Source organism: Gastrolobium bilobum, unplaced genomic scaffold (assembly GCF_033153095.1).
Source record: "Gastrolobium bilobum isolate Gb01-03AN ecotype WA unplaced genomic scaffold, APGP_CSIRO_Gbil_v1 utg6312, whole genome shotgun sequence".
NCBI lineage: Eukaryota > Viridiplantae > Streptophyta > Magnoliopsida > Fabales > Fabaceae > Gastrolobium > Gastrolobium bilobum.
The window spans coordinates 59784-125712 of record NW_026896234.1 but is presented as its reverse complement, the minus strand read 5'-3'; the positions used below and the strand labels follow the sequence as shown (position 1 = coordinate 125712).

General features: G+C 34.2%; 4 protein-coding genes across 7 annotated transcripts; 2 read left to right on the top strand and 2 right to left on the bottom strand.

The window, feature by feature from the left end:
- Window positions 1–5518: 5518 nt before the first annotated feature.
- Window positions 5519–9450, top strand: LOC133298403 (GTPase LSG1-1-like). Its single transcript, XM_061497668.1, has 7 exons — window positions 5519–5986; window positions 6087–6194; window positions 6286–6372; window positions 6609–6702; window positions 7190–7246; window positions 7927–8006; window positions 8123–9450. Exons 1-7 carry the CDS (start codon window positions 5769–5771, stop codon window positions 9150–9152), a joined length of 1674 nt encoding a protein of 557 aa, XP_061353652.1. The 5' UTR covers window positions 5519–5768; the 3' UTR covers window positions 9153–9450.
- Window positions 9451–12523: 3073 nt separating this feature from the next.
- On the top strand, window positions 12524–28088 carry LOC133298410 (serine/threonine-protein phosphatase BSL3-like). 2 transcript variants are annotated; one of them, XM_061497683.1, is made up of 22 exons: window positions 12524–13465; window positions 16270–16330; window positions 16437–16515; window positions 16616–16695; window positions 16786–16880; window positions 16960–17059; window positions 17911–17980; window positions 19540–19641; window positions 19732–19813; window positions 20210–20389; window positions 21378–21651; window positions 21738–21975; window positions 22077–22247; window positions 22747–22985; window positions 25665–25749; window positions 25837–25935; window positions 26013–26212; window positions 26296–26371; window positions 26964–27099; window positions 27183–27322; window positions 27434–27497; window positions 27580–28088. In XM_061497683.1, exons 1-22 carry the CDS (start codon window positions 13027–13029, stop codon window positions 27591–27593), a joined length of 3024 nt encoding a protein of 1007 aa, XP_061353667.1. In that variant the 5' UTR covers window positions 12524–13026; the 3' UTR covers window positions 27594–28088. The 2 variants fall into 2 exon arrangements, with proteins under 2 accessions (XP_061353667.1, XP_061353666.1); XM_061497682.1 differs by having other exon boundaries at window positions 27434–28087.
- A 257-nt stretch (window positions 28089–28345) lies between these two features.
- Window positions 28346–37496, bottom strand: LOC133298406 (J domain-containing protein spf31-like). Of its 3 annotated transcripts, XM_061497673.1 has the most exons (10): window positions 37459–37496; window positions 37226–37341; window positions 36130–36220; window positions 35990–36050; window positions 32834–32911; window positions 32168–32241; window positions 31812–31925; window positions 31501–31608; window positions 28860–28898; window positions 28346–28747 (listed from the first exon to the last, which is right to left on the bottom strand). In XM_061497673.1, exons 2-10 carry the CDS (start codon window positions 37324–37326, stop codon window positions 28661–28663), a joined length of 753 nt encoding a protein of 250 aa, XP_061353657.1. In that variant the 5' UTR covers window positions 37327–37341; window positions 37459–37496; the 3' UTR covers window positions 28346–28660. The 3 variants fall into 3 exon arrangements, with proteins under 3 accessions (XP_061353657.1, XP_061353656.1, XP_061353658.1); XM_061497672.1 differs by lacking the exon at window positions 37459–37496 and having other exon boundaries at window positions 37226–37447; XM_061497674.1 differs by lacking the exon at window positions 37459–37496 and having other exon boundaries at window positions 31866–31925; window positions 37226–37447.
- A 4358-nt stretch (window positions 37497–41854) lies between these two features.
- LOC133298398 (protein FAF-like, chloroplastic) lies at window positions 41855–43756 on the bottom strand. Its single transcript, XM_061497662.1, has 2 exons — window positions 43658–43756; window positions 41855–43482 (listed from the first exon to the last, which is right to left on the bottom strand). The coding sequence occupies exon 2, from the start codon at window positions 43439–43441 to the stop codon at window positions 41894–41896; it is 1548 nt and encodes a 515-aa protein (XP_061353646.1). The 5' UTR covers window positions 43442–43482; window positions 43658–43756; the 3' UTR covers window positions 41855–41893.
- Between the last annotated feature and the right edge of the window lie 22173 nt (window positions 43757–65929).

Genomic DNA, 65929 nt, shown 5'->3' with positions numbered 1-65929 from the left:
GGGATTGTGGCATTTCTGTTGTGTACCTAGGTCGGGAAATATACTGCATTGGAGCTGTGGGAGAGGATTATACAGGTAACCTCTTGGTACTGGGGTTTGATCCCCTTGTGTGTTCCACCATGCCCGTTAAGGGTAATGGTAGGAAGTGTATGTAAATAATATAGGATAACATGTTCATGCATATTGTATGTGTGTTGGTACATAGGATGTACCGTGTCTCTAGCCAGTAGACTGTTTGCCTTCGGGCGTTACGGACTTCCACTGGATAGGTCTCCGTGAGGGAGTTCCAGTTGACCTGAGATCATGGTGTGATCCGGATAGGAGCACACTAGGAAGTCTCGCATGGATATGGATGGAGGGTGCCATGGTTTGATGTTCTGGGAACACGCCTTGGTTTGAAACCCGTAGGTGTAACACCCCGTGTATACCCGGTTTGTTAACATGTCATCGTATTAATAAAAAAATTGCGAAATATCTTTTTCTTTTCAATTATGACGTCATTATCATTACCGAGTTGAATTACTTAATTGTTTCCATAAAAACATCCCCTGTATGTAAATTGCAAATAGACAGCTAACTGAAATACCTCAATATATAGATATAAATGTGAGTATCTAAGTCATGGAACTACAACACATAGTCCAGATATAATCCTGATACATTATTACAACTCGAATCTAAGATAAGACATAACCAAGTCAACGTGGCATGGACAATCTCCATGCTCACCAAATAACGACATAACAACAGAGTCTCAACATGGTAATCCAAAAATGAAGCTAAAATCATAAAGCAGTAAATAGGATCCAGCATCCAAGTATAACAGCAAAACAACATAAGTAGATATCATCAATCAACTAAGATCTGGCCTCCTGCCACTAGAGGTATCAACCCCTTGGTTACCTGAACCTGAAATAAGCGCCCCCAAACGTGGGGTGAGATCTCTAAACAAGAAATCTCAATAAGGCAAGGGGTCCTCAAAGATCTTCCACCCCAAGCTCACTTACATGTGCAATATAAGTTCAAAAGCATTTAACAGTATAAGTTCCAAAACTATGTTGTGCAACATATATTCATGCTATGTGTGTCACAACTATTCTACTGGCCAGAGAAATGCAGGACGTACGTCTACAACCCTACAATAAGTACAAGGAACACCGCTTGCACCTCACCCACAGCCTCACCCTCTTGTATGTACCACATACTCAGGCTTACCGTATAGGTGGAACACCACATGCATATCATAAAGGCACTCGCATATAACAGCTCAACAACATTTCACAAATCAATATATCATGAAAACAATATCATGCATATAACTATACCCCCATGAGACATAGTGGAACCAACAATGGCTAAACCGAGGACACGAAAGCTTACCTTGCAAGCTAACAATCCAATGCCAAGAGTCCACACACAGCACAATCACAATCTGTTAGGACCAATAACAACATCAATATTTATACTTTACAAGCATATGATATAAAGACAACGCCTTTCCTTTGCGTTCCATGTCTTAAGGCTTCTCACAAAGTCACAAGCCCTTAATCCCTTAATTCTGACTTAGATTAATTACTACATAAGCTCAACTCCATCAATCTAGGGTCCACAAACCCCAAACATAGTTCTGTATGAACAGTACCGTTACTGTTCTCGGAAACCCAAAATATCCGGATATATGTCGTAGGCATATCCGGATATCCCATATCCGGATATCATATACGGATATGCATATCTGGATATCACAAAGACCCAATATCCGAATATCAATATCCGGATATCATTTTCGGATATCAATATCCGAATATTTCGCGACAGAATGCAGTTCTGCATTTTTGCGAAGATATCCAGCAAAGGTGGTTCATTTCCAGCATACAGAAGCTTAAACATGCGATTTAAGGTGTGTTTAACATTACCCAACGTTAGGTTATGATCATAGGTTCATTACATGCATCAAGGTTTCATTTTTAATCACTAAAACTCATGATCAAAGGTGATGAAGCTTACCCAAGCTTAAACTCAGCAAATGAACACCCTTGGAGCTTCCCACCCAGTTCTCTCGGCTCTGACTTGCAAAGAAACAAAAATGGCACACAAGGTGGTTCCTTTCTTCACAAAGAAAGCTTCTTTAACCTAAAAAATCTACCACAAAGGCTCACACAACCCTGACCACCAAGTCAACCTCACAACACCTCACACACAGAAGCTAAGACACATAAATAGAGGCTTCTCCCCACTCACAAAGCTATCTCACACTAACTCAAGGTTTTAGAGAAGAAGAATCAAGAGAAAGGTGATAACTTGGTCACAAAATGGTGAAGAAGGCAATAGAACAGTGCTTATGGTCAGCCACCCCCAGGAGTTTCACGTAGGAATGCATACATGCCTAGGGTTTTGTGCTAAAATGCATATATATAGCCATTTAATTTTTAAACACACTGTATTAGCACTAATATCTACGCTTAGAATTTTAATCCCAAACTTTGGAATCTTAACCTACTCATTTTTCTAAGATTTATCATATTTTTATTTTATTTTTCGCAGCACCTTCTGGGTACGCGCTTTTCCATAGCCAGTACCAGTTCTGGCACCAGTTCTCATTATTTTGATCTGAAACTTGTTTTACAAGTCCTATATAATATTCTAGGAATATTCATGCACTTATTTTAATTTTCTGGGATACTTCACCGATACGCATTTATACCGAGTAACATAATCGGTATCTGCACTTTTTGTCAGAAAAGCGACTTTCAGCATTCTTAATCACTTGTTATAATTATTAAAACCTCATAATAATTATTAGGGTCAATTATGAAATCATTCCCTATTTCTCACATTTATTTATTAATTTCCTTAATTAGCGATGGGTTCTTACAGTAGGCTTATATGCCGAGCCAATAGGTTGGACGTTGCGTGGTTTTGGCATTGACCATTTCAGCTTCGTCGTATTTTGTATCCCTATGCTCCCCTATTTCACTAAATCCCTTGCTTTATCCCGTTTTCGGATGTTATGTTATGTTATTTATATGCATCGAAGTGAGCCATTGAGCGGAGTATTCTCCAGAACCTCTGGGTTGCTGAGATATATTCGTATATCTCACCCCGCTTTGGAGGCTTTATTTCATGAGGTAGCAGTGGTGCTGGAGCGGTGGGCAAGAAGCCCGTAGGGTGATTGGACGTAGGGTTTGTTATTTTGCATTTTGTTGGTCATTGGGCCTAGACTAGACTTAGGTCATGAACAATGCATATGATTAGGAGAATTATTATCATTTTGTTCATGATGTATATTTTGTCTAAGTTTAGTCTCGAGTACCTTGTTTATTTTGGGATATGTATTATGTTATTTGAAGGTTATGATTTGTAAAGTGTAATATGTCACTTGGAAGATTTGTAATTTGTACATGAATTGATGTAACCATGAAGTATATAATATGATGAAAGGGCAATAGGCTATTCTAGGATGTGAATGATGCTTTATAATTCAAAGAATGCATGCAAATGGATTATGGTGATTGAAATATGTTAAGTTTGAAAATATAAGTAAAGTGATGGAAATTGAGTAATTTGATATAAACTGTGATGGGTTGTAAGAGTCCCAAGATATTGCTGGTCCTTGTGTGTGCCACCCAATGATTATTAGGTACAAATTGAGGTCATAGGACACTTTTGCAAACTTGGGGATTATTGGAAAAACAAAAGAAACTCTGGCGAATTTTTTAGAAATTGGCAGAATTTAGGTGAACTTTGGGAGAGCATATCTCCCTCCACAGAGGTCTGATAGGGACGTTCCATATGCCGTTTTGAATCTTGAGATTTCCTCTATCTTGTGGTAAAATTTTGGATTTTTCTGGGTTGGGTGTCGGCCTGTAGAAGGCATAGAACGCAGACTGCCCTGTTGGCCCCTGCACATGGGACTTATCAGGACCGAGTTTGGGAAAATTATTCCTGTTTCGTTTCTTGGTCATATTAGGTGTATGATATGCCCAATTGAAGCTTGAGGTGTCTAGTTTGTTGTATAAAAATTTTAAAGCAATTGGTTGAGTGGAGTTTCCAGAATAATTAATTGAGTGAAGAATGTTTGGAGCTGTTTTGGGGTTGGCTGACAGATTTGCTTGTCTAACTTCAAACGGCGATATCCGGAGCAAACGATAACTTTATGACTCGTGTGATAGCTTCCTAGAAATTTAATTAAGTCTAGAATAACATACTAAAAGATGGGAGGCTTGTAGAATGCGGTTTGTCCGCAGAAAATTAAAGACCGAACCATGTTCAGATAGGTAGAAAACGTAAAAGTGAGGTTTTAGCTAAGTGAGTTTATGGGTACTGTTTAGTGACTTGAGAGATGTAATATATGATATAAAAGTAGTCTAAATAATTATTCCGCAAAGAGTTTACAGTTACGGTCACAACTTTTATTATTACACTTTTTATTGTTTTAAATACTCGCGTAATAAACGAAAAAAGTTTACTTGCATTTTTATAAATGAATTGTTGTGGTTGTAACTGCGCTTAATATCATAATTAATGTTAACAATACCGGAGTACAACAGAATGTTACATGGTTATAGAAATATTATTTTAGAAAGTGATTCGCTTATGGCAATTACTGTGCTCACCAAATGTGGTGTAGTAGTCCGTGAGGTGCATTTGATTTCTCGTATACAGACGTGGCTTGGAAAGGATTGACAGGTTCGTCTTCAACACAACTTCTAGGAAGACAACACTTGTGCAGACTGGTTAGCTAACTTTATATTGGATGCTTCTGAGCAAGCTGATCATTGTGTTTGTAGTCAACCTCCTTTTGGTATTCATCCTTTATATCTGGGTGATTTTGCTTTAGTAGGAAGGGCTCGTGCTGTCGCACTCCCTGGATAGTTTTCTTTTCTTTGTTTTTTGGGCTTTTAGCCTTTTTATTTATCAAAAGAAAAAGAAAAAGTAGTAGATAAATTTATCTGTTTCAAAAGCAGAAATCCTATTTTATTACGTATTGAGTAAACATCATTTTTGGTCCCTAACAAAAAACACGGTCTCCACTTTAGTCCCTTACAAAAATAAATTAGTGAGTTAGTCCCTAACAAATTCAAAGTGGACCTATTTTAGTCCTTTTGAGGGACTAATATGGGTCTTTTTTGAATTTGTGAGGGACCACGATTTCAACTAAATGGGTCTACTTTGAATTTATTAAGGACTAACTGACTAATTTATTTTTGTAAGGGACTAAAGTGGGGACCGTGTTTTTTGTTAGGGACCAAAAATGGTATTTACTCTTACGTATTTTGAGCACTTTATTATTATTATTATATAACTAATTAATTTAAAATTATTATTATTAGAATTTTATTAATCTCACATTAAAGAGATAAATTATCTTATATCATAAAGACAAGTTTTTGAACTCTGGAAAAGAAAAAAAAGAAAAAAATAGCACGGTTATGAAATCTACGTGTGCGTAGGAGAAAAAGTTATGAGAGATAGCGTAAGACTAATTTTTCGCTTATTATTATTATTTTGGATGATCGTCACCATTTGCAATTGCGAGTGCGGTGTGCGTCAGTGCTTGTGCTGGTGTGTTTTTGTTCTGTACTTTTTCCCTTTTAGGATGAACAAATTAACTTGTCTTCAATAACTTATAAAGGTTGAAGGAAAACCGGTCGAGACTCGAGAGCAGAGGGAAAATTCCAGGGTTTCTGTTTCAGAGAAGAGAAGCTCGTTCGTGTTTGGGTTCTGGTGGATTCGATTCGATTCGATTCGATTCCAGCTACAATACAATGGGGAAAAACCAGAAATCAGGGCTAGGTAGATCCTTGGTGAAGCAGCATAACCAAATGGTCCAGCAGAACAAGGAAAAGGGCTATTCCTACCAGAAGAAGGTTCTCGAATCCTTCACAGAGATCAGCGACATCGACGCCATCATCGAACAAACAGAACACTCTCAACCTCTCTTTGACGCCACCCATCACTCCCTCCCCAACCGCCTCATCAATCTGTAAGAAGGGCCAACTTATTTATTTATTTTGTTAATTCCAATTTATTTGGACATTTTTCCTTCAATTTGTGTTTTTCTTTTTGTTGTTGTATGAGTGTAGGGATTCGAACTCTGGCACTGTAATGAATGACATGACACCTGAAGAAATGAGGAAGCAACAGAAAAGGGAGGAGGCGCTGCATGCTAGTAGTCTCCGTGTTCCACGTAGGTTCGTTTTTCTTTCATTGTCTGAGTAATCGATTCTCATTTGATTGGTTGGTTGTTCTGATTCTTTTTTTTTTTTTTTCCCTCTCCTTTAGGCCACCATGGAGTGCAGACATGTCTGTTGAGGAGCTTGATGAGAATGAAAGACATGCTTTCCTAATTTGGCGTCGGAGTCTAGCAAGGTTAGGTCCATATTAATATTATACCTTGTTAATCATTGAATAATTACATCAAATCTAATTTAGCAGAAATGGTTAAATATGTTACTTTACTGCAAAGCTTTGAAATCAGTCTTATAAAGCCACAGGAGTTTTAGTTTGTAACTATTTCTGTAAGTGACATATAGGAAGAATAAGAAATTGAGGACAGTTGTTTTGTAGATATTTTTTTATTTATGTGTGGCATGATGATGTTTCAGACTTGAGGAGAATGAGAAGCTTGTCCTTACTCCATTTGAGAAAAATCTTGATATCTGGAGACAGCTCTGGCGGGTTGTCGAGCGCAGTGATTTGGTAAGTTGATATCATCTTGAAAATTTCACCTATAATTTTTTACTTTTTAGTTGATGAAGTGTTTCAAATTTCAATATGATTGACAAATAACCTTGGATAATAGTGTACTTTTAATGATAATTTCTTATCCCTCCCTAGAGATACATTCATTGTCTGAAAAAATAAGCTTTTTATTTTTTTATTTAGATCATTATATGGATAATTGCTATTTCTATTCTTATCAGTTATGGTCATAGTTATATAGAAAAACACTTAGTTAAGTAATTTTTTCATTGGGTTTTTCCTCTTTGTTTTGTCTTTTAAGTGCATGAAACCTTTAAGATGATGATCTCATGGTGTTGATTTTCAAAATACACTGTAATGGTTTGTAGTTATAATGTTATATAGAAGTATACGTAGTGTAGCAAATTTTATATCTGGTATTTGCCCTTTGTTTAGTTCATGAATTCTTTAAGATGATGATCCCACTCTCATTCTCTTTTACCAGCTTGTTATGGTTGTTGATTCACGAGATCCACTGTTCTATCGCTGTCCTGATCTTGAGGTAATACTCTTGCCCCGCCTCCCCCCTCTTTCTCCTTAAGGAAATGCTGGATCGTGTAACTTGACAAATCTAGAGATCTCTAAAGTCTTTAGCAAATCTAAACATATTGGGGAAGACATCATCTTGGAGAGGGTGGCACGCAAACTGCAAAGTGGAAGATGACATTTTTTCTTTTTTTGCAATAGATACATAATTTAACTGAAAAGTAACAATTTTCGGGGAGTTACATATTGCATTAATCGGTTTTTGCATCATGAAATTAAGTTTTAGTTGCATCCCTTTGAAATAACTTATGAGATGAACCCTTTGAAATAACTTCCTTCTAAGATGCACATCAAGGAACATGTGAGACAGTGAGATGACACAGCATGCAAACGAGGCTATAGGTTAGTTTTAAAACGTTAGACAAGACGTTGCTATTATTAGAGGCTTTTTTAGCTTATTTCATAACTAAATTTTACTACTCAGCTACAACTGCTAGTTGAAATAAAGATTATAATAGTGTATCAACATTACTATATTTGTTATTTAGCATTAATCTAAGCTGTTAGATGCAGCATAGATAGTTTCTGATGATAAACTACTTTTATCAAACAGTGTAAACTTATCTACTTTGAAGAATCATTTTAATTATGAGTGCTAGCCATGATTTATTTTGCATTAATTTTACTCTGAGACAGGCATATGCACAAGAGGTTGATGAGCATAAACACACATTGCTCCTGGTTAATAAAGCAGATCTTTTACCAGCTTCTCTCAGGTTTAAATTTTCTGCATAAGATTAATGGTTATACTCCATCAAATCATCACTCTTGGTTTTCTATCTTGCTGAGATTCTTATTATTTGCCTTTCCTCTGCCCCCCTTTTTCATGCAGAGAGTATTGGGCAGAGTATTTTCGTGCTCATAATATTCTCTACATCTTCTGGTCAGCTAAAGCTGCTTCAGCATCTCTTGAAGATAAAAGGTTTGGGTCATCATCATTGGAAGCTGATGACTCGGGGAGGAACAATAACCTAGACACAAAGATATATGACAGGGATGAGCTTTTGGCACGATTGCAGTCAGAGGCAGAAGAAATAGTAGAGGTGAGGAGAAATTCCAGCTCCTCTGGCGCAGGGCCATCTAACAGTGAATCTCCTGGTGAAAATGCTACTGGTAGTTCGTCATCAAGTAATGTTGTTGTGGGATTTGTTGGATATCCTAATGTTGGCAAAAGTTCAACTATTAATGCTCTGGTTGGTAAAAAACGGACAGGTGTCACCTCGACTCCAGGGAAGACAAAGCACTTTCAAACTTTAATTATCTCTGACAAACTGACCCTCTGTGATTGTCCTGGATTAGTTTTCCCATCTTTCTCAAGCTCAAGATATGAGATGATTGCTTGTGGAGTGTTGCCTATAGATAGGATGACTGAACACAGGGAGGCTGTCCAAGTTGTAGCCGATAGAGTCCCAAGACATGTCATTGAGGAGATTTATAATATCAATCTGCCAAAACCTAAGCCATATGAGCCCCAATCTCGACCCCCTCTGGCATCTGAACTTTTGAGAGCATATTGTGCTTCTCGTGGGTATGTTGCCTCCAGTGGACTGCCTGATGAAACTAGAGCTGCCCGCCAGATACTGAAAGATTACATTGATGGGAAGCTGCCTCATTATGAAATGCCCCCTGGAATGTCAAATGAGGAACTAGCTTTGGAAGGTCAAGTAGGTAATGAGTCACTCAACTTGCATGGCTTTGATTCATCTGGTACTGAAAACTCTACGGATGTTTACAGTGAAGTTGCACCGGATCTTGAGCATGTATTGGATGACCTTAATTCATTTGACATGGCTAATGGGCTTGCTTCAAACAAAGTTACTATCAAGGAGTCTAATACATCTCGTAAGCACCATAAGAATTAAGAAGCCTCAGAGGAAAATAGACCGTTCTTGGAGAACAGGGAATGATGATGCTGACGGGATGCCAGTTGTATGATTCTTTCAGAAACCAGTAAACACAAACCATGTTAAGGTTTAAAATATCATGCCCTTCTGGTATTCGTATAACAGACAACGCCTGATCTGAGACCCAGTATGTACATTGTTAAATCTCAGATTGAGTAAGTTACACTTTTTTGTTTGCAATGCAGAATTAGAATACGTAGGCAATCCTAATGATCTGAGACCCATATTTGTAATATATTATATTTTTTTTGCAAAATTGATGAGTATTATAATTTAGCTTTATTTTTTTGTTAAATTATTGAATATTAAATATAATATACTCTACATAAATTAAAAATATTATTTAATATCAAAACATGTTTTAACGTGTCAAAATCAAATATTTTTTAGAAATTAATATATTATTATATCGTGTCGTATTATATCTCATATCGATATTGGTGTAACCTAAAGGGAAATTGCCCCGTTCAAGGGTTAACAGCTTAATTTAACAATGTTGTGTCATGTTATCGACTTTCAAGTTTGATGTATGTATATGGAAATTAGCCCATAGCCTCCTATGTCTGTCAAATTTGCTAGTTTTACCCCTTGGGCCAAATCAATTTGGTATGGTGCCTAAATACACTATCTCCCTAGTAAGAACAATGTCGCTAGAATTGACTTATGATTATGAGACATAATCAAAGTTTTTCACTGTGAAGGATAATATTTTAAAGACTGTGTATGACTTTAATCGCAAACTTAACCTAGGTGATTTGGAAAGTTTCACAATCAACCGGGCACTAGCACTTAGGCTTTGGCACTTTGGGAATTTGTGATTTTGGTGGCCAATCTCCAATAGGACTGTGTTCTTTTTGAAGCAAACAATTTGGACCTTATTGAAGTATGTGAAAGTTACTCACAATCTAGAAAATGAGGAAATTCACAGTGACTGGTCCCTAATATAATTAGTAAAGATCATTTATATTTTTCAAAAGTTACTACTTATTATAAGTAAACATTGACTTCTTAACTACTTAAGTTTCTGTCAATCGGTTCATACTAGGACTAAACCCAAACTAAGTAAAGTACATCACTGAACTTGCAATTAACAATCAGTACATAGCAACCAGAATTATTGTCACACATAAAAAAAAATCATCGTCATACATAAAGAATAATATCCTTTAAATTATTTAATAAGTTAAAATTATTTTATTTAATTTAAGAGTAAAGTATATTTTGAGTCATGAACAAATATTACGGGACCTAATTTAATTCCTTAAAAAAAAATTGACTCACGGTTCTTTTACATTTCAAAATAGACCTATGTTAATTCTTTTGAAAGAGTAATATAGATCTTATTTGAATTTAGTAGAAATCACAATTTTAACTACGGATCTATTTTAAAAAAATCTTTTCCAAAAGGTGGAAACACTTACCCTATCATTAGAATTTTTTTTTCTTACATGTTGCATTCAAATAAATTTTTCTTAAAAAAATAAGTTATGATTGACTGATTAAATTATAGGATTAAAAAAAAATTTAAGGGTTTTATTAATGTTATGTAACATAATTTAAGTGTTGTTTCCAACACACACAATAAAAGGGAGAGAGAAGGTGGAATGATAAAGAGAAAGAAAAACATATGGACCCCACATCTTTAATGTGTGTAGGAAAGTGAGGTTATATTATGTTACATGATAAACATAAGACCCAAAAATTAAAGATAAGAAGATGCAAAACTGTCCTGGCAAGGAATTGGTCCACGTGGACTTGTCTGTGACTGTGAGATTCCATTACACAGAATTATAAATATAAGCTGATGCCATATAAGGTCACACCACTCACTACCTATCTGCTTAATGCCTCAAACACAAAATCCTTATCACGCTTAAAATAATAAATTATTAATCAAATTCATGGTTTACAAAAAAATACACAAATAATAAAAATATTTGTGATAAATAAATAATGTATAGATGTATAAAATTATGGGAGAAGTATTTCTCTTGTTATTGGAGATAAATTATTTTTATTGAGTTAAAAACAATTTCACGTTGAAGTTATAAGATTAAAAAATTATAATGATAAATACTAATATAATTTTATAATATATTAAAATTATAAAAATACTTTGATTTTCACCTCAAAATAACATCATTTTGAGCTTACTAGAGATAATTTATCGGAGAAATTATTTTCCATAAAATTATTTAAAAACTAAGATAATCTATATAAATAAAATAATAATAATCAAAACAATATTCTCATCCCAACACGGCTCTTAGCCAATGTGCAACAATTGTGCATTGGCCAAGACTCTTGCTGGCCGAAATATTGCTATGCCTGTATGCCGTGCTTTTCGCAGACACTTTCCATCACAGTCACGCGCGTACCATGTTCACTCTTGTTGCTTGGATGACAAAGTTTAATTATTTTTTTAATTATTTAAAATGTGAATCTAGTGATTTTAATCATAGAATTGCGCGAATTAAGACATAATAAATTGACTAATCAACTTTCAACTTATTCATGATTAGATACTTATAATAATCAATTTTATAAGCATCGAAATTAAACTCTAGATTTCTTAGCTGGAATCCGAACCTGTGTGGCTGTGTCATTTATATTTGTGAGAACCCAACACAAAGCATATTGTTTATTTTATGCGCAATCAATCTTTTGAGATTAAAAAGGATTGTACAGCGCGTGCTCTCACTTTAAGCTTTCTCGCTGCACCGTTAAATAATTTAAGTAATCCCCGGTTATCTCGGTATCACCATCTCCGTTCTTCCCCGTTACACACTTATAAAATCTGGGCGCTGCGGCCGTCATTTCTTCCGTTCATGCTATAACCGTTGATTTCGGTCTTTTTCTTTTTTAAATAGAGTAGAAAATAAAAAATAAAATAAATATAAAAATAATTTTTGAAAAAATTATTTATCATTTTAAATGATATAAAGTTATGTCATTTTAAAAGAGATAGACACAAAATAATTTTTTTTATTTAAATTTTAAATTAAAAAAAATCATCAACTTTCTCTCTCCCCCGTGATTTTCATTTTTTATGTCTATCTCTCTCTTCAAATGACATAATTTATGTCATTTAAAATGACAAACACCAAGCTTATAATTTTTATATATAATAAAGGGAATAACATCAGTCATTTTAAAAGATGCAAGCTTATATTATTTTAGATCTTAACCGTTGATTTCTGTCCATCAACAATTATAATTTATCGGATCAAAATTATTAATTAATTAATAATAAATTTGAATATAAGGTTATATGATATATGTTTTTCTCATAAAAAAACTAAAAAACCAAGGCAAAAATAAATTTTAGAGAGAGAAAGAAACGCCACCTTCGAGACTCAGAAAGAGAAGGAGAAATGATAGAGAAAGTTATTGGAATTTTTTTATTTTTTTATTTTTAATTTTCCGCTTTCGGGTTGCGAGCGAGTGTGTGTTTTTGTTGTGGCCTTGAGATTGTTTCAATTCCCGCTTCAGTTTCTTTTCTTTTCTCTGAGTTTCAACTTTCAACGCAGAAGAGAGAGAAAGGGAGGGAGAATAGAGAGAGAGAGAAAACCTAAACTAATTTTGTTTCCGCTGGTTACTGTTTTCGAAAATTTGCGTGTTTAGGATTTTTGTCTTCAAATTCAGGAATCGAGGATCTGAGCTTAAGGCTTTCTAATTGCGAACATTGAGTTTGTTTGTTTATCGAAGGAAGCAAGATCGTTTGAGGCGTTTGGATTCTTGGAAACGAATCGAAATGTTGGTTCGGAATGCGATTTTGCGGGAATTCTAGCTCCGATCTTGACGAAATTGCTCGAATATTTGGGTTGAAGCAATGGATGTCGATTCCTCGATGGTGCCGGAGGCCGATCACGATCCGGCCGTGCAGAACCACGCCGCCTCTGCTCCGGCACAGGCTGCGATAGATGGAGAACAGTTGGCGGAGCCGCCGTCGTCCGGAGGCGGATCTCCGGCGCAGCCGTCGGTTCAGCAACAGCAGCAGCAGCAGCAGGTGTCTGCTCAGGTGCAGCAGAGTCCGGTGGTTGGGCCGAGGCTGGCACCAACTTACACTGTGGTGGATGCAATTTTAGAGAAGAAGGAGGACGGGCCGGGGCCGAGGTGCGGCCACACGTTGACGGCGGTGGCGGCTGTGGGAGAGGAGGGGACGCCTGGGTACATTGGTCCGAGGTTGATTCTGTTCGGTGGTGCCACTGCACTTGAAGGGAATTCTGCGGCTTCAGGGACTCCTTCATCCGCTGGAAATGCTGGCATACGTATGTATTTAATTATCTTACCGTATTCTTCCCAGCATGTGTTAACATTCCTCGGGATTTTTTGGCTGAGAATTTTCAGTTTCGGTAAATGTGGGTTTGATAACTAGACACTTGGCATACTTGATGTATTTTGAAGTTGAATTGAATTGTAGCTGCACACAGGGCGGGGTTTTATTTTGTCAGTATAAAGAACCACTTCAACTCAAAACCTTAGGGTGTTAGGTGAGGGTCTTTTTAATTGTTGATAATATTCTCTAACACACCCCCTCAGACAAGAGCCTTTGGTGCTTGAAGTGTGGATATTGCACATGTCCAATTTTTTTGGTTTACCTCGTGCTTATTTTTTTTAATTCCACTCGAAAGTGGGGTCGATGAGGATCGAACTCGTGATCTTGTGGTAACTGAAGGTATGATACCATGTAAAGAACCACTTCAATCCAAAACTTTAAGATGTTTGGTGATGGTCTTTTTAATGATTTATATTATTCTCTAACAGTCAGTTCCTAATTTTTAGTTGTTAACATCTGTTTAAATGCATAGACCTAATTGCATTGTTCTTTTAGGTCATGGAAATGCATATATTGCTATGAATTGGTAATTTTTCGGGCCTATTCAATTTTGATGGCATCTTTTAGTCTTTGGTGCTTATGAACTAGATGTTTCCCGTCATGGAAACTAGGGCTTTCATAAACCTGACCTTGTTGATTACAAAAGCTTCATAATAGTTCACTTGGATGGATGGGCTAGATTGGAATAGAATGGAAATGGCATTTATGATCATTCATTTGTTGGATAATTTAACTTATAAAAACAACAACCAATCCTTGTCTCATTGGTGGGGTTAGCTTCATGGATCAAATGACTTCGTAGGGCATTATTAAAAACCAAAATTTCAATAGATTCATCTAGAGTAAATCCTTTTTAATGTTTTCTTCTAAATTTTTATTTGGTCTTTCTTTCGATTTACTTTTGACTTTGGCCCTTTGTTGTCCTTTTGCTCCCATGATCAAACCATTAGACTAGTTTTCTTGTATATGCTCATTAAAGGCTACTCTACTTTCTTCCAAATACTTCCATTTCCAATCTTATCTTAGAGAATGAGTATCCAAGAGTGTGTGTGTGAGGCAATTAAATGGAATGGTATAACTATTTATATCACCAAGTTTGTTTCTATTTTTTGATTGATTGATGATTTGGCACTTCATAAAATTTCATTTAAAAACCTTTCCATTTACTTCACTTTATGCCTATTTTCGTAGGGAACAATAAGTTGAGGAAAAATACATCCTAGGGAACACTTCATTCCGTTGGTTTTTTTCACCTTCTTTTAATATAACACATCCAAAATATGGATTTAGTGGTTCCTTCTGCTATTGTCCATACCATTCCACTTCACTATGCTCCATTGCATTCACCCAAACAAGCTTGTCACGAACTAACTCTCCTAGGATCTTAAGTTTTTTTAGGTGAAATGACATGAATGGTTTTACATCTCTAACAGACCCGTTCACAAGAGGCCTTTAGGTTTGAAGTGTAAACAACGCGGAGGCCCAATTCACCTTATGTTAAAATTTACTTTAATAATGAAGAATGAGGGTGGCAAGGATTGAATTCCCAACCACTTGATCATAAAAGCTTTGATAGCTTGTCAAGAACCAACTCTTTTATAAGCTTGAGCTCTTAGGCAGAGGCCCTATAGTGTGTGACAATGAGGCCCTATAGTTTCCGTTTGCACTTTGCTCATAAATTTTTTATTATCATGTATGATAGAACATATTAAGTGACATTTTTGGTTCAGTGGTACAGAGACCCTATGAACCCCATTTTTTTACTCTAGAAAGTATGGTTATATTTCAATTTATGTTGTGAAGTGTATTCATTTCAAGTGATGTTGCAAATAAGTAGTATTTGTTGTAGTAGCACTGTATTCCTTTTTCCACATTGTTTCCATGCCCTTTATTGTAGTTTAGAACATCATGCTTTTGTTAGTCATTTAAAGCCCCAAGTGCTTTTTGTTATAGTTTTCAAAGTCACCCAAGTAGGATTGTGTCCATAACTATGTATTTATTATTTGTGGTGCATACCAATGTCAGTAATTAAATACTGAAAACTTGACTTGGTGCTAACATTCTTGATCAACTGGGAATTGGCTACATCTGCTTATCTTCCTGTGAGGAATGCTGCAAGATGAACAATGATTTATCTAGATTTTATACTTATTTTTTTCCCTTTTGAATAAGAGTTGATATTGATTGGATTGGAGGGAGGTTCTTTGGAAACAAAAGGGCATGCATTTTGTTAGGACCTATTTGCAGGGTATAGGACTTGGAGTTCCACATTGGTTGTATGGACAACTAATGTGGGATTTATAAGGCCTTGGACACTCCCATCCTTCGAGCTAGCTTTTGAAGTGGTGCATCCCAAGATTCTTATCAAATGGTGTCAGAGTCTTCCACTATGTCTTCTAGTTGCAATTGAGTGGCACGATTGGTGACGCTGGTATTGCAGGGTTCGTCCAGGGTTAGTAAAAAGACTAGGGCAAAGCCAGCCTGCATGGGCGCCGGGCTGCGGAGTGTGGTGGAATGTTAGGGGACCCATTTGTTAAGTATGGGACTTGGAGTCCCACATTGGTTGTATAGGCAACTAATGTGGGATTTATAAGGCCTTGGGAACTCCCACCCTTTGAGCTAGCTTTTGGGATGATGCATCCCAAGGTTCTTATCACATTCTATCTTTAATAATTGAGTGGTAAGTGTTTATGCTTGAAATCTATCGTGACTGCTAATATATCATTTGCTCTGCAGGTTTAGCTGGTGCCACAGCTGATGTCCATTGTTATGATGTCTTGACTAATAAATGGTCTAGGTAAGCTTAGAACCAGGTTATTCTTTCCCTCCTCTGTTAAGACTTAAGTAATCTTATATATCCTTACATACTTTGCTTTAGTGCTTATAAGGGAAATATAATGCAGGATAACTCCCTTTGGAGAACCTCCAACACCAAGGGCTGCACATGTGGCGACTGCTGTGGGAACCATGGTGGTTATTCAGGTAGCATGGAGAGGGTATCTCTTAGGTTAACTTAATGTTGGTTGATTTATTTCCTTTCATTAAATGATTAGCTTGATTCTTAATTTGCCTCGTTACCCAGGGCGGTATTGGTCCTGCTGGTTTGTCAGCAGAGGACCTTCATGTTCTTGATCTCACTCAGCAATGGCCCCGCTGGCATAGGTTAGACTTGTAACCTGTGTGTTTTTTCGTTGATGACTTGATGTTTCCAATGACATTTATCTAATCTAGAAGGTTCTGAATTTTATGTAGAGTGTCTGTTCAAGGCCCTGGACCAGGGCCACGTTATGGACATGTAATGGCTTTGGTGGGGCAGAGGTATCTTATGGCAATTGGAGGCAATGATGGTAACTGCCCAAATGCTAGTCCTTTTGCATTGTGTGAAAAATTATTAAACATTACACTACTTTGGTCTTTGCTTTCCAGGAAAGAGACCTTTGGCTGATGTATGGGCCTTGGACACAGCTGCCAAACCTTATGAATGGCGCAAGTTGGAACCAGAAGGAGAGGGTCCACCTCCATGCATGTAAGCTTCTCTTACCATGAAGTCTGCTTTTCTAGACTGATATTTTGATAACATCATGTGTATATCGATTTTAAATTCTTATGAACACAAGATGGTGTTTCTGTACTTTTTAGCCTTTGACATCTTGAACTACGTTCTGAAAATTGTCATTCAAGTTATTGCATTAACCAAACTATCGAGTGGTCAGATTAAACACTTCATTCCTGTTTGACTTTATGTAGAAATGTTAGTTGGTTAAATTGATTTATTTTTGTGGCTTTTATATGGTCGTTAACTTTGTTTCTAATTGTTCATAGTTTTTAAAATATTCTCATGTCGTGTCTCGGATTTTTTTTTTTATTGTTCTTTTTCTCCCCACACTTTTATTTCAATAAAATTTGACTAAATCTCTACAAAATCAACACAAATCGAATTGTCTGAAATTTTCTTAGTTATTTCATGTGTAGGAATAATATGCATTGGTTTACTATTGCTTTGTAAAATTGGACAGGTATAGTAATTTGCGATTGCTTCATTCCTTATTCTTTTTCTGAGGTTTAGGATTATAGAGTAGGATCACCTTCATTTTCTTGTTGGTTTCATGTGTGAAAAACTTGAGTTAGACTGCAGAGCTTGAGTAGGGTTTGAAGCTTATCTTAATTAGTAGTTTTGATTAGCATTATCATTTATCGTTCTGTTTTCTAGAATGAAGTTGTCTCATTGTTGCTATGTTTTTTGTAGAAAGTACTTTAAGTACTTTACCATTGAAGATGTAAACAAATAACTCTGTAGATTATGAAGTTCTCTATCTATAGTGCAACTTATCATAATGTGGGGGTTGATTTGTCATTTTTCCATTTAATTTTGAGTAGGTATGCAACTGCAAGTGCACGCTCTGATGGGCTTCTTCTGCTTTGTGGAGGAAGGGATGCCAATAGTGTTGTGAGTTATCTATTCATTCTGTTGATTTGATTTTCCTGACTGTGCATGATACAATTACCCGAGTTTGTTTTTGATTCCTCTTTCTCTGCATCTCCTTGCATATGGCTTGCCCTTAATGGTCCTGCAGAGTTAATTATCTCTGTTGAATTTTTTATTTTTATTTTAAATAAAATAAAGGAAAGAAAAAGAAGTATTATTATAGAGGAGAGAAATCAGTACGCAGGTGAGAATAAGGTATCCTCAATGTCTGGAAAAAACTAAAACATAACAAAACATTCTGGGAAACATGGAGTGCATGTGCAACAGAGCAACCCCTTTGCATGTTAGAGAAGGCAACACCGTTGAGACATCCTGTTCTGAGCTCCAGAGACAAGCTAACAACATAACCCTATATCAAAACAAATTTCAGGGCAAGTAAATACTTATAAAGATGTGTGCATTCCACACTAACCAAATGCACCCGGAAATGTCAATCGTTGCACACTGCCACAGAATTTTAGCTTCCTTGTTTTGGCCAAAACCTTTATAATGAACCAGAAAGATGTGTTCTAAGTAAGAGGTGCATGCCCAATGCTCACAAAATAATATCCTAAAAAGGTGGCTCGACTGAAAGTTAACCTGAGTCTGACAATGCAGAAGTAATTATTCTTCTTTTTCTGAGCTCAACTTGCAAATTACAATTCTCAAGGGTGTGAATTATGTACTGTAGAAAGATTGTAGGATCACGGAAGAGTTGTTTCCCACCCACCAAAACTTATACGGGTGAAATCATCCAAGCTAAAAGGTAATGATGGTCCAAAAGAAACATATCCCTGCGAGATGAACTCCAAACGACTAGTATGAGTAGCAGTGATTGTTGAATTTGCAGTCGACTCATTCCAATCTAAACCATAATATCCTGAATAACTAGGTGGTTTGTGCCATACAGAGGTAGTCTCGAAGGAAATCCCATAACTGCTTAGCTACCAAAGCAATATTTTTAACATCAAATTTGAAAGAAATAATCACCCTTCATTTTCAAGTCGCCCACCTATGGCCAAAGAAAGTCTCATAGTTTTCTCAATGTTTTTATTTGAGCCACTCCTTTTAGGCAACATATCTTTACTGAATCTTTGTACCAAGACATTTAATTGTAGAATCTAACTTGCCCATATATATTAGGATAAACTCTGTTAATAACTAATTGAAAGTTTTTCTTATTGATATTTAAGTTTAAATGAGAAACATTCAGAACTACTGGAGTACTTTTTGGGTTATTGAGTTCTGAAGTTTCAGCAGCTTTGCCAATTGCTCAAGCATGCTATACCTGCATGCAAAAATCAAATATTTTCCTTCTGATAGATGGCATTATAGTTGTGGTCATTTTTGTTGAGTTCAAATGTCTATGGTTAGGTGCTCTTCTCAATGTCTGCTTTCTGTTTTCAAGTCTATTCTTACACAAACTAACACCAATTTATATTCTTGTTTAATTTCTGTTCATTTTTTTGTGGCTCTTGCTAATATTTTCTCCTTAAGCTTTGTTGAAACTTGAAATTATCTTTTTACCACTTATGTTGCAGCCGTTGGCAAGTGCATATGGACTTGCTAAGCATAGAGATGGTCGTTGGGAATGGGCAATTGCCCCAGGTGTCTCACCATCTCCAAGATATCAGCATGCAGCGGTAGGATTCTGTTTCTTTTATTTTATTCTCATTTTATCTTAATTGTGCATGTGTTAAAGGATCATAATTTGCTTAATTTAATGATTCTAGGTATTTGTTAATGCAAGGCTCCATGTGTCTGGTGGTGCACTTGGTGGAGGACGGATGGTTGAAGACTCATCAAGTGTTGCAGGTGCTCGATCATGGAGTTGCTTAAGTTTTTTATTTTTTTTTGTTGACTGGTGCTTCTGTTTTTTTTTTTGCTATGATCTAGATTGCATATAATATAAATGACTGTTGATTTTTATGCCCTAGCTCTCTATCTTCTGCCCCTAGTGCCCCCTACTCTTATGCATACATTTTTTTTTCCCATTCTGTGACAGAAGAATGACTTCTTCTTTTTTTATCTTTTTGAAATAAAGGAAAGGAATACTTTCTTTTTGTCCCCATTCTTTTGGTGCTGTAACTTTAGTTATTTTTTTACCAATGGTCATTTCCTTGCATTAATTTTTATTTTATTTTATGTGGAGACATATTTAGTGTTATTCCAATTGATGCCATATTTGGGGATTTTTTTTCTTGTATGTAGTATTGGACACTGCTGCTGGTGTTTGGTGTGATACAAAATCTGTTGTTACCAGTCCAAGAACTGGTAGATACAGTGCTGATGCTGCTGGAGGAGATGCAGCAGTTGAATTGACTCGGCGTTGTAGGCATGCAGCTGCTGCTGTTGGGGACCTAATTTTTATTTACGGTGGTTTACGTGGGGGTAAGTCATACATATAACTTTGTGTGGATTCATCTTGCTGGATTTTATTTCCTATTTGCTTGATGTCATGTGATAGTTTTATCAAACTAGTTATCGCTATTCAGTATTCAGATGTTTACTATTTTTTTATTAGCATAGTATTCAGATGTTTACTTTGTGCTCCTTATGATACTGCTTGAAATTCTTTCTGATGTCTTTGGTTTACATGTTCTAATCACTTAATAGTTTTTGTTGCATTTTGTTCTCTCTCTCTCTCTCTCTCTTGTTTGCTTTGGGTGGACTTGAAGGAACAGCTTGAATCTTGGTTGTAATTTCTGTATGTAATTATTTAGACTTGTGCAAGTGGTAGAATACGTTTATGCCTTTCATTGATTCAAAAACTCTTTAAGTGATGCTAGAAGTTCCAGGAGATAGAAACTGATTATGGAATGACTCAATTAGTGTGATAGCCATGGCTTTGATGCTGTTGAGCAGATGCATGTTTAGCAAGATGTTTCAAGGAACAATAGAGTTGAGAAGAGCTCAGCTAGACTCTTAAGATAAACTGGGGGTATACCAGTCAACTAGGTCAGTATAGGTTGTTGTAACATTGAGTGAACAATCACGAGAGGAAATTCCAATGAACTTAGTTACTGAATACTTACTGCTCGTAAAAGTTACTCTGTTAGCGATCTAGGATTACAATATAATATTACTAAGATTTCTTTTATCCATTTTCTATTTTTCTTTAACAACCAAGGTATGTTTTTTCCTTTTGATCAAGTGGATCGTCTTTTTGCCCATATTATTGCTGTTCATGAAAATGGCCAGTTAATCCCTGTTCATCTTGCAAGCTGAGATGTCTGGTTTCATCTGGAATATTTATTAGCGTTATGTTTGTTGTAGATTTTTTGTGAATATTCACTGGGGAATTTAATTTTGTGGTGATCTAACCAATTCATCACTGCAGCATCTGGACTGGCCATAATGTATTGTGTTTATGCTGCAGGAGTCTTGCTAGATGACCTACTTGTTGCTGAAGATCTTGCTGCAGCTGAAACAACAACTGCTGCTTCACATGCTGCAGCAGCAGCAGCTGCATCTAATTTACAAGTAGGACGCTTACATGGACGATATGCATTTGTTGATGATAGGATGAGGCAAACAATGCCTGAAACCCCTGCTGATGGTTCAGTTGTTTTGGGAAATCCAGTCGCACCCCCAATGAATGGTGACATTTATACTGATATCAGCACTGAAAATGCCATGCTTCAAGGACCTCGGTAAGATAGTTGTTTTCATTCTCATTGGGCAAAGTATCTAATGATGATACTTCTTTGGCTTCATTCATCTGATGAACTTTGAACAGGCGAACTACCAAAGGAGTTGAGTATCTGGTCGAAGCATCTGCTGCAGAAGCTGAAGCTATCAGTGCCACACTGGCTGCTGCCAAGGCTCGACAAGAGAATGGAGAAGTTGAATTGCCTGACAGAGACCGTGGGGCTGAGGCTACCCCAAGTGGGAAACAAACATCTTCCTTGCTTAAGCCTGATTCTTCTGGGTCAAATAACATTGCTTCTGGTGGAGTTCGGCTGCATCACAGAGCTGTGAGTAATACATCTTGATTACCGAAGAAAAATTATGCTGCGTGTAAGTTTCCATAAATTATTTAAGTGCAATTTCTGATTCTATATTGAATTTTCTCCAGGTGGTTGTTGCTGCAGAGACTGGTGGAGCATTAGGTGGCATGGTTAGGCAGCTTTCAATAGATCAATTTGAAAATGAAGGCAGGCGGGTCAGTTATGGGACTCCAGAAAATGCAACTGCTGCTAGAAAATTATTAGATCGGCAGATGTCCATAAATAGTGTGCCAAAAAAGGTACAGGTTCATCTTTTTTTTTTAGTACAAACAGGTTCATCTTTATAATCAATAATCAAACATGCACAGAATATTAATAATATTATAAAAATACTTTGTACTTTATTTAAGAATTTAGTTGTGGAAGTGGATCAGGTACACAATGTCTGATGGTTTTAAATAATGTCGCCTATCAAATGTTGTGGACTTGAATGTCAAGTGTCATGGACTTTGCTATTGAATATTGGAACCATGAATAATGGATCAGCCGATCAGGTTCAGAACATCTGATTGGTCATGTTTATTGACTGTCCTTTTATTGCCGTTGTATACTCCATCTTGCATTACAAATTTATGATTTTTTTTAGGGTTTATGTGTCTCATGTTGAATCATGGTGTGCTTTTACATTTACATCCCCATGTTGGCTTTATGATACCTCTTCTGTTGCATTACTAAGCATGTTTGCTTTGTCTTACATTTAGATTTGTTTCTTATGGAGTTTCCTCACCTTCCTTATAGGTCATAGCACACCTCTTAAAGCCTCGTGGGTGGAAACCACCAGTTCGCCGACAATTTTTCTTAGACTGCAATGAAATTGCTGATCTTTGTGATAGTGCTGAGCGGATATTTTCAAGTGAACCAAGTGTCTTACAACTTAGGGCACCGATTAAAATATTTGGTGATTTACATGGGCAGTTTGGGGATCTCATGCGCCTGTTTGATGAGTACGGTGCACCATCAACTGCTGGTGACATAGCGTAAGTTCACATCTCCCATGGATGGTCTTATTTGTGAAAAATGAATCTTATTATGGTGTGCCCCTACTGGTGTGCATTATGGTGACTGTTTTCAATTGGCGTAAGCTTTTGGGTCAGTAAGTTATTTATCAGGGTATGTAAGCATTGCTTTTGATGTATAAGATGTCAAAACTTCAACCTGCTTTTTATATTTAGGCCAGTTGTTTTGCTTTATTAGTTTTAATACAGTTGGTGCATTGTTGAGATCTTATCTTTGAGCAAAGTTTTGATTGATTATCCAATATGTACTTTTTACAGATGTCTCCTATCTTTTTCAAATTTTATTTTCATGACATCATTTCTTCACCCGATTAGCCCAACCTGATCTACCTCAAGAGTGATGCCGAAAGCGCATAGAAAAGTGGCTAAACAGAAAGTTGGGATTTTCTCAAAAGAGTAACCCTCCGGTTCTCAATTTCTATTAACAAAATATCAAAATTTAACTCCTAGAATAAGGGTCATAAGCACCCTTTTATAGACTAATTACAAATTGATTCAAAATTCAAAAATCTAAAATTCTAAAAATAATAAAACTTCCTAAAATAAATAAAAGTAATTAACGTCTAAAAAATAAATAAAAAATTACAAATAAAAAATTCAAAATACATCCCAAATCTTTAATCTCAAATCATTCCAAATATGTTGTTTTCCTTTTCTTCCCAAACAAATCACAATCACATCTGCTGCTTTATTGAAACTTGGATTTGATTGTAATTTGTTATATTTTAAATCACTGCCTTTTTCAACAATTGGGCTATATTTATTAGGCCACAACTCTAGTTGACTACGAGCTTCTTCAATCAATGGTTGGGCCATGTACAATGGGCCAACTGTAAGTGCATCATTCTCCTCTGCTAGGAAAAGATTCGTCCTCGAATCTTGTTTATCTCCACTGATATCAATTTCTTTGGACAAAAGCTCAAATGATAAATCTTCCTCTTTTAAATCTCCATAATTTGATTCTTCATCAGATTTATCATAGACTGGATTATCATAATAAACTAAATCTTCATCATAAGATGGATAATCATCATTAATTGGATTATCATCATAGATCGACTCATCATCATATATGGGATCATCATCACAAACTGGATTATGATCATAGACATGAAAGTCAGGAATCCTGATATGCATCTCGATATCTTGAAAAGTGGACTGATTTCCAGGTCGTACTTTCCAATTTTTCCCTGGTTTATAATCCCCAAGGGATTGACGTCCTCTTCTTCGTCATCTGATGCGTCATCTAATTCCATTCCTTCTTCGGATTGAATGCCCAACTTTGTCCACGCAAGTCGCCGCTCCAAATATTGACTTTCCATGCTCTGCATCTCCATAAGAGTTTGCTTCAAAATTTGAATTTTCATGCATACCCGCATGAGTCGTCGCTCCAAATCTTGAATTCTCTTTCTCTGTGGCCGCACACATAGTTGCTTCAAAACTTGAATTTTCTTGTCCAACGCTTGCTCAAGTTGTTCCTTGAAATCTTGGATCCGCCTTCCGAGCTCTTCATTTTCTATGTCTCGCAGATCAATTTGACGCAGTTGTCTATATTCTTCAGGAACGAATCCACGTTCCTTACCCTCGTGACCCCGCCGTCGTCGACCTCCACGATTCTGTTCAGCCATTGGTTGAAGGCAACCTAGTGCTCTGATACCAAATAATGCCGAAACAGTAACCAATTGGCTAAACAGAAAGAAGAACGAAACAAGGATTGCGAGAAAATACTATTCTCTTTTCTTAATTTTCTTTAACCAAAAACAACTTAATAACAATAGGGTTCTCCAAGCCTTAAATAGGCAAAAACAAAATAACAAAAAAAGTAAATAACTATAATCATGCGCAATCAAGGGAGATAACGCACAATCAACGCACACTCAAACATAATCTAAAATAACAAAAGGAAATAACTAGTAATTATTAAAATTCCCTAAATAAAGAAATAAATTATGGAAATGCCCAATCCAAGCGAGTCAGCTCGGGTGCATCAAAGAGAGTGATTCTTTTCTTTGCATAGTAATTTATCTAGTATGCCACTATGCCTAGCTTGCACCAAAGTGCATGATTCACGTATTACCTTATTGGAATGATATAATGCATGTTTCTTTTCATAGATTTTATTTTGTTTTTTATATTGAAATTATTCTCTGAATAGGAGTTGTCCTGGCAGTTTGCGTTGGATACCCTAGCTTACTAGATTGATTGTTTAAGGTTTAGTGTGTATAAACAAGTGACTTGTTATGTTGATCTGAGAGTTTATGGTTACAAATGGAACAAAAAAGGCAGTTAAAGAATCTGAAGCTGGAGAAGGGAGAAGGGTAAAGAAATAGGATTTATTATTATATGATTAGGATCTAGGAAAAATTTTCTTGGCCAAGTACGCAGGCACTTGTAGTTCTCCGAAAGTAAAGATTATAATTGTCTTTTCATAGTCATATTTTTATTATAAATAGAGGTGTTACCTTAGTATTTGTAACACAATTGTTCAGTCTCATTAGTAAAATATATTTTCTTGTGCTCCCTCTCCCTCTCTTTTCCCCTTTTCCATATAATAACTTAACCTTCAACAGGGCTATTATAACACTAGTGATTTAGGCATTCAATTTTCTATATTGCTGATTTTGTATAAATGACTATCAGATATATCGATTATCTATTCCTAGGAGATTATGTTGATCGGGGTCAGCACAGCTTGGAAACTATAACCCTTCTTCTTGCTCTGAAGGTACTCTTGATTGTTTAGATTGTCTTTCTGTGTTGTTTATTGAGTTTGATAGCCTCAAATTTATGCATGGTTCTGTGAATATTGCAGGTTGAGTATCCTAACAATATACATTTAATACGTGGAAACCATGAAGCTGCAGATATTAATGCCCTTTTCGGTTTCCGAATTGAGTGCATTGAGAGGATGGTTAGGAATTTCATATTCCGGACATTGTTTCTTATTTATATTGGGTACACCAACTAACCATGTAAGTTGCTGATCAGGGTGAAAGAGATGGAATTTGGACATGGCATCGGATAAACCGACTGTTTAATTGGCTTCCTCTAGCGGCTCTAATTGAGAAAAAAATTATTTGCATGCATGGTGGTATTGGTCGTTCAATAAATCACTTGGAACAGATTGAGAATATTCAGCGTCCAATTCCAATGGAAGCAGGGTCAATTGTGCTTATGGATCTACTGTGGTTAGTGTGTTTGTGCGCTATTGCGTGTTTATGACAATGTACTTATCCTTTGGATAATAACAGCACGAAATGTTTCTCTCTAGGTCTGATCCTACAGAGAATGATAGTGTGGAAGGACTGCGGCCAAATGCTAGAGGTCCTGGATTAGTTACTTTTGGGGTGGGTGCTCCTTACCTGTCATTTCGTAAATAATTTAATGTTTTAGTTTTCTCATTTACATATAAATATACAGCAATTTGGTAGTTTCAGTGTTTCTTATTGATAAATATGGTAATACATATTGATACTCTTATACTGGTTTATGTGATAGAATTTGATAATTTAGAATGCTCGTATGACTATTTTTTAATTATTCTAAAATCCCCTGCTGATGCATTTCTACTGCTTGATTTTCAACCGTCCGTTGAAACTTGAAATTAATTGAAGGGCGTTCGTGCTTTGAAACTTTTGCAAGTGTAGCATATGTATCTATTGGATAATTAGATTTTAAAGGTAGGCTTTATGTATAGATTTAAATTTGAAAATATCATAAAACTGATTATGTCTGTACATTCTTATTTATCTCCATCTCTTTTGCTGATGTTACTATGATGGTATTTCCTCTAATTTGAAATTTGTCTTCGTGAGGGGTGTTATTTGAATCGTAAATCATAGGTATAGTTGCTTTATTGGACGGTGCCCGTATTTTCTTGATGTTATAATCTTGTATATATGCTCTCATGCTCATTTAAATGGGGTTTTGGTACTTCAGCCTGATCGTGTCATGGAATTTTGCAACAACAATGATCTTCAGCTGATTGTTCGTGCACATGAATGTGTGATGGATGGGTTTGAGCGTTTTGCCCAGGGACATCTGATCACACTTTTCTCAGCTACAAATTATTGTGGTATATGTTGCTGGCTTCTACATTGCACTTTCGTCCTTGGATCATGTTCTTTTTTAAATTTTGGTACTTCCCTGTTACAATAGGTACCGCAAATAATGCTGGGGCAATATTAGTTTTGGGTAGGGACCTTGTTGTGGTTCCAAAACTGATTCATCCATTACCACCTGCAATCTCTTCACCAGAAACGTCGCCAGAACGTCATATTGAAGATACATGGATGCAGGTACTCCTTCAAATATTTTTCCATTGAAATAGTGTGAATTTTGGGCTGTCGTCATTTCACAGTAGTGTAGTGCTTCTATTAAAAAATAAACAATGCTACTAATATGTACAGGAGTTGAATGCTAACAGACCACCAACACCAACTAGAGGCCGTCCCCAAGTAACAAATGACCGAGGTTCGCTCGCTTGGATATAGTGGTCTTTATGAATGTCCCTAATATTTATGCCTTACTGGCTCGTGCTATCGCCTTGTTTTAGTGTTCTGTATATAGCATGATGCCATTTACGGGAGGCTCCGAACCTGTGATCTTAATCCCTGCAGAAAGCTTGGCTTTTTTAGTTTTGATTCTCACCACTCAACCAGCAGGACCTGATAAGATTCAAGTTCGAGATGCAAAGGTTGGTAGCCGCTGCTAGGTTTACTTTGACAATGCTAGAAGTTGCAGTTCGGGTTCACCCCCCCGTTGTAAATTGAGCATAGGTTACGAAGTCAAGGTTATGGTTCTCTGTCATGGATTGTCAGTGCTGGCTATTTTTGTCATTAATTTTTACATATTTTTTACTTCCTGCCCTTAGGCTATTATTGGGTTTTTGTTAATCAAGATGACGAGGTTTTTTCTCTGTGATGGTGAGATATATAAATCAGAAATCTTTCTTGTATCATAGGTGGTGCTTTGTGTAATTTTCATCCCTTGCTCTCTACACTCAAATTTTGTGTGAATCAATATTCTCTGACGAAGAATATGATGTGAATTTTGATAATAGATTTTGTATTGTCTTATTGCTGCTGCAAGAAGCTCGGTGGATTGAATTTAGACTGTATTTATTTTTGATAAATAGATTTTGTATTGTCTTATGTTCCGAAGTATTGATTTTTCAAAATCATGGCAAACTATCCTATGACCCAATTTTTTCTTAAAAAAAGAAAGAAAGAAAGAAAAAGACATTATTGAATTGTAAGCAGAATTTTAAACGCAAACCTATAGTCTCGTCACTCACTCGTTTAACTTTAAACATTATCATCTTAGCTAAATCAGAATGAAATTCTGCATAATATAGGTTTCATATTTGTGGGTCGTAACCAGTGGACAAAAAACAACACTAAGGTAAATACAACTTAAAAATTCCTGTGTATCAGTCATAGGGTGTATAACATCACAAAATGGGATTATTCATTCGGAGGATGTCTACATCCCATGAAGATGACTCTCATGACCCCAATGATAAATATGCTTAAGTATCAAACTGATACAAAGGATAGCCAGCCTGCATGAATAAGTTCCCTTGGACTTCTCGTTGGATTGATTGCACGTGATCCTTCAACATAACAGCAGAATCCCTAACCTCTTTTTACAGGCCTCTGAACGTACGATTTGTTGGGATCTTCTGTCTTAAGCTTCGGGGGGCGAATTTCTCCTTTTTTAGTCTGTAGACATACAAAAAGGTAAATATTAGTGAAGCAGTTTTTTATTTTTGTTCCAACGTATGTGTAAAATGAATACTTGTTCATACAAAAACCAGCAAGCTTAGTATCTCACCTTCTTTCCACCCTTCATAAAATCTCTCCAACTGGATACCTGATAATGAATTGATTCTGTTAATTTATCCATCTTTTCTAATGGTATAGATTTTTTCAGATAAGATAAAAAGATACTACACGCCAACAAAATTTGCTACGAGTCTTCTTTGTAGGTACGCAAGATACATGGAACAATGTCCCTACTAATCGTTCAGATTATTTTTTAAACAGCTGATGAAAAGCAAGAGAATAATCACAACTGTTAAAACCAAAATTAATACAAAGCAGGTCAAACGGACAGAAAAAAGGATTTGCAACCATGGCTTGTAAGCTAGTCCTATTTTATTAATTTTATAGGTATCCAGTCATATGAACAACTTGCAACTTTTTACTGATGATCGAATTGTTAGATAAAATCTATTCATATGCTTATAACAAACAATCACAGCCTCTTTGCAACGAGTTCAATCTGAGTTGCCCCAATTCTAAATTTCTAATTGAGTTAAAATTCAATACACGATTAAGTGGGTCTGCACATTATCAAATGTCAACAATTCAACGCTAATCGCCCTGTTGAGAGGGAGTGTTAAAGATAAAAAAAGATTCCACAAGTCTATTCCTAACATTGTAAGCTTTTCAGTTAATTTGGTTGTTAACATATTATAGGGTCCACGGTATTCTTTACCTCTCCGTGCTAAGCAGTGATACTGATACATGCTATTCTATGTCAATGAATTTTAAATATCCTGTTTAGAAATTTATCTATTTATAATGTTGAGTTAATAGGAAGCATGAAGAGCTGCAAGAAAAGTGGTGTGCTTTCTCCAAATATAAATTTGAATGCAACCAATCAACTGATCTCAAAATCTAAAACACTTGTAAAATCACTTGATGGGAAAGGTTCTCAGCCTGTGATCTAAAATACCAAAGTTTTAAAAACTAGAAAAATAGAACTGATGTTATACTAAGTGGTATAAATGTAGATGCTAAGCAAATTTAGAACCTATTTGGCTTAACTTTTTTCTAGCTTAAAAATAAAGCTAAAGCTATTGGTGGGCTGATTGACCATCTTGCCCCATTTTAATAAAAAGTTATCACTTTACCCCTCTTTTCAAACTATATACCAATTTTGCTTAAAAGCTACTTTAAAGCTCAAGCTATAAATAAGTCGTTCTATAAAATAATTTATATATGCTATAATTCTAACTAAATCACCATAAAGGATATATAATTGCAAATCTCTATATTACTAAGGAGGCTTAAGATAAATATAAATATTATTTAAAAAATAAAGACAAATTCTTGAAAAAATATGATATACTTAAAAAAAATATTTATATACTAATAAATATTTAGATTTATGCAACCTTATCCCCATCAGTGGAGAGACTAACACCAGTAGTGACTACTACCAGGTCACAAGGCTCTGATGGGCCTATGGGCCTGAAATGGATTAGTTAGTTAATTAGGAATTTTCTAAAAGGTTCTTCGTGATAGGATAAAAGGGAGGGGAGTGTGTGTAGTGAGGTAGCATGGAATTGAGCACTTGTTAAATGGGATTTGGAAAAGGATCTCTTTGGGGCCTAGGTATGTTGGTCTTGGAGAGTGAGTGAGGTCTTTTGGGTTTATCTTTTCTGCATTGTCATTGTAATTCCTCTTATCGTTTATTGTTGAAGTCTGTAATTAGGATGAGGAATATGTTAGGCTCTTGCTGCATTCCATTAGTGTCTCTGTTTTACAGTAGTGTCTTTGCTTTACAGTGTAACCAAAGCTTTATCCATGAATGAAATATACTTGTCATCATCTTTCTACTCTTTCTCTGTTTGAATACTGAGTGACTGTGAGTTAGGAATAGGTTCACAATAGGTTCCATTAGGCTCACCCTCTAAAAATTTAAGAGGGGTGCTGTAACAAGAAAAATTGATACAATTTTAAGTCATTTAATTTTTTTAATAAAAAACAAAAAATAAAAAAAAGGGCAAACCTTGGCATATAAGGCTCTCTAGCTTTATAAGGGTAGGGGTGAGTGTTAATTGTATGCAGCACTACCCTTGCAGTTTTACAAAAAGATTGTTTCCCAAACTTGAAACCATAACCTTATAGTCACAAAGGAACAACCTTATCGCTACCCCAAAACTCTCTCTCAACCAAACAATTAAAAATCATTTATATATTTGACAAACCCACAAAAAAAGGATTATCAATCTTATTATCTGAGATAGGTAGGCTAAAGGCCCAAGCCCCAAAGAATAACCACCTGGATTAGTAACTATGAGACTATCATAGAATTGACATCAGCCTTTGCAAACTGCATGAAGAGCAGATTAGTTTGTAAGGACTCTTCTGTGACCCTAAAGGCTGAACTCGGAAGTGGTGCATCATCTGTTCAATTATTTTTCTTAATAAATATTTATCTCATTACTTCAGTATCTCCTAATACGCTCTGGCACTAAACTTTATGACAGAAAGCCAGAAAGTACACGTAGAACATAACAACATTTTGGCCATATTCTGGAACACTTTATAGCTTAATTATAGATTTCACAGGCACAAATTATTAAAAAAAAATGAAATTAAGGTTACCTTTAGTCAAAGATTAACAAACACAAATTGCACTTTGATGTATAAAATGAAGGTTAAAAATAATCATAGAAACTAACCCTCTTTTCTCTTGTTCCTTCCCATTCCTCCTCGTGTTCACGCTTTCTTTTCCACATTTCTTTCTGTTCCTCTTCATCCCTTTTTAATCTGCCTTCCTCCTCTGATATCTACATAATATTGAATAAGCTAAAAGGTCATAAAACAAGAATTCCTCATATGTATATTATTTCTCTCAGGCCAAATTTGCACAGATAAAACCAGTCTCCTAATTATCTCACTTTCTTGTCACTGGCACTACCAAAGACACACTAAAGTTTGGGAAGGGATTTTGAATGTGTGGGGTGGGCGGAGAGGGGTGATTAGAGCATACCCTCATTTGCATTTTTCTTCTCCTCCATTCTTGTTCTGTTAATAATTCACGAACTTTGATTTTGAGCTCCTGCTGGAACTCCTCTGACCGTTCATATTGTTTATCATATTTTCCCTGAGATTCAAGCAGAATAGATTTTTTTTAAAAAAACCAAGGGTATAAATATACTATCTTTACAATATTAAAGCCTGCTAATCTCACCATTCAGCGTGCAATCAGACCACAAGGGAAGCGCAAGACAGTCAGCCAAAAAGAAACACATGCAACAATGGGGGAATATTCTAAAATTCTAGGTTGTGCATTCAGGTGTTACTAAGATCTTAACCTTAGAAAAGAACCCGAGTAAAAATGCATACCTCTTCAACCAAAGACTTAATTTTTGAAGCTGTATCTTTCTTCAGCTGCTTCTTCCTCTTTGCTCTAAGTTCTTCTGTAGTCCACATCAATGGAAAAAAGATGAGTTCTTTTTTTAACACGTCATTAACATTCCTATGAAGAAGGCATTTCTTCTACAGAGATGGAGGCTAAAAAAAAAAAGGAAGAACGGAAGAAGAGAGAAAATAAACAAATAAATAGGGAAAAAAACGTTGCACACAAGAAAGCTTGACCCCAAATAACAAATTTGAGGTTTTCAAGTTTTAAACACATTAAATGAACTCCCCAATCAGATGAATGCAAATGTTAGAGCAAGCACACGGGTTGCTCGCATAACAAACTTTTACCCCGGTGAGCAAGTCACAGCACTCAACAAAGACATAATCAAGAATGACCATTTCTCAGCAACCGAAGTGCTGAAAAACTTTCCTTTTTTTTTGGGTGTTTTTTTTGTGTTGTTTTTTTTTTGGGGGGGGGGGGGAATTGAATTTTTTGAGAAAGAGTGATAAAGATAGGAAAGCAGGTTCCTGAAAATAATTCACAGTAACTTCTCTTAAAATCCATGATACAACCCTTAGTGGAAAGAATTTGCACCGTTAGACAGGTTATAACTAGATGCCAAGTAAACAGGACAAATTCACACTAACCTTTTGCTGAATTAATTTGGCTAAGAAGATAATCTCTTTCATTCTGATCTACTAATAATTGTTGGGCTTTCGCTAGTGCTGCATTCAAGTAAATAGCACAATAAACATTTTAAAAAATTAATATAAACTTTCATGTGAACCCTATAGCTGCAGAATTTATCATCATAATTGATATCTGTAAAGAACATTGGGATACACCATCCCAAAAGCTAGCTCAAAGGGTGGGAGTGCCCAAGGTCTTATAAACCTCACATTAGTTGCCCATACAACCAATGTGGGACTATATTTCTCAACACGCCCCCTCACACGAGAGCCCATTGGGCTTGAAGAGTGGACAATGCAACAGGCCCAGCCTACCTGTGCTAAGAAACTCCACAAGAGAAAGTGGGGGGCGGCGAGGCTCTGATACCATGTAAAGAACCTTGGGATACACCACCCCAAAAGCTAGCTCAAAGTGTGGGAGTGCCCAAGGCCTTATAAACCTCACATTAGTTGCCCATACAACCAATGTGGGACTATATTTCTCAACAATATCCACTTTTCAATATGCTAAAAAAGTAGCATGTATTTTACATCATAAAGTCAGAAAATTACATACAAAATACAGAATCAATGTGATCATGCAGAGGCTCAAAAATAGGATCCTGCTTACTGACTCTACAAGATTGTACTGTACCCAGCAAGGGGTACAATATATATCAAACAAAACAACACACGAATGACATATACCATACTGATGCTAAATTCTTTAATTTTCCTTCTTAGGCATCACTATACATAATTATGGAAATAATAATATCACTGGATTGGTCAAGCTGAAGTTCAATAAAGATGATAGTACGACAAATTGTGAATCGACCAAGCTAATTTTTGAATCATCAATCGTGGATCATATCAAATCGTAAGATTCAAAGGCACAATGAAAATAGCTTGTAATATATCACAGAAATTAGAAATGATGTATAATGGTCAGTGTAATAATTTTAAACTACGAATTAACAATACAATTTAACCATAGCTCTGACAAAACAAAATTATAAGCCATAACTGATTCACATAAAATGACTGTGAGAAGCCTATATTTCAGAATAACAAAAATAGAGCAATGATATAACCAAATGAGGTGCATATAGAGTGAGGAAGTGACTTGTGAAGCTTATGTTTTAAAAGAAAGAAAAAGAGAAATAGAATAGTCAAATACCATGCATAGTCATTAGTGAGTGAGTGAGTGAGTGAGTTACTACATGAATCCCCTATTTCAGAAGAAGAATGAAAGCAAGGCAATGGAATAATCAAATAGGGTGCGTTCAATAGTGCTCTTTTAGTTCCATTTCATTTAACAATTTAAGCTTACTTGACTTTTCAATTTTTTATTTTTATTTTATATTTTATATTTTTTAGTACAAGTAAGGGGCAAAAACGCCCAAAAGAAAACACAAAAAGGAAGACTACTCTGCTGGGCTATCCGAATCCAGCATTTGCCCTAGACTGGGGGGGACAGGAAGGGAGGAACACAAAATTCTCTTGAGAATGGGCTGCAGATGCAGCTAGCCAATCAGCACACCCATTCACATTCCGACTTATATGCTTAAAGGACAGCTGCCATTGCTTATCACGCCACTTCTGGATACACCGCACAATGGAATGAGATGAGTTACTGAGAGGATCATTGGATATAGCCTGAATGGCTAGGAGTGAGTCGCTTTCCACCTCTAGAGCTTGAGCTCTCAAGTTCCAAGCACACTGAAGCCCTTTGAGGATAGCCCAACATTCAGCTATGAAGGTATTGCAGATTCCAATTTTGTACGTGAATCCTGCAATCCACCTACCTCTATCATCACGGATCAGACCTCCACACGATGCTAGATTAGAATTCCTCTTGACAGCCGCATCCACGTTGAGTTTCCACCAACCCTGGGGAGGAGCTTTCCATCTATCAGGATGCCTCTCCATGATCGAGATTGGGAGGTTTGTTGTCCTCCCATTAGCAAGCTTAATCTGGCTTATGTATGAGGAGATTGTAAGGATTGGGTTATGTGGCCTTGACTTTTCAATTTCTTTTATTAGAATTGATGAAAACAAAGTAAAAAGGAAAAAAAGTTAATGAATCGTTCGGTGGTATGGAATCGCACCAATTCATGCATATATCACATGATTCAAAGCCATCTCTGATTCATCTTCATCCCATAATACAAATTACTGGCTTGCTGAATTGTGAGATTCGGACCGCGAATCATAATATTCTAACAACTATGCAAGTTATTACAAAAGTATGTTAATGGAACTGTTTACAAATTCATATCAGTTTGTGTTAGCAGCTCCAAAGAAAAGTGGGCCAGTCTCTATTAGTTAGAGAGGGGGAGATGACAGCGTAAAATAATAGGAGGGAAATAAGAATGATCAGTTTAAGACTGGGAGTCAAAATTGAGAGGGAGAACCCATGTCTCTTGAATAACTAGAGAGATAGGACCAAATCTTTGGTGCTACGGGAGCACCATACATCTATCTAAAAAGGGTAAAAAATTGGGACTTAAATGGAAATAAAGATGAAGGTGTTGGTTTAAATGAGATAAAACTTTCCTTTTTAAGAAAATGGGAGTACCGTAGATCTGTTCGAGAGATAGAGAGGGAATCCTACTTTTGTATCATTCTTGATCTGTGTTCTATACCTCATTGATACTGATCAGAGGTTGTTCACTGCAACAAAGATTGTCTGTTCATCTCAATTCTGTTCCAATTCTATTAGTTTGACTCCAAAAGCTATATCAAACCCACTGTAAGCAAAAGTGATGTACTCATACACGACTAGTTGAGCTTTTGAAGCCTATCTTCTACTATAAATGAAAGGAGTTTGGTCTAAATAATATTCTAAAAGTAATTCTTCCATGACCCAATTACTCCTTCATGCTAAAGTCTATTATATGATATATTTCGATTTATGCATATATTTGCCTAATGGTAGGAAATTAGCAAATTCCAGGGCATATGACCACAGCAACAACTTTTAGGACTCAAGCTAGTTAGTTAATCTAAAAATTATGTGCTCAACAATAATGTAGCAAAATATAGTTTGAATAAACAAGAAACAAACAATAATAAACAACACTTAAGATGTTTAATTCCATCAGAGTTATTATAAATCACGTATTCGTGTACCTCCAAAAGCCTCCTTTGCCTGTGGATGCTTACATTTGTCAGGGTGAACCATCAAAGACAACTACAAAAGAATAGCAAAAGTAAGTTATAAGAGGCCAACAGAACAGTTAAAACAGTCCTCAGGTGGAGGAAGAAATTACCTTGCGGTACTGCTTTTTCACATCATCAATTGATGAATCAAATGGTAGCTTTAGATGCTCAAATGGATTTAACTTAAAACAAGAGAGAATCCTGTGGAGAAAATAAAAACAAAGAAAATGTTGATCAGCAGAGAGAATACAGAAATTAAAACAATAACAAAATGTCTTATTTTCCAAATAAATATTTTGTAATAAAAATCAAGCATTTCATGAAACTAAAAATCGAAGAATACATTTGCTTAAAATTTATTTTTCTTAAGAAAATAAAAATAAAACACACTACACCAGCTCGCCCCTTTTTTTAGCTTATAAATTATTTTCTAGGATCTTTCAGCCAACGTTCACTTTAATGAACCATCAATCACTGATTTCACTTTCATCCTTCAGGCCTCACAACTTGCTTGTTACACCTTCTCTCAAGGACAACAATCTATGTATTCCAGCCAGTGACCAGCACAATATCCAATGTTAACCATTATCTTCAACTAAAATGATTCTTTCCGGTTGCAGTCAAAACACCAATCATATACTCAAATGACGCAATTTAATTCTTTCCGGTACCAGAATATTTACTTATAACCAAATGTTGCTCAGTTTGTTGTTGATAATCAGATTCTCCCATCTTATGAGCATTCCAACTAATGATCGCATCTATGAAGAACTCAAATTCAACGTCGAAAACAAAATTACAATGCCAATCACATATCTCAGGATCATCCAGATTACAATAACTTAAACGACGCAATTTTTGTATCATCAAAAGATCTCAGCACAGGAAACTGTACTAATCCGAATCAAAACAGATGTAAAGCAAATGCTCCCACAACACAACATAAATTCTCCATCAGATGCAATAATTTTTCGGAGATCACTGTCCGAAAACCCTAATCACCTTCTAACCAATCATATAGCAAAAAAGCGAATGCATAGAAAAAAAGACAGGAAAAATAGAAAGAGCGAAAGCAAATTACAGTTCGGAAGTACATAATCACATAGCGAAACACACGCACAAACAAATACACCGGCATATATATATATATATATATATATATATATATATATATAGAGAGAGAGAGAGAGAGAGAGAGAGGGGTACCTAAGGACCTCGTTGTCCCTCTCAACTTCGCTGACTTCGGCGAAGAAGTTTTTGAGAAGTAAATCGTCATCGATGGTGGCCGCTGGGGTTGTTTCTCCCATTTTTTGCTTCCTTCCCTGCAATTCAATTTTATTTCGGATTCGAAAAACCAAACTCGTTATCGTGATTCGTGTCGTGAGCGAGAAAATTTGAGAATCCGTTCAAACGACAATATAAGATCTTATTTAGAACACCTTATGGATTATTTAACAGCGCAGTATTATCGAATCAAACGACACTAGCTCTATCTTCTCCTTTCAATCTTTCATACTAAACCCTCCTTTATTTACCAAAAAAAAAACCCTCCTTTTATTTTCCGTACCGAACCTCACACAAACGTAATGTCGTTTTAGGGCTGATTTAAAGAAGCCGACCTTAGAATTATAAGGTAATTTCTTTATCAATAATAAATTAATAAGGGATAAAAGAAGCTAAATTCTTATATATTAAGAACAGTCATCATTTTGTCACCGTCGGCAAAAAAAATTACCAGACTGCTACGTCAACAGTAAATTTTGTCAAAATGCCACGTGGCATATTTCGTTACACTGTGTAGCAAAATATGTATGCAAATAATTCATATGTGTGCAAATAATTCCCTACTCAGTGTAGCGAAATATGTCACGTCAAACAGGGAGAATTTCGCTACACAGTGTAGCGAAATTCTCCCTGTTTGACACGTGGCATTTTTGTTTCTGTGCATTCTGACGTGGCATATTTCGCTACACTGTGTAGCGAATTATTTGCACACATATTTCGCTACACAGAGTAGCAAAATATGCCACGTGGCATTTTAGTAAAATTTACTGTTGGCGTGACAGTCTGGTAATTTTTTTTGTCAACACTGACACTTTGGTCACTGTTCCACTGTAGTTAAACTAAATACAAAATACATTACTTCAACACATACTATTGGATTAACCGATAATGTTCTTAAAATATATGAAGAAACTAAATAATTTTAAAACAAATTACTTTATTATTTAAAAGATAAATATGAATATTTAGGAAGAAAGAAAATTTAATTATAAAAAATTTACTTTTGGTTTGACAGAAAATTCTCACTCCAACTTATTCTGTGGTAGATTGAACACTTACCCCTTTGCAAATAACTTAGTACTATATTGCAGAAAGATGAAGAAATATTTGATATAGCATGTCATTGGAAGTATTTGATTGATGTTCTGCTGTTTGAGGATTGCTGCTGTTAGCCTCTGTTTTTGTTGGGTTAGATGCTGAAAGATTATATGCAATGTGATGTTATAAAGACTAGCAAATTTGTCTTGGGATTTGGATTCTGAAAAATTTGGTTAAGCATTGCTGAATTATGAAATTATGTTTATGCATGATATCCTGAGAACTATGTATGATGTTATTGCTGTTCCGACATCCGGCCTATGCTAGTTATATTTTCTATGCGTTGGACATGATTTAATTGAGTAAGAGCATGAACTTTTTTGAAGGTTGACATGTTAGGATGTATATTCTGTTTTGAAAAGAGTTGTCGCATGATCTTTATATTTCGTCTGGAATTTTTATGATTCTGGAATTTCAATTGTCGAACCAGTTTCTGCTGTGTGTAAATTCGAATTTTTGAACAGTTTTAGCGAGCACATTGCGAGTTGTCGTTATGGGGATACAAACCTCCGAATGAGGTATAATTTATACGGATGTAAAGCCCCAGTCGTGTATTTTCATATTATATAAAGAGTATGTCCATAGCTCTTAAGCCTAATTTATTATGATTTTTGTGCTCGCTAAAACTGTTCAAAAATCTGAATTTACATATTGCAGAAATTGGTTTGACAATTAAAATTCCAGAATCATAAAATTTGCAAACGAAATATAAAGATCTTGCGGCAACTCTTTTCAAAACAGAATATACATCCTAACATGTCAATCTTCAAAAGAGTTCATCCTCTTACTCAATTAAATCATGTCCAACGCATAGAAAATATAACTAGCATAGGCCGGATGTCTGAACAACAATAACATCATACATAGTTCTCAGGATATCATGCATAAACATAATTTCATAATTCAGCAATGCTTAACCAAATTTTTCAGAATCCAAATCCCAAAACAAATTTGCTAATCTTCATAACATCACATTGCATATAATCTGGTTGGTTTGACACAAAATTACGTCGTTCTTTAGAAAATATAGGTTGATTAATTTCAATTTTGAAATATATATTGAAAGAATTTAGTTTCTTGAAAATTCATTTAATTGAATTTGAAAATTTCATAACATAAAGTTGTCTCAACCAAATGACCTAAAAAATCATCGGCTCAATTAATCCTTTTTAAATTATTGTTTTATTATTATTATTTTTTGGTAAAACACATACAACAATATACAAAGATTTGTAATATAAAAAAAATGAAAAAAATTAATCATACAAAAAGGTTAAACTTAAATATATTAGTGTCACCAAACTATCTTTGCTAAAAAAAATAACTCTAAGTACAAAGCATATATTAACAAGCTATCATAGCTAAATTAAGAAAAAATTAAAAAATTACAATTTAAATAAAAAATACGAATTTAAAGCGATTTATAAAATATCTATGAAACTAATGTACTCAGTTGTGCACCATCAATTTGAATGCAACTCACTAGAAACTACCATGTGGCATTAAAGGTTATCGTTTGTATAATATAAAGGTGCTCTTAGTGTCACGTGATGAACTCTAATAAGTTAGACCCAAATTGATCGCAACTAGTTGCACATTAATTTGGGTATAACTAATCAGAACTTGTCAAGTGACCAGTTGCGCTCAGATTGATGTGCAATCAATTCGCTTAAAATGGTGTGCAAGTGATTGTATTAATTTTGTATCATGAGTGAGTCTTGGATGTCAAAACACATCAGGAAAATCTCCTTATATAGATGGAAGGAAGGTGGATGGAGAAAAATCTCTCCAATTTGGAATTTCAAAGATAAAAGGAAATGACTTTTACCCAAGTGGAACTTCCATGGTTTAAGTGTATCCTTTTCTTTTATCGTTTTATTTTTTTTAATAAAATTTGTTGTCATTTTTTCTATCAACTAAAAACATGAAAAAATAAGTGTTTATAATCTTATTTAATATTTTTTTTTGTAACATCTTATTTAATGTTTTTAATTTTTAAATAATTGAGACAAAATTAAATATACACAAAGATACACTTTCATATAATGGACCCTAAAACATATCTCGATATGTCACATCGAAATAAACTATTATTAATTTAAAGTTATTAAATAGTTGAAGTCATGTTAAATAACTCAACGTCATACATAACACTCCTTCATTAGCTAGTACCTTAGACCAAGTTTCTAATAGCTTAGATCATAAATAATATATAATGGTAATTCAGTTTATAGCATAGAGAACATTTTGAGAGCAAAATCACACTATTTGCTAATTGGTTATTGATAAATGAGTTTTTGTATGAGAATTGTTTTCTCATATTCTGATTCAATTAATTATGGACCTCACACTTATTTAAAAAACAAAATTTTGCACATAAATCAATGGATCACAACATGTAATACGAGAAGTGTTTTTCCCTTGTTAAATTAGTATTATTTTATGTTATATTTTGTCAATTGTTTACCCACCCATAAAATGGTAGCTAAAGTAAAATTCAAACTATAGTTGTTGATGTTGTCATCGCCCAGTCTAGCATTGTTTTATATGTGTACTCGTTGGGTTGAACCGAATCGATTTTTTTTAAAAATTGAACCGAATTGGTTTAAATGGTTCGGTTCGGTTCAAAACTGGTTCAGTTCAGAAGTGGTTCAGTTCAGTTGGAAACGGTTCGGTTCGGAAACGGTTCCGTTCGGAACCGGTTCGGGTCGACCCTCTTTTGAAAAGATAAAATAAGTAAAAATTTAAAAAATAAAGTTATAAAAATAATTTGGTTCGGTTTGAAAATGGTTCGGTTCGGTTCAAAATGGTTCGATTCTTAAATTGGTTCTAAAAATCGGTTTAGTTCTTAAACTGGTTCTAAAAACCAGTTCGGTTTATGAACTAGTTCTTTAAAAATCGGTTCGGTTCATGAACTGGTTTTTAAAAACCGATTATTTTAAAGAGCAATTCGGTTCGGTTCATGGTTCGATTCAGTTTTTTGGTTATTTTACACACTCCTAACTAAGATTTAGTGTGATCTAATAAATTATAATTGATGAAAATCGGTTAAGAGTTGATGTCAAATTTCGGTGTCAAATGATATGTCGTATATATATATATATTAACTCAAGGAGAGGCAAACATATCACGGATGGATCATGGTGTTCCAAAAAAAAAAGACCAATTAGGCAGGATGCGACCCATCTTGAAACCCCATTGGCTTATATTACAAAAGCAATAAAGTTGAAAAGAAACCATGATAATTTAGAGGAGGACAAAGATGAACTTAGATTATGTTATGTAATTGTTCCATAGACGGATAAATATAATATATATATAACACTGTTAAAAGTAATTACTCTGATGTTACAAATTAAGTATTCTCTCTTGTTATCCCCCCACTCTCTAAAAGAGTGGAGCAGGGTAGAGAGAAAATGATAGGGTAATAAAATAGTATTTAAGCAATGGGTTTTGGATTAGTAATGTGATCGCATGAAGTTGTGACACAGGTCAGGTAGCAATGCAATAGGGTTCCCAGAACAGAAAAGACCTTCTAGAATCCTTGCAACTCTTCAAACTGTGAACCAAGTAATCACCATTCTTGCCTCTCAGAACCAGCAACTGTTGTCGGTCATCATTTGAAGTTTGATTAATGTCCCCAGAGACAACGAGCTTGCTGTGACTGTGATTGTTCTTCAGGGATGAGTAGTTATAATGTTGATGGGTAAAAGTGTTAGGAATAGAAGCAGCATTTGCTGTGGGCTTCGTCTGCCAGTAGTACTCATAAGCATTGAAAGCAGCCACAGTTGGTGTTGATGGAATTAGCCGAGCCCTTGTCCTCAGTGGGAGTGACTGTGCCACTGGACTATGTTGCTCCACATTAACATCCTCAAAATTGGCCACTTCGTTCAACTTCTCTGACCATTTTGGACTCCTATTAACTAACTCAATTTGCTTATTCATCATTAATGCTAACCTATGAACACTTGAAAGCCCACTACATAATATAGGTGCTTGCTTTATATCAGCATCATCTTCCTCTGCCTCATAATCTTCCTCAAACTTCACGAATTCTTCCTCCTCCTCCTCCTCCTCGTCCACATGATCTTTCTCTTCGTCATCGTCATCGTCATCGTCGTCGTCATCTTCTTCGGTCACTTGGCTGTCATCCTTGTCAGGATGACTGGCTAAAGTGAGGACTAGGCGACCATCTTGGCGTTGAGCACAAAAGTTGTTCTGTGAAGGAATGGATACAGCTTGTAGGAACAACCTTCCGTTGTCACGATGGGACTGCATGCGAAGTGAAGGGAGTGGAGGAGGGAAAGAACGAGATAGTGACTTCTTCTCAGCATAGTTGTATTTTGGCACTTGCAACTCTTCCTCATGTGCTTGCACTGTCACTTCTTCCTCTTCTTCCATGTTGTCCTTGTCCTCCTCTGAATCCCCTGTCTCAGATGGTGTGCAAGAGGAGAATCCATCAGAGCCAGTTTCGGATCCAAGAGACTCTGTGCATATTTCGAGACTCTTTTTACTCAAACAACTTTTAGATTTCACAAGTGGGTGAATATAAGGAGGTAACTTGTTGGAGGTTTCATCGTTGGCCTTTTGTGACAAGATTGAGCTCCAGATATCAAAAGGTCCTGGTTTCTCATGTTGTTCCTCCTTCTTGTCTCGCTGAATTGAACTCCAAATTTTGAATCGTTCGCGCTCCACTTCAACTTCCAGCTCCTTCATTTCTTCATAGTCATCTTCTTCTCCTTCGGAAGAGGACAATGATTCAGCAGTGACTTTTGAGTGTGAGTGTGAGTGTGAGAGTTCTTCGGATGAAGAAATCTTTTTCATGGGAGAAACCCCATTTTGTAAAAGCCATTTCTTTGAAGACATGTCTGCGGATAGTGTTCGACGCAGAGAAGTGGCAGAAGCTCTGTTGCTATCAAAGTCAGAGCCCAAAATGGTGACAATGCCCTGCTTCTGAACCAGCATGGTCTCTTCGTCCATTCTGAGAGACTCATCAGATATGCCTTGGACTTGGATCTTCTTGCTTATACAAAATGACATCTCCAAAATAATCCGCAGAGAAGCACAAACACTTTACTTATCTGCACACAAGTAAGCAAAACTTAGGAAAATGCCAAACAAGACCCGAGAAGAAGGAACACTGAGCTAGTGAAGTATTTAACAGAATTTCAAGTGACAAAGCATAGTTGGGTACGTGAGTGTAGATTTAGAAAAAAAATACACACAAAAGCTTAAAAAAGGATTTGAATTAATTACCTGATGCAACACAATAGCATCCACTAGGAGTGCTAGTTGCAAAGGAGGAAGAAAGGGTGAGGAAGGTGACGATGCTGATTCAAATGATGTTAGAGGAATGGCTGAGGTTGATGGTACTGCAAGTCGGGAAAATGGGGTATTTGTAGGGTGCCAAAAGCTTCTTGAACCGGATCCTCTACGCCACCATGAAAAGACCCCTTTATTGTTTTCCTTTTTTTTTTTTCTTATCGTAAAAAGGTGTCATATATAAAATAAAAATATGGTTTAAATTTTGGGAAATGATCCATTTACAAATTTTTTTTTACAAATTACACTAAGTATGAATGGTCATACACTCTTGATTGAAGTATGACCAGTCATACTTAGTGTAGTTTGTAAACAAAAAATTTGTAAATATAATCTTCCCCCTTAAATATTACGAGTGAGGGCTCTTGTAGATTATGATGCACTGATATTTCAAAAAATCTGACGTATTGTGTCCAACACTTCTCGATACTTTCCGACACTCCAACACAGGTTGTAAAGATTCAAAAAAGGTTCAAAGGTTTCGTTGCGTTTTTAGTTCCAACTATTAGATTCGTTTGATTACAATTACTATTTTATTGAGTTTAATATAAATATTTGAGATATTTAATGTTTCTTTGCAAAATTGATTTGTAATATAAGTATAATTTCATTTTTTTTGTTAAATTATTAAATATTAAATATAATATACACTACATAAATTAAAAATATTATTTAATATCAGAACGTGCCCTAACATATCAAAATCTAATATTTTTTAGAATTAATGTATCGAAGTGTGGAATCGTATCATATATTTTGTCCTGTGTCATTGCAACATAGCTTGGAGGTTCACATGAGCTTTTCTACTCAAAATTTCACTGTTTAACTATAGAGCATAGAAAACGTATTGACTATTATATCATTCAATTGTGGCATGAACTAAAACAGTTAAATGAAAAGTAGGATCAATTGTGCCAAACTTTGTTGTTTAATAACCATCGCAACTTAAGTTACTTGATCTGAGACTTGACATGTGAAAATAAAGTGGTATAGTAAAACAACTTTGTACGGCCATTTAGTTTAACATGCTAGACATGTATTACTATCGCCCATGCATATCTCATCTGATCATCTGATATGTGATTAACGTGCAAGGTAACTTTCATTAAGTTGTTCCCTACTTGTTTTGACAAAGTAAAAATCTATAAAAGCATAGCTAATGATCTACCGGTTTGGTGTCACAAACTTCCTTTTGAAATAAGAACAACCATCATTTTCTTCCATACCCTTTCCCCACCCAAAAAAAGAAAAAAAGAAAAAGAAAAAGAAAAAAAGTCATTGATAGAGGAAACACCAATGAGACCAGGACACCATAACCATACTCAATGGAGAAAAAGCATGACTAAGATGCACATAAGTAATATTACCAATTAGGTAAGGTAGAAAGTGACATTTATTGGGTGAAAAATGGCTTAAGAGGGAAGCAAAGGAATAAACTTTGGGAGAGGCTAATATGATTGGGAGGGCTCTATTGGGAAATTCGTTCCCTCAAATTCCAATGTCAAGCGGGTCCAGGGGAAGTCCGTGGCGGGGAACCACCACCAATGAGCTAACGCTACACCAACCGTAGCAAGTGGATCCGACACCATGTCTCAACCCAAAATCTTAAGGCATTGGGTTCATGGATCCTTTCACTTATATACTCTTCACTTAGCTCATTACCAACCAATGTGGGACTCATCACACTTGAATATCTCAACAATCTCCCCCTCAAGTGTGAAACCCACCATTGGTATGCTCCCCCTCAACCGAGTACCCGAAGCGTAAAGTACTCGACCCGCCTACTCATCACACTTGAATATCTCAACAATCTCCCCCTCAAGTGTGAAACCCACCATTGATATGCTCCCCCTCAACCGAGTACCCGAAGCGTAAAGTACTCGACCCGCCTCCTAGCCAATCACTAGGCTAGCTCGAGCCCAATCCGGATTTGATACCACTGTTGGAAAATTCGTTCCCTCAAACTCCAATGTCAAGCGGGTCCAGGGGAAGCCCGTGGCGGGGAACCACCACCAATGAGCTAACGCTACACCAACCGTAGCAAGTGGATCCGACACCATGTCTCAACCCAAAACCTTAAGGCATTGGATTCATGGGTCCTTTCACTTATATACTCTTCACTTAGCTCATTACCAACCAATGTGGGACTCATCACACTTGAATATCTCAACAGGCTCCCCACAATCCAATATCCGACACTTATATCTATATTACTTTTAAACTAATCAAATGGTGGTAGTTTGATGGGCGCATGAGAATATGTGTTTGATTTTCTCCAATATCACCTTTAGAGGAGTTTAAAGTCTTAATTCTGAACTCGTCCCGAATTAAAGTAGTTACCAAGTGAGGAACGAGTTGGAATATTTCTCAAAATATATATATTAATTTTAAACTATTTAAATCACAAGGAATAATATGTATGTGGAAACGAATGAACGCGCGTCATTTCTTGCTTTTTTGGACCCCCTTTTGGATACAAAAGTTACTTCATTTGTCTCTCACTCTCTTTATGGCCTCGTTTGGCACTGTATTTTGCATTTATTTGTGAAACTCCGTCTCCGTACGTGCTCATGGAAAGTCATGTGATTTATACATTACGGCGGCCAATACGTCCACCGCGTATATAATACACATGAAAAGGTATTGACGTTGATCAATTCAAAGCAGAGTGTAGAATAATACGCCAAAAAAAAAAAAAACGAATTATTAATACATGAATACAGAGAGCAATCGAAAGCCAACTAAGCTTTGCCATAAACATAAGAACGCAAAGAGGGAAACCAGATGCGCCTTGTCTGGCTATAAACTATAAAGCAATGCCACTCAAAACGTACAAAGCTTATCTACAACGTAAATCTTTTAAATATATATATATATATATATATATATATATATATATATATATATATATATATATATATATGGGACATGATATTTTGACACCAAATTTCAACCGTTGATTTCTGCTAATCAACGGTTATCATTTATTGGAATTAATAATTGATTAATAAGTGTAATTCCCAATAAATGATAACCGTTGATTGGCGAAAATCAAAGGTTGGAATTTGGTGTCAAATTTCAAAATTTGACACCGGTGTTAAAGGATCTTATCCCTATATATATATATATATATATATATATATATATATATATATATATATTATACGGATAGATTATTCTACCTACTATTTTTTTTCCTACTAAAATATAATCTTATCTAATTTTTATCTTTCTTTCTTCTCTTAAGATTCTAATTCAACGATATTTTAGAGTGGTAGGCAAAGGTAGGCAGAAAAAATAGTACCTATCCCATATATATAAGAAATAGAATTAAACAATTTCTCAAGCGAAGTTATTTTCTAACAAAAAAAGAAAAAGATAATTCCATATTTATAAGAAATAGAATTAAACAATTTCTTTCCGTCTAAATCAAAGCCCCAACGTTCTAGTGAGGGTTTGTATGACGTTTGGCAAAATTTAACCTTTTATTTATAAGAAAAGTGACTGCTGATGAAATTTAGGTCAAGTTGCTTATTACGCAATATGGGTTATGGATATGATTTTTAGGGGTCCCTCGCACATGATCAGTTCCCATTGCCAAAAATAATTATAATGGATGAGTTACTCTAAGTCCCTTGTTCACTCCCATCAAAAGGAAGGATGATCATAAAATTGATAGATTGCAAATATATAGTTGGGTACCATATTCTGTCGATCAGGCACATTTGGTGGAGTTTAAGCTTCGCACAATCTAAAAGCCCTTTCAAATTCTGATAATTTATCCTCTCAAAACAACAAAAGAAAGAAAGAATCATATTCCGAGCATATGGAGGTGTGAGTAGGATAAAGAACTCTAAATTAAAACAGTTGGCAAGACTTTCATCAACATTTTTGTAGGAGTATATATAATAATAACATATGATTAGACATCAATTTATATACACAATATTCTTATTTACCAAAAAAATTTAATAAATTATAGCGTGTAGAAATTATTATATATTACTATCCTTATTTGCATTTGAGTTTGACAAGAAAAAATGGTTTACTCTTTGTTGGTGAGGACTTTGTTGGTGAGTGATATGTAATCCCTCTCAGAAATTCTCAAAGAGGTTGGGGGGTCTTCCCTGACCCTAATAAGATACCGGTGTCTAATCTCACTTAAACTTTTTGTCATACAAAAAAGAAAAAAAGAAAAAATGGTTTACTCTTCACATTGCTATTTCAAGTTTGAACTAGTCAATTACAAAGTTGAAAAAAGTTTAAATTCATAAAATATATCTAATTCAGCGTACAAAAACTTACTTCAAGTAATCCAAAAAGTAGTACATCTGTACATGCATAGCAATAAAAGAAGGGTTTTATAAAAAGTTATAAGGAAAAGTGACTTATATAATGTTATAGAGATTCATTTTGCGTGCCGTAGTTTTTTTTGTTTCAAAAAGTGTGAGCGCCACAAAATGTTGTGTGTGTAAGAAACTTTGTAGTGTTATGTTAAATGATAAATGCAAACCCAATAAAAGAATGGTTGTTTTATTTTATATTATTCCTTAACAACGGAAAAAACCATTGCACCGTCTCTCTCTGGAGTAAATTACACCTTCCCTTTTCATGGAACACATGAAGTTCAGTGGAAGAAAGTTGCGTCTGACGTATAATTTCAAAAGCTCTTGAGAATCCAGTGCTAACTAGGCAAAGTGTGGCATTTGCGAATGAACATTCACAAGCTTTACATTATTTAAATAATAAATAGGGGGAAATAGGCGGTGGTGATGATGGTAGCAAAAGATTCATTTCCAAACTTTTTCATAAGGATAAACAGAGAGTACTTAATGAATTGGATATTCGTGCGTTCTAATAAATAAAGACAATAGTGACGCGACTCTTCATAGGAGAATTTTGGATGGAGTTGGGAATATAATTAGAAAAACAAAAGCAAGGGACTGCAACTCGAATAATCAATAGTTTGTTTAGATTAGTGCATCCTTGGGTTGTAGGGTTTTGCCGAAAGTAACTCGAGCCCATGTTTGGATTTTCGTTAAAGCAACTCAAAGCTGCGTTTACTACTAGAAAAGGTGATTCTGTAAAACAAAATTTTGTTTGGTTGTCTCAAACTAAAATTATTTTTACTCCTAAAAATACGAAAATATTTTCTTATGTTAAAAGAAGATAAGTTCTATCTCCTACACTAATAAAAAGGTGGGTTCCATGAATTTTTTTATTTTATTTAATTTTTTACAAATAGTGGGTCCCACAAATTTATCTTTATGACATAAAAAAAACTTATCTACTTTAACCTGAGATTAATAACACCCTAACATAAAAGTAAAAATGGTTATAGGGTTTTGCCGAAAGTAACTCGAGTCCATGTTTGGATTTACCTTAAAGCAACTCAAAGCTGCGTTTACTACAAGAAAAGGTGATTCTGTAAAACAAAATTTTGTTTGGTTGTCTCAAACTAAAAAAAATTTTACTCCTAAAAATACGATAAAATAAAAGTAAAATATATATAACTTTTTTTTTTTTTGGAAACAAAAAAGTATATAACTTTTGTAAAACAGAATTATGTTTGGTTGTCTCAAACTAAAATTTTTTTACTCCTAAAAACACGATAAAATAAAGTAAAAAAATATATAATTTTTGCATTACATTGAGAAGTTTATATCACAATTTACTACAAATTTACTTGTAAAATATAAGTTTTGATATAAATTACTTTAATTTAAACCCAATTTTAATATAAATTAATTTTATAAAATTAAGAATATCCAAAATTAAGTTTGTAAATACTTACCCAAACACACAATAAGTCTTCATTATTTAATTTTTTGGCTTGGATATTTATTTAGAAAAAAATAGTCAATAATAAAATAGAAAGAAAATGTAAAGAACCATAAGACTCCATTGTACTTGAATATCCCAATAATCTTTTTCTCAAGTGTGAAACCCTATATTGATATGCTTCCATTCTCTTTGAGTACTTAGAGTCCAAATACTCAACCCGTCTTTAGTCAAACACTAGGCTAGCTCGAGCCCAACCCAACTAATATCATATAAAGAACAATTTCAACCCAAAAGTATCAAAGGTATATGATTAAGTGGTCATGAGTTCGATCCTCATCGCCCTCATTCTATTAATAAAATAATTAAATATTGTGGAGTTTCTTGATGTATCATCCATCCTTCAAGTCCAATGGGCTCTAGTGTGAAGGGACGTGTTAGAAAAATATAAAATTATTAATTTATTCTCACCTAACAACTTAAGCTTTTAAGTTGAAATGATTCTTTGCAGAAAAAAAACTATAGTATTGTTAGTATATGTTATGCAGCACGCAAAATTTTCAATTTTTATCATTATTATACAGAAGGTTTGGGATTTGATAAAAGTAGAGAAAAGAAGAAAAATCTAATTAAGTATTAAAACTTTATTATTGAGAGACTCACTATTAATTTAAATAATAAGAAATATATGAATCATTAAAAGAATAGCGATAATATTTTGTTGTTGATAATTTGCGGGAGTTAATAAAACTTTGTTTCGTCATGTATAAAATAATAATAATAATGATAATAATAATAAGAGATAGGTAATTCGATGAAGAAATGAGAAAACAGTGAACATACAACAATTTAATATTGGTTGTCTTTCGAAAAGGGGTTTTATATTATTTATGACATATATATAGGACAGTTATGTTAAGACTGGGTCATCGATCGGCTGATTGACTTATAAGTGGTAAGCAGAATGAATATTAAATTAATACCTCTAGAAAGAAATGTAGCTAGAATGCTAGCTGTGAATTGAATTGAAAGTCTTAAATACCAAAGTCATGGAAGCCTAGGCATTTAATATATACTAGAATCTCATTTAATTTGTATTGTATGCTATGGATGTATTTGGAGTTGACTCTTCAGTTTATAAAATTTTACATTCAGCATTCAGGGTATCCGAATTTTACTTTTTAAGTAATTCTCTGTACGGATATAATTATAGAAATGAACTGGATTGCAACTTAACTATCATTTTTGCACAAGCATAACTAGTACGCTCTATTATATAAGCAACTTGGGGAGCGTAGAGATATTTTTTTTAATCTGGAAAAAAAGATAGTTGAGGATTTGGAAAAAAAATTTTTATCTCGGGTAAGTTATGAAAAAGTGTTCGGTTGACCAAAATTTTACCAGAAAAGTTGAGTTCATTTTACTGATGCTATGTTTGATTGATGATAAAATATTGATGAGATAATTATTTCAGTCAACATATTATATTCAGAATCTAAGACCCTAGGCAAAAAAAATACCAAAGAATCATTGAGATAATTATTTGTCTTTCTGTAGTTGAAAAGGGAAATACTTGGGAAAATTATTTGTTGAGATTTTTTTCACAATACCCATACCAAACATGGTCATTAAATATTTCTCACCCCACTTCCCCATCATTTCATACCAAATACCCATACCAAACACCCCCTTGATAGTTAACTTCTGCCAAGACATTGATATCAGTTAATTTTTAAAAATGATATAAATTTTTATTAAAAAATATGGTACAGTCTTAGCATTAGTTGAATTTTTAAAAATAATACAATATTGACACTGGTTAAATTCTACCTGGTTGGGGTCTTTTCACAGTGGCTGAATTATTTTTTTCCAACTCTGCTGCAACAAGCATATAAAAGTTTGTGGCACTAATCAATTAATCAGTATCCACATATTTAGTAATTAACACAATTGGTAATATTGGATTATTTTAATTATGGATTCCGTCAACCTAGCTAAGAGCTGTGTTTCTTAAACCTCACAGGTATTGGACAAGCATGCATCTTTTGTGAACCTAAGCTGGAAATAAAGCTTAATTGACCTTTGGAAAGTTTTCACCATTTCTTTTAATCTATAAAGTATAAAGGTCGTGTAGTGTTTGACCTAGACTTTAATTCAGAATAGCCATTCATTTATTAAAGTGTGAAGCTACAGGGGCCGTTGGAATTTTATATGTGTCGTATTTTTTTTATAACAATTTTTATCTTTGTGTGTGTGTGTGTGTATATATATATATATATATATTAGAAAATCATTAAACACTCCCCCGCCAATTCTCATTTGCGCTATCGTATTACAAAACAACTGAAGAATTACTTGATCTATCAACCGTGCAGAAAGACAATGGAAGATTAGGTCAGGGAGCACCGTTTGTAAAAAAATTTAAAGTATTTTTCATTGGGGATTCTTGATAATGACCTTATACTAATTAAGGATATTCCCATAAATATTAGAACAAGAAAGTGTAAGAATTTTGTTCTTAGGAATTTCCTAATCCCAGTGGTTTAGACAATGTGATGAATCTTTTTTACTCAGCATGTCTCAACTCATTTTTAATTTTCACACAGAAACTATTACTAGCATCACATATTTTTTTATCAAGTGAAGATCGCCTCGTCAAACCAGCCCTCTGCCTAACTGGACATAAAGAAAAATTCGACGCGTACATGTGAATAAAGATCAAAGACAAAATAGTATAATAGTAGCACATATTATATTATTTAAGAAAAATATAAGTATTATGTTGTAGAAAAGAATTTTTTCATCCCGTAACTGTTTTTTAACTATGTATTAAAAGTAATACATAATTAAAACATTAAAGTTGTTAACGTGAAGATGAGAAAAAAAGTATCTTTAATTAAAATTATAAGTATATACTACCCTCATTACATAATAAAAAATGATTACAAAATGTTCTGCAACAGGACATTCGAGGGACCATTATTTAATTTGTAGTAATTTTATAACTTGTGGGAACTTGAGAAAGCGTACTGAACTTGAATTCTTTGTGAATTAACTGTGTCTAAAACCAGTATTTAATTTGCGAAATTCCGCAGCCGCAGTGAGACAAAAGTAGCACATATTCATCGAATAATTTTTTTTCCTTTGACAAATTAAGAGATACTCTTTTTATTTGTATTTTATTTTGATTCCTGGTTCCTTAAAATTTATTTCAGCATATTAATATGAGTAATGCTAATGATACATTTGTTTACGATATAGAAACTACACAAACACTAAAATGTGTGGTTAAAAAATTTCAACCATTATTTGATCACAGTCGTTACAAAGAAAACCCAATCACCTATTATTGCTTTTATGAAGAATCTGCGTAACTCCTTTTTGTGCAATTATCTTTTACCGTATTAATATAAATACGTATTGCATAAGATCGCATTTGTGAGTGGTAAGACCATTGAAGCAAGCGACCAACAGGAAAGAGACACATAATGAAGAGCATGAAAACTTTTGCCACAGAGGCCAATCGTTATAAAAAACTTTGCTTTTTCTAATAAACAATTGTCATAAAAAGGGAGACCAATCGTTATGGAAAATTTGTAATGGGAGAGCATATGGTTCTGTCCCTATTTCCCACTTGCACTCAGCTAGCTATACACAGAAAGAAACAGAAAGTGGACAATATTCAATATCTTATCCATTTGTTGTAACATAAGCTATTTTCAGTATCTTTTTTCTATTTTCCTTTGCTAATTTTCTCTTCCTTTTTTATGTGTATTTTCCATAAATAGGTAACCTGTAATTCCTCCACAAGCTCATGCATGATAAGACATCCATGTATCTGCCCACGTACTTTGGGAGAATGACAAGTTTGGACTGTTCTACTGCTCTGCTAGATTTTTACAATTTCCAATGGGGAAATTTTTTGTACGGGAGCATTAATATTTCTCTCTCTCTTTTTTTAACGTCTATATTATAGTGGAATTAGCTTTCTCGGATAATTTTTTTTTGTATTCACAAAGACTTAAACTCAAGATCTTATTTAAGCGGAATCAAATATATATCACTTGAACCAATCTCTTTTGGTCAAGCACTATTATCTCTTAAGTGATAGTAATCTCCCAAAATTTCTTAGCCATTTTCAATATCTTTTGCCTAAGAGTATTTGGATATATTGTGAGTAAAAAGTTTAACTAAATCAAACCAATCAGTTGCTGCAAATTAGGAACCAATTAGTTTGATTCTTTGTTACAAAATCGAACCACTTCAGATTGATTTTGTGTGGTTCTCTTGTATTTTCAGCATTGCGCATATATACCTTTCTTTACGTTTTCTCTTCCCGATCCATTACTAAGAATCTTCCTACGGACCACAAAAATAGAAAAGAACAAAGCAAATAGCAAAATTAAGAAACCTAATACTACAAAATCATAAAAGGAAATAAATTAAGATGCAAGCTGCATATGGGAAATTAGAACAAAGAGAAGAAGGGACATAGCCCAAAGCTTTGATGAATAACGAGGGCAATGGATTAGTGATAGTTGAGTGTTTCATTACTAAGATTGGGGAGAATTAAGGAAGTGTTAATTGGTTCTGATGATATCTCCATTATGTGGCTAAGATAAGTCAATTGATTATTAATGGACTAAGCGACAATTCACATGCACATCAAGTGGATTAGACATCTAGTTTCAATTTAAAATCTTAATGCATTGGGTTTATAGATTTTTTCACAGTACTCACTTAATCCATTTTTATCTAATGTGAAACTTCAATACTCACATTTAATTTAAATTCCCATTGGTGAATGAACCATCACTAGTTATTTCATTTCGCATCGATAACCAACCTTTGCACGTGTAATTTGCTAGCATTAGTGGGATTCAGCTGTTTTTCCCTTTGCATTGACTGTTTTTCGATATAGAACAAAAAGGGTGTCTGAAAAATTCTCAATCTGGAGCTGTATGGTTCCACATAAAAATGTTAACTGTATCCTCTAGATTTTCTCTCAACACTGACTACTACTGACTTATTTTCTAGTGAATATTTTGATAGATTTATTATTCCTGGATCATCTATCTGATTATAAAATACCAAACAATATGAAATTGAAGTTTGGATTGTGCGTACCTTGTTGGACCATCAAAGCCGGAGGAAAGAAAGGACTACGTGCCAGGATCTTCCACTATATGCCTATTCCGAAAATGGCAACCTCAGTACGATAGGAGCATGACGGCTCATGGGGTTTAATCCTAATATAAATAGGCTAGAGAGAGGACCTAGCCAAATACCATGAAAAGAGTTTGTGTCCACTGGATCCACCAATCACGAAAAATCAGGGTCACATTAAAACTTACATTGTTGCCTAACTAGGCTCAATACCAACAGATGCCATAAGTCTAACTCAATATAATCACAATGGGCTAGTCAAAATAATACAATTGGAATATCCATTAACTCGATTAATTTTAAAACACAAAACTAATTAATTAATATTTCCCACATAAATAAAATTTTCCAATATTTTCTCACTGGAGCTATATTAATTAATTTGATATTATTTTGAAAATAACTTTATTTTGAAAACAACTCTATCGAGTTAATAACTAAAAATCATTTTACGTGGCCACGATTTGAAAAAGATATATCCAATTATAGCATCTCAATATAATTCAATCCAACATAACCTTAACATAAGAACATGGCGGTCAATATACCAAAAATATCATAGCATATGACCTTCCATACTCACATACAATAAATATTACATCTTCATGAATCATGGGCCTAGTAGTGTAGTAAGAATTAGTGTCAAAATGTGATCAACAATATAACACACTAATTCTTATCGGTCCTCAATGCAATTTCTCAACAACATGAAATTGCATTTTTTCAATTCAATTTCTTAACAACATGAAATTGAATTAATGCATAAGAAATTGAATTAACACAATTTCCAAACGACATGAAATTGTTCAAGTTAGATAAACCAATATGCCACAATACAACATGATATTTAAAAATTTGTGACATCCAATCATCTTTAAACTCACATGCTTAAAGATATTATTCACACATATATTTCACTGTCGATAGGAGAAATAACAATAATGATGATCATCAATTATGAAAATTCAAACAAATGTCACAATTATCATCAGTTTGCATAGAAAAGTGATTAAAAAAGCAAACTGAATATTCCCACTGATCAAGGAAATCAAAAAAATTTAAAACACTCAAAAGTAAGCCTCTATAACTCCCACTAATTAAGGGAATCAAAAGAATCTAAAGCGCCCATGTTCTATACACACACTACTAGAAAATTCACAATCAGCGAGGGAAAGATTCCGTCGCAAAACAGCAAAATTTTCTCGCAAAAATGGTTTGCGACGGAACACGGTGCGTCGCTAAAACCCTCCTCCCAAACATATTTGCGAGGGAAATTTGTCATATGGAAATTCCCTCGCAAATTGCTACAGAATCGTTCCCTTGCAAAAAAAGTAAATTGTCTTCCCCTTGCAAATTCCCTCGCAGTTTGTGAAGGAATTTTTCCCTCGCTATTCACAACCTTTCTAGTAGTGACAAAAGAGGCTACTGCAAAGTCTTTCCTATCAAAGCTTTTAGATAAAAAGCTCTTATTTCATATAGTAAATCAACATCTTATTGAAAAATAAAACATCATCTACATAAAGAACTAAGAAAATATATTTACTCTCACTTACTTTCATGTAGATGCATTTATTAATATATTTTAAATAAATATAAAGGAATTAATAGAAAATTTCATAGTTAAGGCAAAAAGGAATGCATCAAAATAAACTATAAGGCAAGTCATTACAACGAGGCCAACACAATAGTATATTTCCCTATGGGCAAAATGCACATACCAAAGTCGCAACCATGGTCAGAACCTTAGATGGGTTATTTAATGAGAACAACTGTTATCACAACAAGCTAATAAAATAATACATTTTTCTTTGGGCAGAATGCACAAACTAAGGTTTAAACCAAGATTAGAGCCTCAGATGAATCAATCAATGAGCATATCATTGGGTTTGAAAATCTATCCCCTTTGGGTAGATAAATCTCTAGACCAATGAGCCTCCAAAAATTTCATCTATAACCTTAAAAAAATGTTTGGTGAGCACACATGAGCTTCAGAGATTTGTCTTCTTTGGGCAGACAATTAAATCACAAAGACCAATGCACTTACAATAACTTCAACTCAAACAAGCTTCCAATCAAAACATACAATAATCCTCTTTGGGCAGGAAATTATATGAAATAACCAAAAGTATTACTCAAATTACAAATAAATTTCTATAAATTAATACAAGCAATCCCACTTTGGTAGTAATCACCCATAGTAATTTATAGAAACTCTTGCATCTCTTGCTCAAAATCATAATACGATCCATAAGGTGTAACACCATCACTAATCATGAATTCACATATAATAGCATTCTAAAAAATAAAGTTTTGTACTTAAACAGTTCAAGCGGAAATATGCAATCCAATAAACAGAAAATTTATAGCATGTAATACACGCTGAGAGTACAAAATCGTACATTATTATCAAATGAGAGTTAATTTTTCAATACATTATGCACCAAAATGTACCAAAAAATAAAATAAAATTCACAACCAATAGAGTTTAATATAAGTTATTTTTATCAACAAAAGGAACATGAAATCCAAGCCATTTCAAATACATGTCAAAATCGTTCTAAAGGGTGATCAAAAATTTCTTTCAAAATCAATTCATATTCTAATATTAAATTTAAGTACACATGTCTCATAATAACTTCAATATGAAACCAGGCATGTTTGTCACGTATAATATAATAAAATTAATTATAACGACCAATAAAATAATTAGCATATTATAAACTCCCTTTTGGACATGGTATATAATACCCCATTCACATAACATTAAGTTGAAGACAATAAAAGAGAATTACATATAATTATCAATAACCCATCTCTTTTGGGCAGATAACTCAACATGCATTATTATTGTTGACAACAAAGTTAACTGATTGACACACATATTGCAATAAATTAGTCATGAATAATAATAAAATAATTAAATATCATAAACTCCCTTTTGGGCAGAGTATATAATATATAATTATTTTCATCACATATGAAGATTTAACAATAAGGAGAATTACATAAAATTATAAAATTTCATCCTATTTGGGTAGACAAACTTTTAAATTATACATATTTCTTCATAATACTACGTGCAAATTAAAAATAATTTATTCTCTTTGGGCAGATAAATACTTTTAAATCACGTATTCCCATCAATAATTTCTTAATGCAATTTTTCGAATTATCATATATAACAACTATAGGTGGCAATATGGGTTGGCTTGCCCCGACCTGTCGTCAACCCGCCAAAAATGGGGTAGGACGGGTTGACCCACCATTGAATATGTATTGAAAAAATAAACCCACCTTATTTTATGGTGGGTTGGTGGGTCAACCAATTAATTAAAATTCAAAAATAAATTATATTTTATAAATTTTATAATAATATTTAATATTATTTCACAATCATCTTAATTTTTTCCAATCTCAATCTTGAATGTATACTAACATTCAATTAAGCATTCTTTAGGAATTCATTTGTCTCTATATATAGATAACATTTGTCATAAATAAAGTTTTTTTGAGGGAGTACTAAGATAAATTTTTTTTAGATATCACAAAAGCTTAGTGACAAATGAAACACTACTTAATTGTAGAAAAAAAATTAATTATAACCCAGCGGGTCAACTCGCCCCGCGGCGGGTTAAACCGATTTTGACCCACTTTTAAGTGAGACAGGTTGGAGTGGGTTGGCGAATTCAAAACCTTAACCCCAACCCTCCCTGTTTTGGCGGGTTGACCTATCGGGCTCGACCTACGTTGTCACACAGATGGTGAACATACGGATTGTAATAAATCTTATCTCACAAGAGTTTTTATTATATTTGCATGATCAATTACAACTAATGTCACACCCTTTATTTGATACAAAGACTCTTAAATATAATTGAAAAAATTAAGGGTGCTGAGGCTAATCCTTAATCAAATAAATTATATGAATCACCTGATATTAATTTCCAAATGCAAATTATTTTTAAACCATAGGCAATAATATTAAATACCAAAATACTCAGATTATTCATCTCAATATTGTATGTATAAGGAAACCTTAATTAATATATAAAATTTAAAATAATCATACAATATGAATATCTGACATGAAAAGCATGGCTAGTTTGGTTTGCAAAAGACGAGAGTCAATTTTATAGGCATGTATTCAATTCGTATCACATGCAATTCTTTTTATTTTTCTTTTTTAATTGCCAACAAAGATCCAAATGACACTCCGCGGCCCAATCATAAGTCCAACCTGCATTGATTTATTAACTAAATAGTAACTCTAAAAACACTAACAGTAACCTCTAAAGCACGAACACAAGATTTTTAGGAAAGAATGTGTGTCAGACACGTGTCTGACACGGACACGTTCTGACACGCGTCCGACATGAGGTCAACTTTTTGGGACACGTTGAATAAGGGGACACGCATTTTTGAGCGAATCCGACACGCGGTCAACGTATGTGGACACATTTCTTCATTTTTTTGGTAAAAAAGAAATAAAAATACAATTAAAAAAATTAAAAATAAACAAAAGAGAACCCTATCCTATCGTTGCCTCATCTCTTCTTCGTCGTCGGATCTTTGAACCAGAAAAGCGTCGGCGGGATCCTTGAACCAGAAAAGCTTGTCTTGTTTGAGAACGAACCAGCGGCGGCGCCATGTTTTGATGTAAGCATCGGTGAGCCAGCCGGCACGCACAAGGTTCGACCATAACTTGATGCCTTTGTAGTTTTCTGGACTCGGGTCTTGACCTTCTCTCTCTATGTTCGAAGAGAAGAGACCCTAACGTGTAGTGGTCAAGAACCCAAAAATGCAAAGTATAAGGACTTATGGACTTAGGTCTCTATGTCTGGTGAAGAAAGGGAGAAGAAGAAGAAAAAGGAAAAAAAAAAAGACAGGTTAGTGTGGGGAATAAGACGAAAAGGGGTAGAAAGGTACAATGGAGAAGAGAAATTAATGAGTGGTCACGTCACAATACTCACAACATTTAATATTGTGTTGACATGCAGTACATCATTTAAATGAATTTGATTATATTAACATTAATATCATATGTTAAATTCATTAAATAATGTGATAACACATCATTATATTACAAAAAAATAAATTACTTTGACAATGTATAAAAACTAATTCACAATTTTTTTTATTTAATCATATTTTATGTTTAAAGAAACATACTTTTAATATCACTGGTATGTCTAGCATATAACTAGGTGAAGTTTAACTTTGATGTTCGGGAAAATGACACCAAATCTACTAGTGCTTAGAGAAAAATTTAGGAGATGGTATGAAATTTGAGGCCATGATTATTTAAGATGGAGATGAAAATAATTAAACTTGTGAGTGGTCTACACCTCTATACTTTTGAGATGTTCTATTATTTGTGCTTAATATTTATGTTATGAAATTTGAATATTTGATTAATATATGACTTATTATGAGTTGTTATATGTATTAAATGTAAACTATATTATATATATTAAAAATATTATTTAATATCAAAATATGTCCTAACGTGTCGAAATTTAGCATTTTTTAAAATTAACGTGTCAGAGTGTCGTGTCATGTCCTGTGTCTCGTCGTGTCCGTGTCCGTGCATCATAGACAGTAACCAAAAGCCAACTGCTAACAGTATTACGGAAATCACGAAAATCAAAATACCAATAGCTAATCATAGTCATATAAAATTCAAAGTGATAAGAGTGATATGATTCACGAAAATCAACAATCAAAATATCGGAACTTCAACAAATTAAAACCTAACAGTAATAAAATTAAGAGTAAATATTATTTTTGGTCCTTAGTAAATTTTATGATGTCTGCTTTAATCCCTAACAAATAAAAAGGCTATTCGTGGTTCTTAAGAAATTCAAAGTGGACTCATTTTAGTCCTTTTGAAGGACTAATGTGGTCTTTTTTGAATTTGTGAGGGACCACAATTTTAACTAAATAGGTCCATTTTGAATTTATTAGGACCACAAATAGCCTTTTTATCTGCTAGGGATTAAAACGGACATCGAAAAATTTGCTGAGGAGTAAAAATGATATTTACTCTATAATTAATTCCAAATGTGAAACTAAACAAAGGCACGTTTCACGAAAATAAAGCAAAGTAATTCCAAATAAATGTGAAACTAATAAACAAAATTCTAAATACGAAACTAAACAATAGATGCACGGGAATGTAAACTGAGATTTTCACGAAAACAATAAAATGACTTATAGAACAATAACTAGCTAACAGTGCAATAACTCATGTGCAGTAATGCATATGGAAGACACAAGATATATGCATTAAAAGTGTGTTTTCTTTTCGATCATATGAAAGATATGCATTAAAAGATATGGAAGATATATACATGCCTTGTAGGAATCAAAATAGTAACAGAGACCAATATGTTATTTTATATTATTTTATGAACCCTAAAATTTGAGAACAAAAATTCTGCTTTAATATTTCACAAAAACACACATAATGCAACACGAAAAGTGCAGGTTTATATGCATATTGTAGATGATTTGTACATTTCTCTCTCTTGGCTTAATCTTCATTCTTGGCATATTATATGTGCATTGAAGATAAAAGAAACTGTCTCAATTTTCGTGTACTAAATACACCACAAAGTGCAGGTTTTCGATGTTCAAATATGTAGGTTTTCAAATGGTTGATCATGAAGGGATATAGAACAAGCCAAAAGGGAAAACCGAAATTTATATGTTCATGAAACTATGACATATGAGACATAATGAAAATCGAAAACCCAAAAATGACAATTTAATCAAGTCTTTTTTCTTTTTCTTTTTTATATAAAACATAAAGTAACTTTTTCAATTCTGAATCTCAATTTTTAAGAGATGAACCCTAAGATTTAAAAACACAAATTCTCCTTACTTCACGAAAACGCACATAATATATATCAATGGAAAGATGTTGACATATAAGACAAAATTCCTAAGGTTCTCAATTCAATCGAACAAAAAAATAAAAAATAATGAATTAATACATAAAGTTTTGACCTTTTTAAAAAGGAATCCCAATTTCTTGATTCCAATCAACAATATGGATTTTATAATCATATACACAAGGCTCTGATATCAAATGAAAGATTTATTATTCCTGGATCATATATATGATTATAAAATACCAAACATTATGAAATCAAAGTTGGGAGTGTGTGTACTTTGTTGGACCATCACAAAACAAGAGGAAAGAAAAGACTACATGTTAGGATCTATTATCTATGCTTATTCCGAAAGTGGCAGTCTCAATACGATGAGAGCATGACTGCTCATAGAACTTAAGTCCAATATAAATAAGCTAAAGAGCGGACATAGTCAAATACCCTGAAAAGAGTTTGTGTCTATTGGATCCACCCATTACATAAAATCAGGGTCACATTAAAAGCCTACACTGCTGTCTAACTAGCCTCAATACCAACAGATGTCATAAGCCTAACTCAATATAAACACAATGGGTTAATCAAAATAATACAATTGAAATATCCATTAACTCGGTTAATTTTAAAACACAAAATCAATTAATTAATTAATTAATACTGCCCACATAAATACAATTTTCCAACATATTTCTTTAACATTAACTCGTTTGTTAATTTATTTTACTTGTCACTATAATTTATACATGACCTAAAATTGCCCCTTACTATGAATTACGCATGTGAAAAACTTGTAAAAATCAATAGAAAATATTTTAAAAAGGGTTTTATATTTATTTCAAGTAGGAGGAAAGCAAAACTCTCTCTTGCCCTCACATCAATAAGTGAGCTGCTTCCTTTCTTCTTCTTTTTTCTCTCACCCCGTGGGTCTCGCTTTTGACTGAGTGTACAGGAAAAAAATTGTTTTCCTGTTACTTGATGCTATATATATATTAAATCCCTTTTAAAAATTATCCAAGACGTAAACCACTAAATTACATGCACACGTATCTTCCACTTAAATTTAATGCAATAGAAGACTAGGTGAGCCATAGAGGTGTAGTCAGGAGTCACTAGTCACACACAAATAGAGGGAAGGCACATGAAAAGAAAGGTGAATAAATTTAAAACAGAGTGGAGAGTTAGAGTGAGGACATATATGAAGAGAAATATATGTTTCTGAAATATTATTGAAGATTTATTTTTCTTTTTGGTAGTTATTGAAAATTTCAAATAAAGAAGAAGGGAGTCAGATAGTATAATTGTCTCTCTCCGTTGAATTAATCAGATTTATATATAACACTCTGTTAGTTTTTCTATCTTAATTAGTCTTTGGAACTGCATGCAGTATATATGTGGAACTCTTTTATGAGTACATTTTCATAAACGTATATATATAGTTGTAAGTTTAGATAATATATAGATGTTATTAATTCAAAAGTTTAACATGCAAGGATATCTATACGTATGTCCACCTTTTTACGTGAGACTGCATCCACTTTTGTTAAGAAGTGACGATTTGAAAAACAAATAGTGCGATTGTCCTGGTCTCCTGGATATAGAGAATGACTAATTTCACTTAGGTAATTTTGTTACATTTCAACAACTTTATTCAGAAAAGGTGGCCGACATTAAGAATGAATGCTCTTGCCAAAACTTTCTATTCGTTTTTACTTTTTGGGGTAAATAAAAACATATGCTTCAGTTAGCTATCATACTAAAGAGGAAAAAAAATGAAAAAATGAAATAAAAAATTTGTGGCTCAAACAAAAAGAAATATAAGAATCATGTTATAGGAAGGAAAATTTGGTCATATTACAGATTATAATTATGTATTACGGGTAGTACATAGTTATAATATTAAAGTTATTTTTTTCTCTTCGCCACGTCACCCGACAGTCTTCTGAGGAGAAAAAAAATAATTTTTAATATTATAACTATATATTACCTGTAGTATATTGTTATTTTTTTTTGCATGATCAAATTTCTTTCCTGACAAATTGAAACCCCTCAAACAAAATATCATCCATAAATGCATCGTGGATTTTCCACCGAGGAACAACAATTAGGACGTACTAGATTCCAGTAAATTATTATGTTGTGCTATCTTACTAGTTAAATTGATGGTGGATATGACTAGTTGTCCAAGGCAAAATCTAACAAAATCTTGAATCAATTATATATGTCTCCGCGAAAACATTGATTGGAAGAAACGACGGTAACATGAAATGAGCAATAGACAAGGATGTTGGAAGCCCACTATGAATTGGACAAGAGAGCAAGGGAATTATGGAGGAGGTCATGGGTGGGAACGGTGGGAGTAAAATGAGCAAGCAAGTAAATTTATGGTCGGGATACCTGTCTTCTTATAGTTAGGATTACTCAATAGTTGTTACAATGTAAGATTCTTATTAGAAACTTTGCATCACAGTGTTTTTTTTTTTCCTTTGATAAACAACAGGCCATGGACAACCACTCAAAACTTATAAACCTAAAATTAACCTAAGTATCAAGCACGTGAACCAACTGATAAATGGTTGTTCCAGCTTAATCGATGGTTTTGAGTTCGAGTCTATGGGAAGCAGTTATATTAAAACTTGATAAGGAGAACTTTGTCGCTCATGTGATCCTATCAAATTGAATTAGTTATTTAATCGATAAAATGATAAATAATTTTAAAAAATAAAATTAACCTACATAATAGAGTTCTAGCTAGTAGCCAACTGAACAACACCTATGTCATGTTAATTTTGAAGTAAAACAATAATGATATATAATGTAATATATATAGATTTAATTTCTACATACTACTAGAGTAAATTATTTATATTAACTCATTATTAAACAATTCAATTATATATTAAAAATTATATGAGACTTAAAAAAGTTTATTTGAAAGATCAAATTTGAAAACATGTAAGTTGATGATAGCAAAAACAACTTTTCAATTCATATTGGCTAAATTAAACTCAGATTCTAGAAGTATTGGTAATGAATCTCTAGTCCCTTATTGATTAGCTAAAATTGAACATCAATTTACTTGGTTTTGTGCAGTTTATGACTTTCCCGACAAGTATGCCTATTGCATGCTGGATGCTCCCTTGAGGGGATCGTTTACTTGCTTATTAGCCCAAGACATGATGAGATTGTTTCGAGAAATTTGTTAAAGCTAACCTAAATCCACTTAGATTGCAAAGAGATGACATTCTTCTACTTATAATTCTTCTTCAACTAGGACTCAACTTGACATCGATCCATTTTGGGTGGCTCCAATCATGGCTTAGGTTTTTAGCATATGTCATATTGTCATGGATGTGGATTCCAATTTTTGTCCTCCAAATGAAAACTTTAGTGGGCCTCAAGCCAACACAAACTAATTACTCAGCTTAATACCTACTCTGACAAAATTCAGGCCCAATATTGCTTTGGGGTATGATTTATTGGTACAATCTACATCAAAAATCGACCAAAAAAATATTTCTCTGTTTGATTTGACTCACAATCGAATTAAATAAATGTTTTTAAACGATAAAATGGCATACTAAAAATAAGTAAATAATATTTTTTACAATTGTTTAATGAAAATAAAATACTATTCTTAATTATTAACGATATGTTGGTAATCTAAATTAAAACATTAAACTAGAAAGTGAGAGTAACAAATTTTATATATTATTTTTTCATAATAATAATTAAATACTAACATGCAAGTGAAAACCATTTGACTTAAAATAATAATAATCCGATTCTAGTTATTTTAAATATAAAAATCATTCTACTTAAGTTAATTTTTTTTTAAAATTAAGTATGCATATTAATTATGTAATAAAATAAAATTTTCTTTTTGGAGTTACCCAACCCTAATTATCTCTTTGAGACGAGTTGGCTCCCTCCGGTATCCCCACGAGCTTCGACTCTTTGAGCCGGCTATGGAACTAATCCGGAGTGCGGGGGAGCAGTGATGGCCAAAGGTTCAGCCCCCTCCCCAAGAATGCATTCAGCGGGAATCGAACACATATCCAACCCCACTAACTCCAAGTTATGAGCTACCCATTGGGTTAAAATAAAATTTTCTATATCAGGATAGAATTTGCATCATAAATCTATGGATTTAATATTTTTATATTTTAAAAGATAAATTTATCTTCTATAATATATAAAATTATGTGAAATTTATATTTTCTTAATTTCTCTCTTTTGGAATTCATATAAGAGGAAGGATATTCTTAATACTAAAATTTTCTACTACTAACTTACTACCTATCTAATCACCATTGAATCAAAGAGGGAGAATGCTAATAAGTTTTTAAAAAAAGAGAAAATATTGATCCAA

Excerpts from the sequence above, each read along its gene's own strand:
- LOC133298403 (XM_061497668.1), top strand. The coding sequence starts at position 5,769 with ATGGGGAAAAACCAGAAATCAGGGCTAGGTAGATCCTTGGTGAAGCAG. Across the intron at positions 6,703-7,189 it reads TTGTCGAGCGCAGTGATTTG|CTTGTTATGGTTGTTGATTC; the intron begins GTAAGTTGATAT and ends CTCTTTTACCAG. Across the intron at positions 8,007-8,122 it reads CTTTTACCAGCTTCTCTCAG|AGAGTATTGGGCAGAGTATT; the intron begins GTTTAAATTTTC and ends TTTTTCATGCAG.
- LOC133298410 (XM_061497682.1), top strand. The coding sequence starts at position 13,027 with ATGGATGTCGATTCCTCGATGGTGCCGGAGGCCGATCACGATCCGGCC. Across the intron at positions 13,466-16,269 it reads CGCTGGAAATGCTGGCATAC|GTTTAGCTGGTGCCACAGCT; the intron begins GTATGTATTTAA and ends TTTGCTCTGCAG. Across the intron at positions 16,331-16,436 it reads TTGACTAATAAATGGTCTAG|GATAACTCCCTTTGGAGAAC; the intron begins GTAAGCTTAGAA and ends AATATAATGCAG.
- LOC133298406 (XM_061497673.1), bottom strand. The coding sequence starts at position 37,326 with ATGGGAGAAACAACCCCAGCGGCCACCATCGATGACGATTTACTTCTC. Across the intron at positions 32,912-35,989 it reads GGCAAAGGAGGCTTTTGGAG|CACTAGCGAAAGCCCAACAA; the intron begins GTACACGAATAC and ends ACTTGAATGCAG. Across the intron at positions 31,926-32,167 it reads TTAAGTCTTTGGTTGAAGAG|GGAAAATATGATAAACAATA; the intron begins GTATGCATTTTT and ends CTTGAATCTCAG.
- LOC133298398 (XM_061497662.1), bottom strand. The coding sequence starts at position 43,441 with ATGTCATTTTGTATAAGCAAGAAGATCCAAGTCCAAGGCATATCTGAT.